General features: G+C 57.2%; 2 protein-coding genes across 11 annotated transcripts; both read right to left on the bottom strand.

The window, feature by feature from the left end:
• Window positions 1-1,550: 1,550 nt before the first annotated feature.
• On the bottom strand, window positions 1,551-24,043 carry LOC105469536 (CDC42 binding protein kinase gamma). 8 transcript variants are annotated; one of them, XM_011720707.3, is made up of 37 exons: window positions 23,773-24,043; window positions 21,194-21,285; window positions 21,030-21,113; window positions 19,633-19,728; window positions 19,204-19,352; window positions 18,586-18,679; window positions 18,133-18,333; window positions 17,753-18,001; window positions 17,182-17,261; window positions 15,709-15,806; window positions 15,534-15,614; window positions 15,229-15,332; window positions 14,948-15,127; window positions 14,591-14,680; window positions 14,328-14,449; window positions 14,175-14,247; window positions 13,903-14,009; window positions 13,702-13,816; window positions 13,280-13,428; window positions 13,117-13,205; window positions 12,776-12,828; window positions 12,589-12,687; window positions 12,451-12,510; window positions 11,755-11,860; window positions 11,334-11,467; window positions 11,112-11,251; window positions 10,935-11,016; window positions 10,025-10,241; window positions 8,724-8,786; window positions 8,001-8,600; window positions 6,246-6,343; window positions 6,088-6,172; window positions 5,839-5,959; window positions 5,630-5,747; window positions 5,244-5,370; window positions 5,043-5,128; window positions 1,551-3,091 (listed from the first exon to the last, which is right to left on the bottom strand). In XM_011720707.3, exons 1-37 carry the CDS (start codon window positions 23,930-23,932, stop codon window positions 3,035-3,037), a joined length of 4,659 nt encoding a protein of 1,552 aa, XP_011719009.2. In that variant the 5' UTR covers window positions 23,933-24,043; the 3' UTR covers window positions 1,551-3,034. The 8 variants fall into 8 exon arrangements, with proteins under 8 accessions (XP_011719009.2, XP_070930443.1, XP_070930442.1 ...); XM_071074342.1 differs by lacking the exon at window positions 23,773-24,043 and adding an exon at window positions 23,277-23,647 and having other exon boundaries at window positions 14,591-14,647; XM_071074341.1 differs by lacking the exon at window positions 23,773-24,043 and adding an exon at window positions 23,277-23,646.
• Window positions 24,044-32,095: 8,052 nt separating this feature from the next.
• LOC105469537 (EH domain containing 1) lies at window positions 32,096-59,707 on the bottom strand. Of its 3 annotated transcripts, none has more exons than XM_011720710.2 (6): window positions 59,622-59,707; window positions 58,063-58,489; window positions 53,895-53,992; window positions 39,085-39,497; window positions 34,677-34,841; window positions 32,096-34,210 (listed from the first exon to the last, which is right to left on the bottom strand). In XM_011720710.2, the coding sequence occupies exons 1-6, from the start codon at window positions 59,638-59,640 to the stop codon at window positions 33,686-33,688; spliced, it is 1,647 nt and encodes a 548-aa protein (XP_011719012.1). In that variant the 5' UTR covers window positions 59,641-59,707; the 3' UTR covers window positions 32,096-33,685. The 3 variants fall into 3 exon arrangements, with proteins under 3 accessions (XP_011719012.1, XP_011719014.1, XP_011719015.1); XM_011720712.2 differs by having other exon boundaries at window positions 59,612-59,695; XM_011720713.2 differs by lacking the exon at window positions 59,622-59,707 and adding an exon at window positions 58,838-58,877.
• Between the last annotated feature and the right edge of the window lie 361 nt (window positions 59,708-60,068).

The following is a 60,068-nucleotide window of genomic DNA, read 5'->3' as shown; positions in this document are numbered from 1 at the left end:
ATATTTCCTGAGTGGGCCGAAGGCATTTTCCAGCACGATCTCACCAGTCTCACCAGAACCTCCCATGAGATAGTTTTTTTTTCTTTTTTTTTTTTTTTGCAGGGTCTTTCTCTGTTGCCCAGGCTGGAGTGCAGTGGTGCAAACATAGCTCACTGCAGCTTCTAACTCCTGGCCTCAAGAGATCTTCCCACCTCAGCCTCCCAAAGTGCTAAGATTATAGGTATGAGCCACCTCACCCAGCCTGTGATAAGTTTTATTTTATTTTATTTTGAAACAGGGTCTTGCTCTGTCACCCAGGCCAGAGTGCAGTCGCATGCTCTCAGCTCACCGCAACCTCTGCCTCCTGGGTTTAAGCCATTCTCCTGCCTCAGCCTCCTGAGTAGCTGGGATTACAGGCATGCCACCACACCCGGCTAATTTTTGTATTTTTAGTAGAGACAGGGTTTCACCACGTTGGTCAGGCTAGTCTTGAACTCATCCGCCCACCTCGGCCTCCCAAAGTGCTGGGACTACAGGTGTGAGCCACCGTGCCGGCGCTGGGATAAGTTTAATGATTCCCATTTACAGATGTGGAAACTGAGGCCAGGTAACTTGCCCGTGGCTGCATAACTAGACCAGAATCCAGGCTGCCTGATTCTCATGCCTGGGCCCCTAACCAGGCCCTAAAATTCCAGACACCCTCCAATCCCCATTCCCAACCACTTAGTGGCCCCCAGTCTCTTTTCAGTACTTTCCCCTAGCTTTAGGGCCTGCGATACGCCTCAGAGCATAGCCATCAACTGCCCCAGGCCTGCCCTGACTCTAGAGCACACTCCTTCCCCTCCTTCCCCTCCTTCCCCATTCAGCCCAGCCTTGAGGCCTGGGTCCTGCTAAGTGTTGGACCCCCCAGCTAAGAATAAGTGAAACCCCTCTCAGACCTTCCCCTGCTCCCTTTTCATCAGCCTCACCTGGGTGGGCAGCAGGGCACTGGATACCCATGGTGTGCCCTTCGGATCCACTTCCCTCTTCTCCACTCTGCTCTGTGCCAAGACTGGCCACTACAACCTACAGTTACTGAGTTCTCTTTTTTTTTGAGATGGCGTTTCACTCTTGTTGCCCAGGCTGGAGTGCAATGGCGCGATCTTGGCTCACCGCAACCTCCGCCTCCCAGGTTCAAGTGATTCTCCTGCCTCAGCCTTCCAAGTAGCTGGGATTACAGGTGCCCGCCATGATGCCCGGCTAATTTTTGTATTTTTAGTAGAGATGGGGTTTCACCATCTTGGCCAGGCTAGTCTCAAACTCCCGACCTCAGGTGATCCGCCTGCCTCGGCCTCCCAAAGTGCTGAGATTACAGGTGTGAGCCACCGAGCCAGGATTTTTTTTTTTCTTCTTTTTTTGAGACTGGGTCTTGCTCTGTTGCTCAGGGTGGAGTGTGATGGCGCAGTCCACCCACTTTGGCCTCCCAAAGTGCTGGGATTACAGGCTTGAGCCACTGTGCCCAGCCAGTTCACTAAATTCTTGGGGTCTCTGGCTGCTGGTTGAATTTGGACAAAGGGAGGCAGGAGACGGGAGGGAGTGAAGTGGAGGAATTTATTTCCTAGGCTGCCTTTCAGCTCAGCCATGGTCAAGTTCTACCAAAAGCCAGAGCTCCTGTCGAGTAGCGCCACTGCCTCTTCCTGCCTGGGTGGTCTGGGGTTCCTAACAGCTCCTCTCTGCTGTCCAGGTCCTGGGGCACTGCCATTCATTGGTGTGTTCCCTTAGCACTGTGCACGCTTCTGTCAACTGTCCCTTCATTAGTAAAGTCGCTTCATCTACCCCATTTGAATTGATTTGTGAAAATGCAGGGAAGACAATCTGGTCTGTAACTGTCTGTGACGCCTTCACTGTTCCCTCCATTCCTAATCCCCCACCTTCTGAACCCCAAGATGACAGATCCAGGCAAGGAGGCCAGCAGCTTACAAAGCTGTCTTTATTGGTTTCTTGCTGCCTCACAGAGCATCAGGGTCTGTCCCTCCTGGGAATGTGGCATTTGAGGAGATAAATACTTATATTGCCCCCCACACTTCAGTCGGGGGAGGTTTAATAAAAATAGTAATATAATAACAATATAATGACTGTGATCAATAGTAAAATGCCCCCTAGGTTCCCCTAACACACAACTGGTTGAAGCTTCGAGAAAAAGGGCCCCCATTTCTGGGAAGGGCCAGAGTGTGCCGGGAGACCCTCCAGTGGCCCCCACTGGGTACCCATCTCCCACCAAAAAGCCCTTATAAATACCCTCCCCATCCCATCCCTGTCCAGGATTCTCTTCCCCAATGGGAGGATTGGCTGACAGCGTCAGCCCCACCCACCGCACCCCTCCCCAGAGAAAGGACCCTTTGTTCTCCAGACTCCCTCTCTCTTCCACCTCTTTTTGTCTTCCTCCTCTTCATCGCTTCTCCTCCGTCCCTCTCCCCTCTTCCTCTACACGGCTTCTGCCTCCTTCCAATTCCTATCACCTCCTCCTCCACTTCCTTCCTCCTATCCTGTCTCTCACCTCCTTTGCCTACATCCTTTCTCTCCTTCTCTATCTTCCCTTCCTCTGGATCACAGTCTGTTTTTCTCACCCAGATGCTGAGCAGAGACCGGGACATGCCCCATCTTGGCCTCAGCTGGGAGTCAGACAGTCCACAGATAAGACCCCCAACCTGTTCCCAGAGACCCAGTCCCTCTCCATCCCTCATCCCAACTCTTACAAGCCTCTGGGGGCTTGGCACTGGACACAAGAGCTTTGGCACAATCACCCCTGGACACCAGGACAAAAGGATCCATTCTATTCCCAATGGCTTAGAAAGGCTGGGGCTGGGAACAGAGAGGTAAGGCAGGGAATCAGGACTGGGAGTCAGGACCCCCAAGTCCTGGGAAACCAGGGAAGCCTTCCAGTCATTGCCCAGCCCGGGCCCTCCCTGAGTCCAAATTTCCATGTCCCGGACCAGCCGGAGTATGGCATTCCTCAAGTTCTTCGCTCCCTCATGTCTTTCTGCCCTGGGATTGGGGTGGGCCCTAACAGAGGGCATCAAGGAGAGCTCTCCAATTCAGGGGATAGGGGGAGGCTTCGGGGCCGCTCTGAGACCTGCCAGAGAAAGAAAAGGAAGTCGGGGGGTAGGCTCAGGGAGGACTCTTTCCTCACAGGGCCAGTGGCTCCTGGAGGCCCCCTTAGTATCATCACCCACTGTATCAGGGCCCCTGGAGGAAACCAGATGTGAGGTGGGCAGTGGAGGTGGTAAAAAGGTCACTGGAAGAACCTGGAGAACTCCTGCTTAACCTTGAATGGATTCAAAGTCCTTTTTTTTTTTCTTTTCTGAGACAGAGTTGTGCTCTGTCGCCTAGGCTGGAGTGCAGTAGTGGCATGATCTTGGCTCACTGCAACCTCTCCCTCCCAGGTTCAAGTGATTCTCCTGCCTCTGCCTCCCAAGTAGCTGGGATGACAGGCATGCATCACCATGCCTGGCTAATTTTTCTTTTGTTTGTTTTTTGTTTGAGACGGAGTCTCGCTCTGTCACCCGGGCTGGAGTGCAGTGGCATGATCTCGGCTCACTGCAACCTCCGCCTCCCAGGTTCAAGCAATTCTCCTGCCTCGGCCCCCCAAGTAGCTGGGATTACAGGCATGCGCCACCAGGCCCAGCTAATTTCTGCATTTTTAGTAGAGACACGGTTTCACCACGTTGGCCATGCTGGTCTCGAACTCTTGACCTCAAGTGATCCGCCCGCCTTGGCCTTCCAAAGTGTTGCGATTACAGGGGTGAGCCACCGTGCCCAGTGAATGTTCATTCACTCCATTCTTCCTTTAGTCGATACACATGCTTCACTCTGGGCAGAAGAATGAAGCCTGACCCCCACCACCAAGGAGCCCACAGTCAAGGGAGGAGAACAGGCACCAGAAGAAACCCATGGCACAGCAGGAGCTGCAAGGATGGTGTGGAGGGAGCAGGGTGGCAAAGGTGGCACCAGCCCCAGGGAGGCAATGACTACCTGACCAAGCGGCCAGGAAGGCTCCTTTGAAGATGGTACTGGTGGGTCACCTGGAGGGCAGTCTGGTGTTGGTGAAGGTGAAGATAGGGACAAGGCATTCAAAACAGAGGGGACTGCAGGGGCGAGAGCCTGCAGGCATGGAAGAGCATGGTGAGCCCCAGGGCTCCGAGCGGCCTGGTGTGACAGGAGTGGGTGCATGTGTGTGCTGGAGACAGTGGGTAAATGTGTATGCTGGATGCGTGGCTGCAGGGGGAACGGGAACCTCCCCAGCTTCTCTTAGGTTTACCCCTGTCCTCATTCAGAATGGATTGCTCCCTCCTCTGATCCCCCCAACTCCCTGCTGTGGACTGAGCCTCTGTTAAGAATCCTAAGAGTGGCCGGGCGCAGTGGCTCATGCCAGTAATCCCAACACTTTGGGAGGCCAAGGCAGGTGGATCACTTGAGGTCAGGAGTCCGAGACCAGCCTGGCCAACATGGTGAAACTCCATCTCCACTTAAAATACAAAAATTAGCTCGACATGGTGATGCATGCTTGTAATACCAGCTACTTGGGAGGCTGAGGTAGGAGAATCGCTCGAACCTGGGAGGTGGGGGTTGCAGTGACCAAGATTGTGCCACTGCACTCCAGCCTGGGTGAAAAGAGTGAGACTCCGTCTGGAAAAAAAAAAAAAAAAAAAAAAAAGAATCCCAAGAGCTCCCCTTCTGTGGCACCTTCCCCATGCCAGGTGCTATGCTGAGCCCTTCGCAGGTATTATCAGCTCATCCAGGCCTCCCAGGAACCACATCATTTTACAGGTGAGACAAGATTAGGGAGGTTGGGCACTTTGCCCAGAGCCACACAGCTGGAAAAGTCAAAGCCAAGATTCCCACCTAAGCTGGCCTGCCTCCAGGATCCTGCTGGTGCCCACTGGTGGGGTGAGACAGGTAAGAAAATCAAGGACAGGGATGGGCTCAGCTTGTTCCCTAGCCTAGGTCCCTGAGCAAGGCCTAGCACAAAAGAGAAATGCCTGACGTTTGAATAGGGGACGGACAAGCCTCCCGGACCCGCTCACCTGCATTGGGGAGGTTGCAGGGCTCAGCGATCCCTGGGGGCAGGACACAGACTCGCTGGACAGGGATGTCCAAGGTTTCCTCTTCACTGCTCCAGCAGCAGATGAGGAGACAAAAATACCAAGATCAGATTTGAGGGATCCAAAGAGGGTGTAAACTTGGGGTGGGAGGTAGCACACTGGAGGCTGAGGGACTGTCCTTACTGGGGTCTGCGTCTCCACCGAGGCCTTCGCTGCCCATGGAGGCTGGGCGCCGCAACGCCTCGGAGAAGCTGTGGGGCCGCTGTGGGCCAGAGGAGCCGCGAGAAACTCGGCCCTTCTCTTCCAGAGCCTGTTGGTTGACAGTGCGGAGGGGCTGGGACCAGGAGGCACACGGAGGCCAAGAGGCCCAAGGCACAACAGACCAGGACAAATGAATGCCACTGGGCCCCCAGCCTGGATGTACTTAAGTCCCAGGTAGCAGAAGGGTAAGTCCCAGGCCTCAGGGGCCCAGGTAATTACAGAGGCCTGTGATTGGCTAGAGCTCACCAGAGGCCGGTGATTGGCTCAGCCTCACCAGAGTAGCTTGTGATTGGCTCCAGAGGACTAACCCGGGACGTGTCCCTGGCGCCGGGCCGCCCGTTGGCAGGGCCCACGTGTACCAGGTGGTTGAAGTTGGTAGGCGGTGAGATGAGCTTGGAGCGCACAAAGGGGTCCTTTAGCATCTCCCTGCGGGAGGAGAAGGCGTAGGGAGTTGGTGGCCAAGCTCCACCCTCCCTTCACCCCGCCCAGCCTCAACCCCCGCGTCGTGCACGCGCACCTGCGCTGCTGCTTCTGCTGCTCCTCCGACACGCGGAAAAAGAAGCGGCGCTTGCTCTTGGTGCGGAACAGCTGGCGCCGGCTGTTGTCGGTGAGGTCCGGGATGTCGAACTCGTCCTTCTCTGTGGGAGAAGCGGAGAGCTGGGCTGTGCTCACACGTTCCTGGGGCCCAGTCAGCTGGCGTTCACGGCCACACAGCCACACGTGCGCACTGGTGAACGCACACACCCGTACACACGAACTCCCTCACCTGCCAGCTGGTTCCTGAGGTAGGTCAGGCGGACCTTCTCGGTGCCGTAGAGGAACAGGGAGCCCTCTGGATTGAGGGGCCGCACCTGAGGCAGCAGGCACAGAGGTCAGGCCACGCCCCCACCCCGGTGCTGCCCCAGGGCTCTGGCGGACCCTCACCTTCTTGAGCGGCACGGTCTGCACCCATTCTGCCCTCCTCACGTCAAACACATCGATGGAGTTCTCGCTGAACACTGTCAGGTAGGGGGCCGCGTACCCTGCGGGCACGCCACGCACCTCTGAGCTGTTTCCCCCTCTGTTTCACAGGGTACACCCTGTCCCCTGCCGCAGCACAGTAACTACCACACCCCACGCTAAGGTCCATCCTCTGAAGACTCCCTGTCGCCCCGCCCAGCCTCCACATCAAATCAGAGACAACCCTGGACCACTCACCACATGCCTGGCTCAGTTCTAAACACGACGTGCTTTTCCTCCCTTAATTTTTTAACAACTCCGAGCAGGTACTATTGTTATAACCCCTAATTTCCAGAGGAGGGAATGGAACCCCTGGAGCCATGTGGTCAAGGTCAGGTCACCCAGCTGGTCCTGAGAGCTGCGATTTGGCCCTGGGCAGCTTGGGTGGTATGCAGCACCCAACCCGCAGGCCCCACCCCAGACAGCCATTGCTCACCAAGGACACTCTGCCCCTCTCTTCCAGCCCTTACCCATCATGCTAGTTACTTGTGCATGCACCAGACTGCCCCACCGCCTCATTCATTCATTCATTCACTATTCCACCCATTCCTCCCAACCCGTCGCCCCTGGAGTGTGCCAGCCTGGGCTGGGTGCTTGATGTGGATGAGGAAACCAGCCCCGGCCCATTCTGTGGGACCCCAGTGCACCAAGCCAGTCATGAAGTGGAGGTGACGAGAGCCATGACGAAGGTCTAGATGGAGAGGTAGTGGGGCAAAGAGAAGGAAAGGACCAATGATGGGGAGGCAGGGCGGGGAGCATGAAGGCAATGGTGACCACAGCAATTGCAGCGGCCATCTTTGGAGCGCCTACCAGCTCCAGGCCCTGAGCTGACACTGGGGCTGGACCTAGTTAAGAGTTTGCCAGGTACAGGCCAGGGTTGGTGGCTCACACCTGTAATCCCAGCACTTTGGGAGGCCGGGCAGGGGGATTGCTTGAGTCCAGGAGTTTGAGACTCCCAGCCTGGGCAATATGGCAAAACCCTGCCTCTACGAAAAAATACAAAAATTAGGCCGGGCGCAGTGGCTCACGCCTGTAATCCCAGCACTTTGGGAGGCTAAGGCAGGCAGATCACGAGGTCAGGAGTTCGAGACCAGCCTGGCCAACATGGTGAGACCCTGTCTCCACTAAAAATACAAAAATTAGCTGGGTATGGTGGCGGGTGCCTGTAGTCTCAGCTACTAGGGAGGCTGAGGCAGGAGAACTGCCTGAACCTGGGAGGTGGAGACTGCAGTGAGCCAAGATCACACCACTGCACTCCAGCCTGGTGACAGAGTAAGACTCCTCTGTCTCAAACAAAACAAAAATTAGCCAGACGTGGTGGCACACACCTGTGCCCCCAGTTACTTGGGAGGTTGAGGTGGGAGGATCACTTGACCCCAGGAGGCGGAGGTGGCAGTGAGTCGAGATTGTGCCACCGTACTCCAGCCTGGTGACAGAGGGAGACCCTGTCTCAAAAGAAAAAAAAAAAAAAAGTTTGCTGGATACAAACGAAAGGAGAGCAGCCCAGGCAGGAGAGGGGCATGAGCTCAGCATGGAAAAGGAAGGTCCCCTGCAAGCCACGGAGGCCAGGACAGGGTGGTGTTGGGCTGGAGGATGCAAACTGGCACCAAAGGCCTCCAATGCCAGGCTCATGAGTTGAGGCGCGACCTTGTCTTCACCCATACACTGAAGGTGCCTTACCCCAGCCCATGGGCGCTGCTGGCCACAACAGCTCATGGCCACGAGACTTGCGGCCTGCGCCATCCACGTAGATGCCAGCAGTGGTGAAGAGTAGCAGGAACTCGCTGAGACTAAGCTCCACGGCACCCAGTGCCTCACCCAGGCCCCCGCGGGATGGTGGCAGCTCCTCAGGCACCAAACCGGCCCCCAACGCCAATGGCGCAGCCTCATTGAGCAGCGGGTAGAGCGCAAAGCCACCGGCAGCGCCCACACATAGCCGGTCGCCCAGCAGCTCCAGGCTCTGCACAGTGGCGGGTGCCTGCAGCTCACGGATACGGCGCTGCCAGGGCCCAGGGCCCGGGCCCAGCTGGTAGCAGAGCACCTGGCGCTTGACGGCTACACAGAGCACTGGGGTGCGGGCCTGCAGGATGCTTCCAGCTGCCAGTGCCTGGCAGCCTCGAGACTCGGGGATCTTGGCACCTGCTACCTCTATGTTCTCCAGCTCCGCCAGGGCAAAGAGACGCACACTGGGGCCGCGGCCACACAGCACAACCAGCAGGCCTGCGCTGGGGCTCAAGGCCAGCTGCTGCACGCGCCGGCACTCCCCCACCTGGAAGATGTCTGCAGGGTTGGCGAGGGGAGAGGGTCACTGGCAGGTGGTTGAAGAGTGACCCGTCCCCATCCTCCTCGGCCTGCTGGGGCTGCCCCTGCCCACGCCCACCCTAGCCCAGCCTTGATGGGTACCGTTGCTGTGCAGATGGATGACAAAGAGCCCCTCCTCGGTGCCAAGCGCAAGTCGATCCTGGTCTGGTAGAGGGAGGGAGAGGGTCAGAGGTCAGCAGCCTACTCAATGACACGGAGAGTGTGCAGTCCACCTGCCTTGCTGTGCCTGTTTCTCTTGAGGAAATGGGGGTGGCGATAATCCCGCTGTCCCTGCCTCACTGACCCTTCTCTCCCAGTCTGGACAGGCTCTTTCAGAGGGGTTGGGGTGAGGCCCATCACCTTGAGCTGTGGGATTTCAGGTAAGTCAGGTCACCTCTCAGAGCCTTGGTTTCGCCTTATGTAAACTGGGGACAACGATGGTACTTTCTCAGAGTGGCTCTGGGGAAGCGAGGAAGCAGGGAGGGTTCAGCAGAGCCCCTTGCTCAAAAAACCCCCTCCCCTCTGGTTCCTGACTGCTCCAGGGACCCACACAACCTCTCCTGTGGCTCCCGCCCTGAGAGCGGGTGCTGGCTCAGGGCCTCGGCTGCCGGGGGACGCCAAGGAACTTTGTTTCATGCCTCTTTCCCAGCCTCAGTTACAGAAGAGCCCTGCTGAGCCCCAGGTTCAAGGCTGAGCACAAGTGAAGCTCTTGGCAGCTCCACCCAGGAGATGTTATGAGGCTCTGGGTGTTCTACAGCAGTCCCCCAGTCCCCTAGCTTGTAGTGAGACAGCCAGGACTGAACCCTCATTTCTCTCTTTTTAAAGCCTTTGTTCCAGCTGGGCATGGTGGCCCATGCCTGTAATCCCAACACCTTGGGAGGCCAAGGCGGGTGGATCACCTGAGGTCAGGAGTTCGAGACCAGCCTGGCCAACATTGTGAAACCCCGTCTCTACTAAAAATACAAAAAGTAGCCAGGCAAGGTGGCACATGCCTGTAATCCCAGCTACTGAGGAGGCTGAGACAGGAGAATCGCTTGCATCCGGGAGGCGGAGGTTGCAGTGAGCTGAGATTGTACTGCTGCACTCCAGCCTGGGCAACAGAGCGAGACTGTCTCAAAAAAAAAAAAAGAAAAAAAAAAAAGCTTTTGTTCCTTCCACTCGCTTGAGATTCTTTTGGAAAAAGCAGAAACTGAGGCACAGTGAAATGGAGTGGGGATAAGCCAGGCCCCCTACCTGGGGGCCCAGCCATGCACACAGGGGGCTGGAGCACATATGTAGTGCAAGGCAGTCTGTGTCTCGTGGCTGCAGGGAATGGGTAGTGGCGGTGGCCCTTGGGACTGTTCCTAGACACCAGCACTCCTGCAGGCCTGGACTGCTTCCTCCAGTCCCCTCCACCAGCTCACCGAGGATGGCAGCACAGAGCGTGTGGGGCAGCAGCGGCAGCCCATTGTCGTAGGCCTCCTTGAGTGTGTACACGGGCCGGGGTCTTGGCCGTGCGTCCAGCAGCAGCCGCTGCAGCTCACCCAGCACCTGCAGCCAGCGCTCCCGCTCCCCCTCGCTCTCCGCCAGCAGCAGCACAGTACACGTAGTGGGCGGCACTGCCAGCTGGGAGGTCGTCACCTGTGGGCAAGGACCCAAGCTGAAGGGCTGTGGGCCAGAGCCATCTGTCCTCCCTCCCTTCCTGCCTCCAGCAGCCGCTGTGCCCCGGGGGCCTAGCGTGCACTATCAGCAGCAGGGAGTAGGCCGGACAGGCATACAGACAACTCCAGAGCCCTGCGACCAGCGCCATAATGGGGCAAGGACAGGCCTAGTGGGAACACAGAGGGCCCCAAACTCGGGCCAGGAGGTGAAGGATGACTTCCCAGGGGACCAGACATTTCTGCTGGAGCCTGAGGGACGACTAACTAACCAGGAGTAGTCAAGTTTAGGAGTTGGGCGCCAGTGCAGGGCCGGCAATTCTGTGCAAAGACACAGGTGAAGGACCGAGAATGTGGTGCACACAGGCACGGGGCACCCTCAGAACTGGAGAGAACAAGGTGTGGCCAGAGCAGAGAGGTGCCAGGGAGAGGGCTGGGGAGGCCTGCAGGGCCAGATCCTTGGGGCCTCAAGGGCTAGGTCAGGAGCACCCCGCAGACAACGGGAAGCCACAGTGGATCCGAAATGAGGTAAGACCCGGCCAGATGCTTGCGTGGAAAGCATGTTGTGGTTGTGGGCTGGCCCAAGAGGGCAGTATGGAGTGGGCGGACAGTGGCCAGAGTGGGAACAGCATGGGGAGGTGGATGGCGGCTGCTCCATCTCATCCCAGGCACTCACCCTAAAGATGCGTGGCAAGTCCCTGGATTGAGCATGGATGACATCAGAGGCCAGAACGGGAGTAGCCGAGAACTGGGGGTCCCTGGGAGGTTCACAGAACAGGTCAGAGGTCTCCCTGTTCCTGACTGCCCCCCCTCACCACTAGTCCCTTACCCCCTGCCACTGCCCAGCACCCACCTCAGATCCAGGACCTGCAGGAGGGCCCCGCTGGGCGGGCTGAGCCTCGGGTCAGGGGCGTCAAACAGCAGCAGGCGTGAGTCACTCAGGGCAGCAAACACCCGCTGCCAGCCCCGCCGGACACCTGAGGGCCGCGGCACCTGGCGGAAAGGCAAGCATAGGAGGACTGCAGGGGCCCTCAGCCCCCCATGCCCGTCTTCCCCTCCCTCGGCCCCCACTCACCGACAGGAAGCCCTCATAGGCAGTGCCTGTGCCCGTTTCAGGGTGTACTCCCAGGGCTGTGCGGAGGAGGTCAGGGGGCACGGGGCAGGGTGGGGCCTGTGGGGCACAGGTTGTGTGACAAAAGTAGCCGCAGGCTGTGGGGAAAGTGGAGAAGGTGGATGAGGTGAGGCTGGGAGGGGACAGCCCCAAACCAGGACTGGGGCATGTCCAGAGCCAGCTTCCCTGAAGCCACAGTGGCACCTGAACTGTCCCCAATTCCTCATCAAGTGAGAAAAGGAACAGAGCTAAGCAGGAGGAAATTTGACCAGCAGGTGCCAGTGACCCTGGGATAGGAGAAACAGCCTGGGTGTGCCAGGGCCACACACCTGGGACCGTGGCTGGAGCATAGTGGGTGGGTGTGCGGTGGGGTGGGGACTCTCACCATCACAACCCAGGCCCTGGCGGCCCAGGCCCAGCATCAGCGAGGTACAGCGGAGACACTTGGTCGGGGATGGGAAGCTCCGGGGGCGCAGGGTGTGTGAGCCGGGCTGGGGAGGGGGACAGCCATTACCCAAGGCCTTCCAAGACCCCATGCCCCATCCCTGAGGGGTCAGGCGAGACAAAGGGCTGAGCCAGGCGGCAGTGACCTCTGAGTCCCAGCCATTCTTTTTTTTTTTTTTTTTGTTTTGTTTTGTTTTGAGACGGAGTCTTGCTCTGTGCCCCAGGCTGGAGTGCAGTGGCGCGATCTCGGCTCACTGCAAGCTCCGCCCCCCCGGGTTCACGCCATTCTCCTGCCTCAGCCTCCCGAGTAGCTGGGACTACAGGCGCCTGCCACCTCGCCCGGCTAATTTTCTTGTATTTTTAGTAGAGACGGGGTTTCACCGTGTTAGCCAGGATGGTCTCGATCTCCTGACCTCGTGATCCGCCCGTCTCGGCCTCCCAAAGTGCTAGGATTACAGGCTTGAGCCACCGCGCCCGGCGAGTCCCAGCCATTCTATAGCAGCAGGCAAGCTCATTGCTACCACCTCCACCCCAATTGTGCCTGCTGGCTACAATGCACATGGAGTGTCCCCTCAGGGCCCATTCAGCCTAGCAGAACTGCTTGGTGCCCCCACCCCGCTTCCCTCTGGGCACTGACCTTAGCAGGAAGAGCTTCTGTAGAGGCTGTGTTGGCAGTGGGCGCTCTGGGGAACACAGCCTGAAGGAGGGCGGGGGAGCAAGTGAGATGGGCAGGGGCGGCGCCCAGCCCCCCTACTATGGACCCGCCTGTCCTCACCCCCATGCGCAAGCTGCGTCGGCCCTCTGGCCTCAGCTCTGGCTCCCCTCCATGCCTTGTGGCCTCTCCTGAGATGCCAGGGTCCTTGGCAGAATCCTTCTGCGGATGGGAGAGAGAGGAGCAAAGTCAAGGTCCCTGTGCCTCTCCCAGGACTCCTCCCCAACAAGCCCCTCAGCCTGGTCCTTACCTCTGAGCTCCAGAAGGACAGGAAGGGAATCAAGGAGTTTGAGGGCTTGGTGTCTGCAAAGAGAGGGTAGGTCACCGGCCTGGGGTCCCTGGCCTAGGAACTAGGGGCCAGGAGGGGCCTCAGTTCCCACCTCAGTAAAATGGGAAATGACCACAGGCATGGGGCAGGGCTAGGCAGAGCAGGCACTCAAGAAGTGCTGGTCACAGATGATGGAGTAAGTAGCAGAGTCCAGGAACAGACTCCCGTCTCCACCACCCTGCCAGGCCATCATGGAGACCCCTTGGCAAGCGGGAGGCCATGGGGGAGCCTGGATCCGGGGCAAGCAGTCGGCAGCCACTCACCCCCCGGCCCTCGGGCCCGCAGCTCCTCCCGCAACATGGTGAGCTCCTGCTGCAGGGACTGGCTCTGCTTCTCGGCCTCCTGCAGACGGCTGGGGAGAACAGCAAGGGCTCACCACCAGCCTCTGTGCGGGCCCTGGCTCCCAGCGCCTGCCCCTAGCCTCACCGCTCAGCCTGCAGCTGGGCCTCCTGCACCTGCGTCAGCCGCTCCTGCAGGCCCTGCTTGGCACGGATCTCAGCCTCCAGCGCCGACTGCAGCTCCAGCCTAGCCGAGGCCTCCATTTTCTGCAGGCGCCGCGCCTTCCACTGGTGGTCCTGGTGGCCATGGAGCACCCGTCTAAGATGGGTTCTAGGCCTGGCTGCCTCAAGGATCCCCTCCTACCAGAGCATCCTGCTACCCATGCCACCCGGCCAGGCTCAAAGCTCCAGCTCGGCCACTGACCCACGCTGAGCTCAGGGGAAGCCACTATTTCTCGTGAGCTCAGTGTCCCCACCTCCAGTAGTGACCCTCAGTAGCAGGGATCCTGAGGCTCACGGAAGGTCAGTGACTTGCCTAAGCCAGCCCCCAAGGGCATCTCTGGGGCTCACCAGTGGCTGGGCAGGGAGCGTCTGGGTGCCCACGTTCCTCAACGACTCCAGCTCCTCTGCCATCTTGGTGGCCAGGGCCTGCAGGTAGCCTCTTGAGACCTTCTCATCGTTCACCCTGATTGGGAAGGGGCTCAGGGTCATGGGCTGGGCCCTCAGTCTCGCCTAATGCATTCCCCACCCCGACCCACCCCCGGTACCCACCAGCTGAGGATGTCGGCGAGCTGGGCCTCCCAGTTGCTCTCTGTCTCCCGTCGCTCACCCTCCAGCCGCTGCTTGCTCTCCTGCTCCTGGGCCAGCTCTGCTTCCAGCTGGGGCCGGCCAGAGGAAAGGTCAGCCCCAGGCCCCAGCAGTCCTGGGACTGCTGTCTCCCTATAGGTACCGCAGCACCCCAAGGCCCATCCATGTCCACCCTGCTCACTGACTCCCCATTGCCTTGTCCATCTGTCGTGCCCTCCGTCCGTCCCCCTGCTCACCCGCTCCTGCTCCCGGCTCAGCCTCCGGTTTTCCTCCTGCAGCTGGCACAGAGCCTCCTCCTTACCACTCGGCCTGGGGAGGAGAAGGCCAAGGCCATGACTCCCCGCCCAGGCCGGGTCCGGCCCCTCCCTGCCACCAGCTGCCTGGCTCACCTGTGGCTGTGGGCCTGCTCCAGCTGCTCTCGCAGGGCGGCCACCTCCTTCCTCAGTTGGGCCTCCTGAGGCCCACCCTCAGGGGGTCCCATCCCGTTGGTCTCAGAGGCTGTGTGGATGGTCTTGGGGACATGGAGGGGGTCAGGGCAGAGACCCAAGATGCCATGGCCCACCCGCCCGGGACACAGGCCTGGCCCTGAGGCTCTGAGTGGGGTCAGACTGGTGGGGAAGCGCCTCTTGCCAAGGGGGGAGGACTTGACTACCTTGGCCTGGGAAGACTCCTCAAGGCGTTGCTCCCACTGTCCCTGCAGCTGCATCACCTGCCGGGTCAGGGAGGACACCTGGGCCTCCAGCTGTGAGGGGTGCAGAGGCAGGCCAGTGCCAACTCTGCCCTTGGCAGCCCCTCTGCCCACCTTGCCACGAACTCCCGACTCTGCCAGCCACAGTGGACGTGAGGAGGCATGGACTCCCAGATTGCCCCATCCCAGCCACTGTCCCCTGGGCCCAGCCTCTGCCAGCTACAACTAGGGGGCAGCATCTCCCACCAAGCTCCCCATGCTCCCTCCAGCCACACTGGGGGCAGGGCCCAGATGCTGTCCTTTCCCACCCTGGTCACCCACCTCCCTCTGGGCAGCCCGGGCTTCCTCCAGCTGGGAGCTCAGGGCCTGGGTCTGGATAGCTGTGGCCGCCTCTCTCTCCTGGGCCTCCTGCAGCCTCTGAAGCAGCTTGTCCTGCTGCCCCTGGGCCTTGCAGAGCTCCTGCTCCTGAGCCTGCAGCCCTGCCCGACCCTTGGCCAGCTCCTGAGGAGACAGGGGAGGGAGCAGGGAAGGACAAGGCCCAAAGTCAGGCATGAACCATCCACGGAGCCCAGGGCCACTCACCCACCTCACCCAACCCTCACCTGGTGAAGCTGGTCAAGTTCCTGCCGCAGGTCACTGTCCTGACCTGGGCTACCAGGTGTGGGCCCATCCAGCTGGGACAAGGAGGCCTTGTCCCTCAGCAGCTCTGCCGGGAAGAGTCACTGAGACCTCAAGTGCTGACAGCCCCAGCCTCTCACCCCGGGAGCGAGTCTCCTTGGCTTGTTTTCCATACACAGGCTCAGAGAGTGCAAAATGCTCCCCCAGGATCATACAACGTGTCCAGGGCAGGGGCAGGACCTGAGCCCAGGTGGGACTCAGCCCCGGTGGGGATGGGTGGAAGGGATACCTGACAGCCTCTCCTGTAGAGTCTGCACTTCCTTCCGTAGCTGCTCCAGCTCCCGATGGTCAGTGGCGGCATGCAGGGCCTCTGGAGGGGATGTGGTACCCACAGGTGAGCCCACTCTCGCAGCAGCAGCCCCTAGGGCCAGCACACCCAGGCCCGGCCCAGCCGCTCCCTGTACCTTGGTGCTTCCTGCTCAGCTCCACCTTCTCCTGCTCCAGACACCGGAGCTTCCGCTCCAGGGCAGCCCAGGCCTCAGAGCTGCTCTCAGGACTGTGACTGTGGGGGGACAGGGGCCACGCGTGTTGGTAGAAACCTCACCCGACAGAGTCTCCTTCATCCTCCTGCATCGAATCACTCATTCATTGTGAAACAGCCAGAACAGACCCTGCCCTTGGGAGACCCCCGGCTGATTCCACGGGTGGCAGCCCAGGGCAGCGGCTTCAGGGCACAGGCTCCCAGTCCCCAGGCCCAGGTTTAAGCCCTTGTCCTGGCCCTTACAAGCTGTGTCACTTCGAACCCAATGTATTTTAGCCTCAGTTTCCCCAGGGGAAGATGGTGGTGACGAGGCCTCTCCCAAGGGCTGTCGAGGACAGGATGTGGTGACGGTGGCCCGGCTGGCCCCGAGGAGTGGGGGTCGGACCCATTTCCTTCCTTCCACCTCAGAGCACACTGCACCAAGACCTCACTGCGGTCTCAGGCCAGCCCCTCGAATAGGCGTAGGTGGAGATCATCCCACCCTTTTTTTTTTTTTTTTTTTTTTTTTTGAGACGGAGTCTCGCTCTGTCGCCCAGGCTGGAGTGCAGTGGCGCGATCTTGGCTCACTGCAAGCTCCGCCTCCCGGGTTCACACCATTCTCCTGCCTCAGCCTCCCGAGTAGCTGGGACTACAGGCGCCCACAACCGCGCCCGGCTAATTTTTTGTATTTTTAGTAGAGACGGGGTTTCACCGTGGTCTCGATCTCCTGACCTTGTGATCCGCCCGCCTCAGCCTCCCAAAGTGCTGGGATTACAGGCGTGAGCCACCGCGCCCGGCCTTTTTTTTTTTTTTTTTTTGAGACAGTGTCGCTCTGTCACCCAGGCTGGAGTGCAATGGCACGATCTCAGCTCACTGCAACCTCTGCCTCCCGGGTTCAAATGATTCTCCCTGCTTCAGCCTCCCAAGTAAGTGGGATTACAGGTGCCTACCACCACACCCAGCTAATTTTTGTATTTTTAGTAGAGACGGGGTTTCACCACGTTGGCCGGTCTGGTCTCAAACTCCTGACCTCAGGTGATCCACCTGCCTCGGCCTCCCAAAGTGCTGGGATTACAGCCATGAGCCACCGTGCCTGGTCCATCCCACCCATTTTACAGAGCCACAAATGAGGCCCAGGACCAGTAGCGGCCTTTGAACCCTACACCTCTGGCTCCAGGTGCAGCGCACCCTCGCCCTTCGTGGAAGGCACCATAAGAGCCATGTGCAGTCACGGGGCCCCGCGGGACCTGCGTGTGGCCTCACCAGGACCCCGAGGATGAGGGCTAGAGCACCTGCCATGTGCAGGCACTGGGGAGCCCTTCTGCCCTCCTTCCCAGGGCCCCAGTGGGCTACGTGCCCAGTGTGCTAGGTCAGGCAACCCTGAGCCTCCCACCAGGTGTGTGAGGACTAGCCTCACCTGCCCGAGGTGTAGGTGAAGCCCACAAATGGCAAGTGGTGGCCGGAGAAGGCCCCGTGGGAGGGCGGTGGCAGGGTCCCCTGCAGAGGGAGAGGGAAGGAGAGTCAGAGTCCACAGGCCGAGGCCTGAGGCCCGAGGCCACAGGAGCCCCCGGGACCAGGTGCAACCTCCTCCTGCTCAGGTGGGAACTCGATGGGGTAACACGGCCCAACCCAAACAGACCCCCAGCTCCCGTAAGTCTCCTAAGAGCTGCTGGGAGTTTTCTTCCTTATATGGATTCTAGTTAATAGGATGATGCCTGTGGTCAGACGGCCTTGCCTTGACACGGCCCACCTCAGTGCAGGCGAGCATGGGGATCCTGTGGGAGATGCTGCCCCACCCCAGTTTGGCTGGAAAAGGCTGGGCCAGGGGATGGCAGCTGGAATGGGTCAGTCTGGGAGTCCATAAATCATAAGCCCTGGTGTCTGAAAGCCTCATCCCCAGCCCACCCCAGGGGACTTCAGAGGGAGGGTTCCCCCAGCCAACAAGAGGGTAGGGCAGCTCCCCTCCTGCAGTAGCCTTTGCCACTCACTGGATGGTTGAGGGTGTCGTCATCCACGTCAAAGTTGGAGGTGTCCATGGGCCCCCGCAGCTCAGGAATATAGGGGGCTATGCTGCTCGCCAGCCGCTCCCAGTCCACGCCTTCGAAGAAAGGATGGTTCCGGAAGTCGTCCAGCCCACCACGGCCCAGCCGCTCTTCCTGGCGACACAGCAACTGGCGGATCAGGTCTTGGGCGCTGGCTGGCACGTCAGGCATGTCTGGGGGGAACTGCAGGTGGTCCTGTGGGTCAAGGGAGGGGGCAGGCTGGGTCAAGTGTCCAGGAACTCAGCCTCCCCTGCAGGTATTTCCAACCACACAGACTCGGGGGGTCCCACTGCCCCCTCTGGAAGCCCAGAGCCTGGCGTCCAGACCTCGTGGTTCATGATCTTGCCGTAGGTTTCCACCAAGGACTCAGCATAGAAGGGCGTCTCCCCAAAGAGCAGTTCATAGGCGCAGACTCCAAGCGACCACCAGTCACACTGTGGGCCATAGTGGCCCTTGCCCTCCTCCATGGCCTGCAGGATCTCAGGGGAGATATAGTCCGGCGTCCCTACTGCCACTGATGAATCCACCTGTGGGTGGTGGTGGTGGTGAAGCCATGAGGACGGCTTCGGACTTGGCTGGGGGGCTGGGGCTGCTAGCCCCTCGCGATGGCCCTGTCACCCCTACTCCGCCAGGCTGAACTGCTGCCCACCTGGGGCCTGGGCCTCACCCACCTTCCCTGGGGAGCCTGATGCCTCTGCACTAGGCCTGGGGCCTCCCATTTTCCTGAGAGCTTGGCCTGCCTGGTATCCCCTGCCCCCACTTCAGAGCAGGGTCCTTACCATGCCATTGGTGTTGAGACGCAGGCAGGAGCCGAAGTCAGCCAGGCGAATGTGCCCGTTCACATCCAGCAGGACATTGTCTGGCTTGACGTCCCTGGGGGATGGCAGGCAGGGAGAGTGAAGGGCTTGACCTGCGTGTAAGTGGCCATTTAGGTACATGCCCAGGTGCACATGCACAGTGTGTGCCAGCACCAGCTCACACACATTCCTATGTGTAGGTGCTCATGTGATAAGCAACATGTGTGTGTGTAGATGATCCCACAGGCCAGAAGGAGGAAGACGGCTAGATTGTAGAAAGGATGTGTGGGGACAACCCTTGGAGGCGGCAGAGTGTGCTGTAGGGGATGCAGGAGTCAGACTTCCCCAGTGCAGACCACAGCCTGGCCACCCGCGAGCCGAGTCACCTTGAGACAGGTGTTTCCCTGTGCTAAGCTCTGACCCCCTCAACTGTAGGCCGGGGACAGTAGCAGCCCCTGCCACAGAGGGCTCTGATTCCAAGGAAGCACACGGATGAGGCACCCAGCAAAGCGCCTGGCATGTGGTGAGTGCTCAGCCAACATCAGCTCTCCCCAGCACAGCTGGCAGGGGTTGGGCAGGGCAGTGCCGTTGGAGCCTCACCTGTGGATATAACCCAGCTGGTGCAGTGAGTGGATGGCCAGCACCATCTCAGCCAGGTAGAACTGGGCCAGCTCAGGCGGGAGACGGTCCTCAAAGCGGCTCAGCAGCGTCAGGAGGTCCCCACCGGCATAGTAGTCCATCACAAGGTACTGGAGGTGGGGGACAAGAAACAAACCTGGGGAAAGGGCGCACCCGGCCACTTCACTGCTGTCCCACAGGGCTCTGGGAAGGCAGGGCTGCATCTCCCAGCAGCTCTGGGCTGGCCAGTTCCCAGCCAGGGCTCAGGCAGGAGGCAGCAAGCCCAGGAGATGGTGGGAAGTGGGAGTCTCTTGGTCCCAAGAGGGGTCTTTGGGCCCAGTGCCCCTGGCCCCAAGGGCCCTCTCCTGTGTCCCTAGGATGCTCCTCTTTAGCCCCGCCAAGTATCCTCACCAGGTATTCCTCGTCTTGGAAGGCATAGTGCAGAGTGGTCACCCAACGGCTGTCCCCTTTCACGAGCACATCCCGCTCCTCCCGGAAACATGCTGTCTGCAGCAGGTTTGGGGAAGTAAGGGGTGGGGTGGGATCAGAACCCAAGATGCCCCCCTTCCCAGCTCAGGGGATGAAGGACTCTGTGAGTCTGGGAGCTTGGATGGAGGTCATAGCTCTACTGTCCCCTGTCTGGCTGCGACTGAGCCCAAGCCCACGCTCTATGGCTCTGGGCCTCAGCATGCCCATATGGAAAATGGGAATGACTGGTTGCTTTCAAAAGGGTTTATTAGGCCTGTAATCCCAGTACTTTGGGAGGTCAAGGCAGGCAGATCACTTGAGATCAAGAGTTGGAGACAGGCCGGGTGCGGTGGCTCAAGCCTGTAATCCCAGCACTTTGGGAGGCCGAGACGGGCGGATCACGAGGTCGGGAGATCGAGACCATCCTGGTTAACATGGTGAAACCCCGCCTCTACTAAAAAATACAAAAAACTAGCCGGGCGAGGTGGCGGGCGCCTGTAGTCTCAGCTACTCGGGAGGCTGAGGCAGGAGAATGGCGTGAACCCGGGAGGCGGAGCTTGCAGTGAGCTGAGATCCGGCCACTGCACTCCAGCCTGGGTGACAGAGCGAGACTCCGTCTCAAAAAAAAAAAAAAAAAAGAGTTGGAGACCAGCCTGGCCAACATGGTGAAACACCATCTCTACTAAAAATACAAAAAACTTAGCTGGGTGTCGTGGCACACGCCTGTAATCCCTGCTAGTTGGGAGGCTGAGGCATGAGAATCCCTTGAACCCAGGAGGTGGAGGTTGCAGTGAGCCGAGATCACACCACTGCATTCCAGCCCGGGTGACAGAGTGAGACTCCGTCTTAAAAAAAAGAGTTTATTGTAGGCTGGGCATGGTGGTTCACGCCTGTAATCCCAGCACTTTGGAAGGCCGAGGCAGAAGGATCACCGGAGGTCAGCAGTTCGAGACCAGCCTGTCCAACATAGCAAAACCTCATCTCTACTAAAAACACAAAAATTAGCCGGGTGTGGTGGCAGATGCCTGTAGTCCCAGCTACTCGGGAGGCTGAGGCAGGAGAATTCCTTTAACTGGGAGGCTAAGGTTGCAGTGAGCCACTGCACTCCAGCCTAGTGGATACAGCAAGACTCCGTCTCAAGAAAAAAAAAAAAAAATTAAAAAATTAAATAAAGGATTTATTGTGAGAAAGGTAACAAATCAGTGGCTGCTGAGGGTAGCACCCTTTGCCCGGTCTGCAGCCTTGCCCACCCCCCGCCATGCCCCACAGGCCCTGGCAGCATACGCCTCCCCCACACCCATTTGTAGGGTGCCCAAGGGCCCCCCAGACTCCACACTGACCTCAGCCCTCTTCAGCATCTCCCACTTGTGCAGCATTTTCATGGCAAAAATCTGCCCAGTGTCCCTCTGCCTCACCACGGCGACCTAAGACCACAGGCAGGACCGAGGTGAGCCCAGCCCAGTGTGAACACCTCCTCCCCACCTATCCCGGGCCCTTTGCTCACCTCCCCAAAGGCTCCTCGGCCGATCACCTTCAAGATTTCAAAGTCATCTCTCTGCAGACGCAGTTCTTTCACCTTTGATACGAAGGGGCTGGCTGAGGGGACACAGGGCGGGACTCAGAGTGCATGCAGGGAGGGCTCCATTCCCCATCTCACCTTGGGCAAGCCAGGAGCTGCCACTCCTGTGAGCCCAGGCAGGGATGACCTCCCCAGGGACAGCCTCAGGCCAAGAGGTTGGCAGGAGCTGGTGCTCCTTCGGCCACGATCAGGAACGATCAGGAAGTGCGGAAGGTCAGAGGCCGGGCTCAGCTGACTGCATGGTTCCTGGACCTCCCTGGACCCCTGGCCCCAGACTCTAGGCAGCCTCCATCCCAGGGGCTGATGGGACTTGTAGTCCTGTCCAGTCTGCAGTCTGACTCTGCTTGGCCAGGTCACCCTCGGGACCATGGGGACACCATTCCTACCCCCAGCTCGCAGTTCTTGGCCCCCTCACAGATTCAGGCCAGGGCCTGTCTTGGGAAACTGGACGGGTGACATTCCTCATCCTGAGAGAGGCTTCTCTCCCATTCAGAAGCTGTGGGCCTGGGTCTGGGGACCCTGTAGGCACAGAGGTACCTGGCTGGGGGTGAGGCCTGCAGTCCCTAGGGCAGGGAGGACAGGCTCTTTGCTTCCCACGTGGGGCCCCTCAGTCTGGAGGCATGGATGCCAGTCTGCCAAGGTGCCCACGAGATTCACAAACAGGACCAAGATGCCGTTCCCTGGTGCCAGCACTAGCCCCTGAAGGCGTGAGTGCTCAGGATGCCTCCAGGCCTGATTGGCTCTCTCACTCCGAGTCCTGCCTCCCTGTCTGGACGAGGCTTTTGTCTGGTCAAGAACGTCCTCTTTCCTCACATCCCAGATACCTCCAGGAGGGGCAACTCCAGCCACTCCCAGACCCTTTCCAGACCTGGATGAGCCACAGGTTTTGGGAAGGAATTGGGTCTATAGGGAGGCAGGAGTGATCAGTCAGGATGGGGGGCAGCTGTGGTCTGGTGCCCTGCCTCAGTTTCCCCCTGCCAGGAGGTAAACTCCCTGCCAGCTGGGCGGGTCTGTGGGTGGGACAGAGAGCTGCTCCACAGGTTTATCAGGCAGAAGCCCGCAGCGGGGGCGGGGTGGAAACCTCATTACAGAAATGCATTGTCTCTTTCCCAAGTCTGTGTGTGGAGCTGGGGAGGAGCAGCCCCGGGCCTCCCTGTGGGAGTTGAAGCCAGCACCATAGGGACCCACCCGCCAGACAAGCGCTAAAGCCTAGGCCCACAGGCAGGAGAATCCAGGCCCCTGGACAGGCTGCCTAATCCTCTGGCCTCCCACAGGGCAAGGGGGCTCCGGGCAGGAGCAGGGACAAGTAGAGACAAGCAGGAGAGGAATGAGTCACGGCCCTTTGAGTTACCTCGGGAGATTGTCAACAGACGGCCCCCATGCCGGGGTCCCAGGCAGAGGTGCTGGAGGCAGTCAGGGAGGAGCACACATGTGTGTGCAAACACACACACGTGTGTGGGTGTCATGGGGGGTGACAACAACACAGGCAGACACGCATAGCATGAAGGCATCCCAGGGAGACAGGCACAGAGGCAGGGGCCTTCTGACTGCCTTGCTCTGGATGGAAGGGTTGGGGCTAGGGGACAACTCCCTGGCACATCTGGGTGGCAGCATCCCCTCTTCCCCAGGCCTTGTGCCTGCCCAGAGCTCAGGAGCGCCAGGAACGCTAGTTGCCCACTGGGCAAACACCTGCCTCACCCCGCCCTGGCCAGGCCCCATGCCTTTTCCCCATGGCCCGGCAGGGTGTGACCAGGGAACCCTCCAGCTGGCGCCAGTGCCCACAGTGGGTTCAGGGTCACCCCGGGCCAGCCACTCCCAATGACTCAGATGAGTGTACCAGGAAAGGTACAGACCCATCTCCAGCCAGGCCCCCCTCCCCGGCCCTGGGGCCACAGCCCCCAGGGAGCTTGGCCAGCAGCCTGAGTCCACGCTGCAGTGGTCTTGTACGCAGGGAGCTGGGGGGGTGTGTGTTGGTTGCGGGGAAGGTCTGTAAGTGTGCGATACCTACAGATCTGTGTGTTCTGCAGTGCCAGTGCGGTCGGGGTGGTCTGCAGCGCTCTCTGGGTCTCTCCGTGAGCTGTGTGTCTCAATGCATCCGAGAGGAACGAGAAACAGACAGCCAGTGTGTCAGTGGGTGACACGCATGAGGGTCTGTGTGTGTCCTGCGTCAGGTGTGGCCTGTGAGCAAGGAATTCTGTACAGGACTCTAGGCGGTGTACTGGGTACATGCGTCTGCGGTCAACACCTGGGCACAAGTTCGTGTGTGCGTGCATGTGTCAGGGTCTGTGAGAGGGAAGGAGCGTGTGTGACAACTGGAGTGAGGGTGAGGTGTGCAGGCGAGTGTGCGGGCCGCGGGGGTCCGGTGGTAAGCGTCAGGGCCACTGCAGGGAGTCTGCGAGGGAAGCCCGTGGGGGTGCGGATTCCTGCGGGAGAGTCTGCGGGCGCGGGGGTCTCGGCACGATATCCCCAGGCCCGCCCTCGCTCCGTGCCGCCCCGCCACTCACCCCAGCTCAGGAACTGCGCCACGCTGCGCTCCCGCCGTAGGGGGCCGCTGCTGAGCTCGTGGTGCAGCGCCAGCAGCAGATCTAGAAGGCCGTCGAGCCCCGGGCCGCCGCCGGCCTCGCCCGGCGCCAGCCGCTCCAGCGCGCGCAGCCGCGCCTCCATGGCTGCGGCCGGAGCCTTGATCCTCGGCTAGAGTCTGGCCGCCCGCATGCCCACCCGTCGGGCCGTCCGTCCGCCAACCGTCAGAGGCTCTGGCCGCGCGTCCTCCCCCCGACTCTCCCGCCCTCCCCGCTGTCACCTTCCTCCGCCGCCGCCAGCGCGCCCTCACCTGGGCGCCGCGCCCCGCCCCCAGACGGACGGGCAGGTGCGCGCCGGCCAATGGGAGCCGCGGCTGGAGGTGAAGGTAGGAGCGGAGGCGCGCGGGGCTGGCCCAACTCCCGGCCAGGAAGTGCGGGGGCGGGCCGCGGAGAGCAACTGACTTCTGCGAGGGGCGCGGTTGGGGTTCCGCGGAGTCGGAAAGACCTCCCAGGTACCCGCGCGGCCCCAAACCCAGCCCTACCTGGGCCCTCGCTGGGCCCTAACCCACGAGGCGCGGAGCGCTGCAACTTCTCTCGCCCCCTGGGCCGCAGCCGCCTTGCCCTTGGCTGAGGGAGAGGGGGCTAGGGACGCCTGCGGCCCCGGAGCCGGATGGGAATTGTAGTTCGCTCTCTCTAGGGTTTGCCCGCGCTTGGCACCCATCGCCCCCCCCTCAAAAAAAAAATGTTTCTGAGTCTTACTTTGATTGTATCATTAGAATTGACGTGGGAGACAGGAAGGTGGGGTAGGGATGGTCACGCCCATTTGGCAGATGGACACACTGAGGCTTGGGAAGGAGGAAGGGGAATTGAGGGACTGAGGACAAGGTGGCTCCCAAGTTAAACCCTGGGGTGGAGGTGGAGCTGGGCTGGTACCAATACCACAAGCGTTTTAAGCTTCAGTTGGAGCAGGGCCTGAGGTCCGACCTGGAACGTGAAGGGCAAGGAGAGGTCTGAGATGGGCTGGAGGAAGTTGGGGAGGGGAGGGGTTGGCTCTGTCTGGTGGTATTTCTGATTTCTGTCCAGCTGTGTCCAGCTGGGATGGACCAGGCGCCATGAGGAGAGATCAAACGGTAGGACATATCAGTGGCTTCAGACAACACTTTTTTTTTTTTTTTTTTTTTTTGAATCAGTGTCTCTCTGTCACCAGGCTGGAGTGCAGTGGTGCAATCATAACTCACTGCAGCCTTGACCTCTTAGGCTCCTGCCTCAGCCTTCTGAGTAACTGGGATTACAGGCATATGCCACCACACCCAGCTAATTTTTTATTTTACTTTTTGGAGACACGGGTTCTTGATATGTTGACCAGGCTGGTCTCGAATTCCTGAGCTCAAGCAATCCTCTCATCTTGGCCTCCCAGAGTTCTGGGATTACAGACATGGGCAACTACACCGGCCTAGACAACACTTTCTTTCTCTTTTTTGAGACAGGGTCTCACTCTGTTCCCTAGGCTGGAGTGCAGTGGTGCAATCGCGGCTCACCACAGCTTCAACCTGGTGGGTTCAAGTGATCCTCCCACCTCAGCATCCGAGTAGCTGAGACTATAGGCTTACACCACCAGGCCAGGCTAATGTTTTGTTTTTTGAGATGGAGTCTCACTCTGTCACCCAGGCCAGAGTGCAGTGGCATGATCTCAGCTCACTGCAACATCCGCCTCCCAGGTTCAAGCAAGTCTCCTGCCTCAGCCTCCCAAATAGCTGGGATTACAGGCATGTGCCACCACACCCAGCTAATTTTTGTATTTTTAGTAGAGATGGAGTTTTACCATGTTGACCAGGCTGGTCTTGAATTCCTGGACTCAAGCGATCCGCCTGCCTCAGCCTCCCAAAGCGTTGGGATTACAGGCTCAAGTCACTTGCCAACGCGTTATTTCATTAAAAGACCTGTTTAGGGGTTTGCCTCTCCTCTTGTACTGAGACCTCGCTGAGATGGGGGCAGGATCAGGTTGAGGGAGGAGGTGTTCCATGAATGTTTGTAGCAAACAGGGTGTTTTTCCCCACAAAGGGTCTCTCATGTAATTATTTATTTATTTATTTTAAAGAGACAGGGTTGCACTATGTTGCCATGTTGGCCAAACTGGTCTGACCTCAGGGGATCCGCCCACTTCGGCCTCCCAAAGTGCTGGGATTACAGGCATGAGCCACTACGCCTAGCCTTCTTTTGAGACAGGGTCTTGCTCTGTCACCCAGGCTGGAGTGCAGTGGTGCAATCTCAGCTCACTGCAGCCTCAACATACTGGGCTCAAGTGATCCTCCCACCTCAGCCTCCCCAAGTGGCTGGGACTGCAGGCCTGCACCACCATGCCTGGTTAATTTTTAATTTTTTTTTAGAGCTAGGGTCTCTATGTTGCCCAAAGCTGGTCTCGGACTCGCCCTGCCTCCCATGTGATCTCCCCAGAAGCCCGCCCTGTAGCTATGCAGGGCCCATGGGCTGAGAAATGTTTGGGGAAACAGAGTCTGGGTGTGTTGCCTAAATCAGCCAGGCTGGCATGGGGAGCCAGGATTCAAACCAAACTCTGGGGATCCCCTTCATTGCCTCTGGTCTCCTGGAAGGGAGAGGGGGCAGGAGTTCAGATCCCTCCCACCTCAGAGATTCTGGGCCCTCCTTAAGGAGTTGGGGCAGGGGTGGAGCCCACAGGAGGTAGGAAGGGGCCTGCTCACTGAGGCCACACGGGGGCACCAGAGACCAGAGGAGGGACAGGCACCCCAGACAGCATTAGGGAACCGGAGATAGGCAAGGGCTCCTGAGTGGGAAGATGGGCCTCTCCTCCGCTACCCCTCGTGGACACCCCTGGTGAGGCCTCTGGGCCCTGTCTCACTCTCTGTGTGACCTCAGGCAAGTCCCTTAAGCTCTCTGGTAAGTTCTCAGAAAGGTCCATTCCCAGCCATCTGTCCATCCCCATACAGTATAGCTGAGTGGACACTGAGTTCCAGGGCTGAGGCCAGGGTTGCACAGGGCTGCTCAGGGCAGGGCTGGGACAGGCATTCGGCACTTCTCGCCTTTCACACGTGATTCTTTCTGGTCCTTTATTAGTTTTTGTCACATCTGTCTTGCAAGCCTCAATTTCCTTGTCTTTAAAAGGGAGTTGGGTCCGGGTGCGGTGGCTCATACCTGTAATCCCAGCACTTTGGGAGGCCAAGGTGGGAGGATCACTTGAGCCCAGGAGTTCAAGATCAGCCTGGGCAACATAGTGAGACCTCATCTCTACAAATAAACCTAAAAATTAGCTGAATGTGGTGGTGCAAGCCTGTAGTTCCAGCTACTCCGGAGGCCAAGGTGGGCGGATCACTTGAGCCCAGGAATTCAAGACCAGCCTGGTCAACATGGTAAAACCCTGTCTCTACTAAAAATACAAAACTTAGCCTGGAATGGTGACACACATCTGAAGTCCCAGTTACTTGGGAGACTGAGAAAGGAGAATCACTTGAACCTGGGAGGCGGAGGTTACTCCTGCCTAGGTGACAGAGTGAAACCATGTCTCCAAAATAAATAAATAAATAAAAATAAAGGAGGAGGGTTGGGCCCCCTGCCCATTCCTTTGCAGCTCCAATGGAAGGAAGTCTGTAAAGACTCAGTCTCTTTTTGAGCTTATTCCAGCCTCAGCAAGCAGCCAGGCCTCCAGCCCTGACAGCCAGAAGCAGCTCCGGGGCATGGCACCATGTTGTCTCAGCAGATCTATTTTCTTTTTTTTTTTTTTTTTTAAGACGGAGTCTCGCTCTGTCGCCCAGGCTGGAGCACAGTGGCCGGATCTCAGCTCACTGCAAGCTCCGCCTCCCGGGTTCACACCATTCTCTTGCCTCAGCCTCCTGAGTAGCTGGGACTACAGGTGCGCGCCACCACGCCTGGCTAATTTTTGTGTGTGTGTGTATTTTTAGTAGAGACGGGGTTTCACCATGTTGGCCAGGATGGTCTCGATCTCCTGACCTCATGATCCGCCTGCCTCAGCCTCCCAAAGTTCTGGGATTACAGGTGTGAGCCACTGCCCCCGGCCAGGGATGGGTGAGTCTTGACAGGAGGAGACCTCCTGAGAGCCTCAGTTGCACCCTGTCCGGGCAGTCAGGCCACTCTCTTTCCTTTCCTTCTCCCCAGGATACCTTCATTCAAATGCCTCCTCCACGGTCAACTACTCCCCAGGTACAGGAGGGCCCAGCTACCCCCTGCAGCCTCTCACTCATCCTGCAGGCCCCTTTGGTACTGAGGGACGTCACTAGCTCTCTCACCCAGCTCTGCGGGGAGCACTTACGCTCATAACAGCTTGCAAGTGTATGGGGCCTCTTGGTATCTCGAAGTGACTTTAGATCTATTCTCTTCACAAGGGCCACGCTAGGAGAGAGTTATTACCCTCCTTTACAGACTAATGCATGGAAGCTGGGGAGGGAAGTGGTGCCAGCCTTGAGCTCCTTCCTTGAGTTCAGACCCGCCCTGCAGAGGGCAGGTGTGTGGGGGCAGGGAGAGGCCCTGAGAACCCAGCACGAGGAAGTGGCAGGGAACCCTGTGTCTGCCCCCCAGGGAATAGCCCTCTGAGGCTGGGAGCGCAGACACAAGGCAGGTTGCCGGGGTCTGCGGCATCCTGGCCACATTGAAGGGCCACTGAGCCCAGGGTTGGGGAGTCCCCTTCCTTAAGGTCCTGAGAATCAGCCTCCAAGGGGAGGTCTAGGATGAGAGTCTCCAACCCTGGCCTCGGGAAGCAGCTCCCACCGATGGTTCTTCAGGGCTGGCAGGAATGGCGGCCGTTCCCTGCTGCTAACCACTCCGGAAACGTGCATGTGGCATGGTGGCCCACTCCTACCCAGGTCAGGACATGAGAGGCTGGCCTTGGGTCATGCAGCCCTGCCCGCTGCTGACCAGGCATGGGGTCTTGGGTAAATCTCTTTCTCTCTTTCTGGTTGCTGTCTTTTTGTGTATAATGGAGAACTGCACTTGTTCTGGTGTGAGGGACAAATGAGCTTCCCAGTATGGCCACCAATGGCCGTCCCAACCTTTCTCTGAGGGAGGAGCGCAGGCGGCAATATGATTGGAGCTGGGGAGCTCCCTAAGCCCGCCCTTGAGCCTCAGATACCCGGCTCTTATTTGAAGGTGCGTCTGTTGGGATGGCTTTGGGGAGGAGCTGATGCAGATGCTGGGGGTGCGGACCCCCCACTACCCCAGCTAGTCCTGGCAGCCCCCTCCCCCACCCCATCTGCCCGGCACCAGGGTCCTGTCCTATGAAAAGTCCAAAGCTCCAAATGGGTGGACATATGGTGGTTTCATCATCCTGGTTTTTCTTCCAAAAACCTTCCCTGCACTGCTCCAAAAGCCATAGGGGCTCCCACGCTCTGCAGCGGCTGCAGCCCCATGTGGTTTTACAATTATCAGTCCCTCTGGGTGCACAGGAAGCCAGGCCCCAGCCCCCTTGGCCACCACCTCGCTGGCCTACAGGCGCCGCTGAGTCTGCGGGCTGCTTCAGGGAAGGGTAGGTCCCGCCTGTTTTGTTCTGGGTGTTGGGTGAGGTGGCCTACTCCCTGCACCCCACCCAACTAACCTCCCTGGGGTGCTTGGCAAAGGCCACTCAAGGTGGGTGTCCTCGGGCTCTGCCTCTGTGGGCCGCGTCTGTTCCTGAATTAGGGCTTGAGGAAACAGCCTTAGTGGGGGAAGGGGGCTGGCTAGAGTGGCAGAGCTCGGATTTGAACTCAGGGCGGTCTCCCCAAGGCTGCCCTCCATGTGCTGCCAGACCTGGTACGCTGGGATACAGGAACAAGAGTGGTGGCCGGGTGTCCTCACCTCCCAACTGTCATCACCTTGTTGTCCACGGCGGGGCAAGTCCTATGACTAGCCCATTTGATTTATTTTATTTTATTTATTTATTTTTGAGACGGAGTCTTGCTGTGTCGCCCAGGCTGCAGTGCAGTGGTGTGATGTTGGCTCACTGCAACCTTTGCCTCCTGGGTTCAAGTGATTCTTGTGCCTTGGCCTTCCAATGGCCAGGCTGGTCTCGAACTCCTGACCTTAAGTGATCCACTCTCCTCGGCCTCTCGAAGTGCTGGGATTACAGATGTGAGCCACCCTGGGCGGCCATTATTTTTTACTAGGCTATTCTTCTAGAACACTCATTTGAGATTAAGAACAGGGCACTGATTGGATTTGCGGTTAGCTTGTTTTCTAAGGAGAAGAAATGTTTATTTTTTAAAAATTTCTTAAATAGAGACAGTGTCTCACTGTGTTGCCCAGGCTGGAGTACAGCGGTGCCATCATAGCTCACTGCAGCCTCAAACTCCCAGGCTCAAGTGATCCTTCCACCTCAGCCTCTCTAGTAGCTGTGACTACCTACAGGCACCCATCACCACTCTCAGCTAATTTTTGTTTTGGTGGAGATGGGGGTCTTACTATGTTGCCCAGGCTGGTCTTGAACTCCCGGCCTCACACAACCCCACCCCACACAACCCCACCCCATCCCCAACCTTGATCTCCCAAAGTGCTGGGATTCCAGGTGTGAGCCAAATCCAGCCAGAAATGTTTGTTCTGAATGAGATTGTACAAGGAACTGCAACATAGAAAACAGCTGTGCATGGCCAGAGGCAGTGGGCGGCGGGCCCTTTGCCTCTTGGGTCCTGGGCTGTGAGGTGCTGCATGGGTGGGACCCAGGACAGATTGCCCCGAAGGCCTCAGTCCAGGGGCTCTGGGAGCTGGGTGGCAATGCCCCTCCTTTGCCCCAGGCCAACCTCCGAAGAGGGGGCTTCTCCCCCAGGGTCCTGGCCAGCTAGGGAGCTGGGGAGGAGGCAAGTGCGGGGGCTAGCCCTCCAGGTGGGTGGCCACATCTCTGACCACATCCTCTGGCCCTCCCTGAACCCCCATCACAGCCCAAAGATGACCCCCAACCTATAGAACCGAAACCAGGGCTATGAACTCTGTGGCAGACACCTGCCCTCGGCCCCTTTCAAGCCTCAGATCAGCAGGCACTTCCTGGGGCAGCCCCAGGGGGTTCACAGCCCCTCTGTCACCCCACAGAGTCCTGCAGGTGGAGTGCTCAGGGAAGGAGAGCGGGCGGCCAGGCAGCACTTCCCTTCTGGCCTTCCCTGTGCCACGCAGGGGCACTGCTACGTTCTGTGCCTTCTCTAATGTGCTCCACCTCTCTTGGGTGACCCCTGCCCCAAGCTTTCAGGACCCCAGGCTGGAGTGAAAGCTCTTAACCTTTAATGTGGGTCTCTCAGCCCTGAGTACAGCTGCAGTCTAAGGATGGGGTTGGGGGGATCTACCATTTTTTTCCTCTTTTAGTGTGTGCTTTGGATTAGTAGCCCGATGGAAAGCATGCTGGAATTGGATGGCCTGGTTTGAATCCACTTCTACCACTTTTGTTATTTCGGTGGTCCTCAGTTTTGGACTCTCCCTCTGTGAAATGGGGGAACGTGAACTTCCTCAGATTGTGAGGGTGCAGCTCCACCTGGCACAGGGCGAATGCCCACAGGTGGCGGCTGAGTGGCGCAGGGAGGACCGGTCAACCCTGCAGCAATTGAAGCATCCACTGGCACTTCAAGTACTGGTCATAGGACCAGACGCCACCACACCGGCTAGGCGCAGAGCACGCACCTGGGTCCCTGAGACCCTCAGGCCCGTTTCTGTCCTGCCTTCTTCTGCCAGAGGGGCTGGGGCAGCCTGCACCCATGGCACCTCAAGTCTGCACCCTTTTATGAAGGGTCACTAACGGGTCACCCTTCCCTCTGCTGGTATAAACAGTCCCCCATCTGTGACATCACCTGGGCCTGACTGGCCCCACCCTTACTTGCATGTTTGTCACGGGCTATCTGCTTTGTCTTCAGAGGCCCAGCTTCCCTGTATTTAAACCGCCCTTGGGGCTAGCAAGGACCCAGGCTGGCTCCAGAGCCCAGAAGCCCTTGTTTACTTGACGCCACCCAGTGCCGAGGGCCCCGCAGGTGCCCACTCATCTGTCTGTGGCTGAGGGGTGCCAGCCTAGGCCTCAGTTATCAACATTCTCCCAACTGCTTTCCCCCTCTCACCCCAAGTGAACTCCTGCTCAGCTCCCACCTCACACAGGGAAGGGGGCATCATCCCCTGGAAACCGTTTTCCCCGCAGGCCAGGCCCTCTTGGTAGCAGGGGGCAGCTACTGCCCAGCAGAGCAGGACTGGGCAGGGTTGGTCACCTTGCCCCGGCGGCCTTGCCACTCTGTCCCTGCTGGCATCGCCCCCGCAGACACCAGGGGAGGACGACCCAGGACTGCTGCCCCTGGAAAAGACAAGGAAGCACCCGAAGCTTCGGCACAGTTCAGACTTTTTAATGCAAGGGGAAAGTCTTCACTTTTCTTCCCACAGGTATGAACAAGCCACTGCAACTTCCACAGTGACTTCCTGGCGAGGACAGCGCCCATCCATCCTCACCTAATACTGTATGGAGTGATGGGCTAGGGAGAACAAGGACAGTTCCTGCAGACTCCAAGCAGCGCTAGGGGGAAGCTCCCTGAGACCCCCGCGGGAGAGCCTGGTGGGAAGCCCAGCTGTGTGGCGCCCGGTGCTCCACCTGCCTCGGTGCCATCACAGCCTGGACAGTGGCCGCTGGCCTGCGAATGCGCTGGGGCCCTGGAGGCTGGGCTCAATGGCCCCAGGCAGAGGAGGGGGAGGTGGCCTGAACTGGCCCAGGCCACTGGGCCGCAAGGCTCCGGTTTCTTATTGCTCAGCCTGGGGCCGGGGCGTTCTAAGGACATCCAAGTCAGCTGCCCTCCTTTGCTAAACAGAGGAGGAAGGAAGGTAGGAAATGAAGGGGGATTACAGAAGGGACTGGGTTTTCCCCTGGTCCCCGCTGTCTGGACACAAGAGCCTGGCCAGAACCATGGGCTTCCTCTTACCAGCACCAAGCTGTCATGAGGCCCCGCCAGCCCTCACCCACCACCCACCTCCCACTGTGGAGGGCACTTCCCAAAGCTCCAGTTAAGTGAGAGGGTGGGGCAGGAGCTGGGATGACCACCCTTCCTCAGCCAGGAAACGCAACGCTGGGGTCCAGGAAGGGGGTGCTCCCCGGGTACCCACATCTAATGCCCCCTGGGCAGGACTGCCCTTGGCTGGAGGGTGGGAAGGGGAGACAAAAATCACAGCTTTTGAACAGTGGTTGGGAAGTTACTGGGAAATTTGGTCAAGTATGAAAGATGTCACTTTACAGAACAGAAACTAGCTTATGTATTTTTCTGGAAGATGGTTCTCCTGCTCCCTGGACCCCTGAAAAAGGCTGCTGGGCCCTGCTTCTGTGACTGCTGAGCGGGGTGGCGCATCGGAGCCGGTGGGGCGTGGGAGGAAAGGGCAGGGCCCGCGCACGGGGAGCCTGGGCCAGGGAGGGGAAGGCACAAGAACCCACTTCGCCCGAGAGCCCGGGGAGGCAGAGCCGGGTGAGGAAGGAAGCCACGGCCCCGTGAAGCAACCTCAGCTCAGAAGCAAACGGAGGGTGCCCGGTGTTCCTGTCCATGCAGTCCCAGCCTAGCAGCTGCCAAAAGGGCGACCTGGCTCCCCTGCGGTCACAGTCGCTGCACTGTCCAGCTGCAGCCAGAGCAGAGCAAAGGCCGGTGAGGGGCAGAGGCTGTGCACGTGGCTGTCACACAGAGGAGGCGGCGACAAAGAACGCTGCCTCTAACGTTATATATTAAAATATCCATAGTTCTTGTGCACAAAATTCCATCATCTCACCCCTGCCTCCCCCGCCAGGCCCAGGAACAGCCTTAAAATAAAGATGGTGGTTTTCCTTTTCGAGAGGCGAGGAAACATCCGCTCAGTCTTTATGGACCTTGAGAAATGGTGAGCCTTCCCCTCCCCCCGTCTGCCTCCCAGCCGGGCGTGCAGATGGCAGGTGCGGGGCCAGGTGCCATCACTCATGCCTGCGCTTGGAGGGCGGCACCAGGTGTGGGGGCAGGTCAGCGGGCAGCTCGTGGCCCTCCAGCTTGACCTTGATGAGGTGGTTGGCCAGCGCGAACTCCTCGTCGTCCAGCAGCCCGTCCTTGTCCACGTCAGCCAGCTTCCAGATCTTCCCTAGCACGGTGTTGGGGAGCTTGGACTTCACCATCTCCTTCTTGGCATTGGCGCCCGTGATCTTGCCGTTGACAGGGGACAGCGTGTAGAAGATCTCATCGTAGGTGGGCTTGTCCTTGCCCACCACCCACTCCACGTCATCGATGCCCTCGCCGGCCCCCTCGCCGTAGCCGTGCCCAAACGGCCCGTTCATGGTACCGTCAAAGGCGCCGCCCTTGACCACCTGAGAAGGCATCAGGGACTCCTCCTGCCGCACCATCACCATCAGCCGCGCGATGTCGTTGGCCAGCATGTCGTCCACCGTGTCCAGCAGCTTGGGCTTCAGGGCCTGGAACTTGCTGAAGTCCTGGGTCTGCAGGAGTTCCTGTGGGCAGGGGAGGAAAGACAAGGGCTGGGAAGGGTGGCCCCTTCCCAGACTCCAGGCCAGGTGGTTCCAGTGAGGGCTTCTCAAGCAGAAAGTGCTGCTCCCCCCGACTAGCAGGGGCGACTCGGCGAACCCCTCTGGCTCTTGGCTCTCTAACCTGTACACAGGAGGCAACTCCAGCTCTTTCCTTACAGGGCGGCAGCAAAGGATTAATGGACAGGGCACCAGAGCGGCTGGCACGGCCCTGCCCTCCCCCCACCATGCAGGGTGAGTCACCACATTCCCCTCTGCAGTGTCACTGCCTGGGTCAACTCTGAGTTGGGTGGGGTGCCGGTGATTAACCCAGCTGCTTCCGTTCAGGGAGGCCCTTCCCCATGGAGATGGGATTCCCTCCAAATCCAGTGCCCTCGGCCTTCCTCCTGCCCTGATGGCCACCAGCCTGCATGGGGCCTGGGGACAGCCATACCTGCATCTTGCGGAGGCTCGGGAAGTCCCCAGGGGAGATCTGGTGCTCGCGCTCAATCTTCTGGTAGATCTCTCCCAGGTTGTTCACCAGCTCTTTCTTTTTGCTCTCTTTACCAAAGACATTGGGCATCTCCTTCTTGAGGGAGCTGATGATGTAGGCGTGAACCTGTGAGGACGGGGGTGGCCATCAGGCGCTGTCTTGGTCCAGGCTGCCCCCGAGAGCAGAGCCTCCAAGGACACTCCAAGGATACTCCAAGGTGCTCGCTCAGGAACAGGGAAGCGATAGGGATGGGTCAAGCTTAAGGCTGCTGCCACCGCTGGCTCCCACAGGCCTAGGAGCAGACACAATCTGGCAAGAGCCACAGCTGTTCACTGCCGTGGGGCAGAGGACAGGACAGGAAAATGCACTTGAAACAGAAGACAATAGCCTTGGCCTTGCATGGATCATTGTGATGATCCAGAAATAGTAAAACCAAGTCTGTCAACCCAAAGGAGGCCATTTGTTGTGCACCGCTGGGCACATCACATACCCTCCATTCAACCCTCACCGCAGCCCTGCGGGGTGGGATTCCCCCAACCCTGGCCCTAAGGCTGGGAAACGCTGCCTGGGGCACTTGGCTTCCATGTGGAGGAGCTGGGATTGGAACCCAGGGCTGCTGAAGGTGCCTCACAGCCCATGTTCTTTCTGTTTCTCTGCAAGCCCCCTTCCCCCAAGCTGGGAGCAGGCTTCCTGCAGGGCCCACCAACCTGCATGTCCAAATCCCTGCCGAGTGCTGACGGAGCCCACAGAACTCCAGTGGGCCCGTGCCACACTCCACTCCATCATCACAGCTCAGATGACGAAGGATTCAAAACATCCCACAAAGGCTTCTCCTGGCAGCTGCCAGCTTTATCCAAGCGTCAATACCTTGCTTAGACGTGCCAGTTCAGGGCGGTACCCCCTTCATTTCCCCGCAGCAAGCTGGGAACCTGGCACCCCTCGAGAGCAGCCCAGCCCTCAGATCCCTTGGCCTTGCCAAGTTGTGTCCAGCCACGGAGGGCTGCGGCCAGCCAGCCTCGCTGCCCTTCTCCCCGGCTCCAGCCCATCCACTACCCCACTCAGCCTAAGCCTGTCTGCCCTGGGTGGGGGCCTGGTTGAAAACTGCCTGAGGGAGACAGCCCCGTGCCATGTGGGTCTAGATCTAGGGTCTCCCAGGGACACTGTGGCAGGCAGATCCCAGGCCGGTGGGAGTCACCACAGAAAGCACCATTCACTCCAGGAAAAGGAAGTGGCAGGTGTGAGGCAACACTGGAGGCCACAGAGTTTCCCAGGCGTGGTGACTCAGTGTGCCTAGGGCCTGGCGGTCACACACGGTCTCACAGACAAACAGGCAGGGCTCATGCCCGCCCCTTGTCCTGTCTGTCCTCAAAGGTGGCTGAGCAGGGGAGTTCTCTCTGCCTTGCAAGGAGAGGGCCTCAGTCAGGGCCACACCCACACCCATCAGCTCAGGACGTCCTTTGTCCTTTGAGGCTGGGGTCACTCACCTGGGTTTTTGCATGGGTTCCTCTCTCAAAGCTGACTCCACTCACAGGGAGGCTCCAGAAGGGAGATCTCTAGAAAAACATCCAGCCAGCCGGGCGCAGTGGCTCACGCCTGTAATCCCAGCACTTTGGGAGGCCAAGGCAGGCGGATCACCTAAAGTCAGGAGTTTGAGACCAGCCTGACCAACATGGTGAAACCCCATCTCTACTAAAATATAAAAATTAGCCGGGCGTGGTGGTGGGTGCCTGTAATCCCAGCTACTCAGGAGGCTGAGGCAGGAGAATGGCTTAAGCCTGGGAAGTGGAGGTTGCAGTGAGCCGAGATCGTGCCACTGCACTCCAGCCTTGGTGACAGAGTGAGACTCTGTCTCCAAAAAATCAAAAAATAACATAATAAAATTAAAAATAAGAAAACCACGCAGCCCTGTGTCCTCCAGAGCAGGCGTCTGGCCCATGCCCGTGCACACAGCTCACGGAGGTTCAGGCCGGAATGAGAATTCCTCATCTGCAGGTGAGGTGGGGCCCAGGGTACTTGCGACACAAGGGGAGGACAGTGGTGGCAAAGGATGATGGGTCAGTTCTCACTGCTCAGGCCGGGTGGCACCCACATGCCCTCTGACTGTCTGGCCTCGAGACAGAGTGGGTACGAGGGCCACTGTGCTCCACGCCTGCAGAGTCTCCGTGCCTCTGAGCAGGCAGGGCATGGGCTCCCCAGGAAGTGCCCATCCTCAGTCCTCAGCTATACTCTGGAGATCGGGAGACTGTGACCCTGGCCACAGGCACAGCTGCCACTGAAGCCTTAATGCCCACACAAGGTCTGCCCTGGTACCCCCTGCATGCCACGAGGTGGGGGCAAGCACCCTGCTCTCTGTGCTGTCTTACTGAAGAACTGGGGACATATCACCAAAGGGCCCGGCTCGGCAGGCAGGACAGTTCCCCAGCCACGCTCTGGCCTGGCCTAGAGATGGGAGCTACAGCAAGGGCCTTTCTTTTAATTTTTTAATTTTTTTTTTAATTTTTAAATTAAATAGAGACAGGGTCTCACTAGATTGCTCAGGCTGGTCTCTAACTCCTGGCCTTAAGGGATCCTCCTGCTTTGGCCTCCCAAAGTGCTGGGATTACATGTGTGAGCCACCATGCCTGGCTGGAGCCTATTTTTTTTCTTTTTTTTTTTTTTTGAGACAGTCTTGCTCTGCCACCCAGGCTGAAGGGCAGTGGCACTATCTCAGCTCACTGCAACCTCTGCCTCCTGGGTTCAAGTGATTCTCCTGTCTCAGCCTCCCAAGTAGCTGAGATTACAGGCATGCGCCACCATGCCCGGCTAATTTTTGTATTTTTTTAGTACACATGGGGTTTCACCATGTTGGCCAGGCTGGTCTCGAACTCCTGACCTCAGGTCATCCACCTACCCACCTTGGCCTCCCAAAGTGCTGGGATTACAGGTGTGAGCCACCATGCCTGGCTGGAGCCTATTTCTTAAACAGCCCAACCCTGTACTAAGAGCCTGAAAGAATAGCTAGGTGCCCTGCTAAGATACAAGTGTGGGCTTGGTCACTTTTCAGCTGTTCAGACAATCTGTGTCAAACACTCCTGTCCACGGGGCCAACCCCAACCACAGCCGGGACTGTCACTCTTGGTGACTCGTCTAGGCTGGCTCACAATAGGGTGTAATCCAAAGTCAGACACCCTAAGGGCATGTGTTTGTCATTCTGTGTTGGAAGGGCCCGCCGGTGGCATTAACCTTTGATTTCTGGCCCCAGCCACGCTGGCTCTCACTCAAGTACTTGGTCAGCCACTGAGATTCCAAACCTTTCGGCCATTCAGAGGCTGCTGATAGGTGCCACCGGGCCTGGGCTGCCAGGAGACGTAAGGATGGTCTGCGAGGTCTGCTGGACTGACACCGCCTCAGCGTGACCTTGGCTTCCGTGCCCAGTGCTTCCCAGTCTGTAGGCTGGCACCTTGTCTCCTCACGAGCTGCTTCCTATCGCAGCTTAAGCTTCAGCTCCTGCCAGGCCTCCCCCAGCCCTTCTACTCCACTGGGACAGCCCCTAGCGCCAGCTCCCGCAGCAGCCTATGCTCACTCCAAGACGACACAAACAACTGATGTTTAGTTTTTGTTTGTGTGCTCTGCTTTCCCCATGAAGGCTGAGGAGTGGATGGGCTGTGTGTCACTCCCCGCCATGTCCCTGGCGTCCAACACTGTGCTGAGTGCACTTCAGGCCCAGTAAACCCCAGAGGGGTAATCCTGTGGGAGGCTGAGGTGGGCTGATCACCTGAGGTCAGGAGTTTGAGACCAGCCTGGCCAACATGGTGAAACCCTGCCTCTACTAAAAATACAAAAATTAGCTGGGCATAGTGGTGTGTGCCTGTGATCCCAGCTACTCGGGAGGCAAGGTAGGAGAATCATTCGAACCTGGGAGGTGCAGGTTGCTATGAGCTGAGATCATGCCACTGCACTCCAGCTTGGGCAACAGAGCCAGACTCCGCCTCAAAAACAAAAACAAAAAACCCTAGAGGGAAGCCAACAAGCCTCAGAGCTCTATCCCCCAACACCCCATTTCTGAGGCTGCCTCCTTTGCTTCAGCGGTAACTTCCTGTGTGCTGTTTCTGTGTTGTAAGCATAGTCAAACCCTTTTTGAAAGTAGATGGGGCATAAACCACACACAGAACAGGTTTAGAGGGAGGCCGGGTGGAGAATCTTAGTTAAGAGCAGGCTGCACGCGGGTGCTGACCAAAGACTGGTTTCTGCAGAGGGAAACAGCGCAGCACAGGTCCGCCTGTGCAGTGAGCTGGGATGGGTCTCGGGCAATCCCGGGGCCCTGAGTGCCTATCTCAGAGCCCCACGGCCCTGCCTGGCAATAGGCTGCTCCCCTCACCCTGGGGTCTACCTTGGCCAGCCGTGCCCGCTTGATCAGGTCATTGAGCTTCCTGAGGGCGGCGTTTCGGGGCAAAGACTGGATGTCCTTGAAGAGGTCCTGCTCCTCAGCCTCAAAGAGCTTGCGGTTGTCAGGGATGAGGAGCGGGTGGGACCAGAAGGAGCCGATGTAGACCCTGACCACCTCGGGGGTGTTGATGATCTTGCCCAGGGACCACATGAGGGCCCCATACACCCGCATCAGCTGCTGTGTCTCGATCTGGTCTGCCTTGTTTAGCACCACGCGGATCTTGTCCTCATGGTTCTTCAGAGCCTTGATCACTTCTGAGAACTCATCGGAGATGTCCAGCTTGTGGGCGTCGAAGAGCAGGATGATGCGGTCCACACGCTCGGCGAACCACTCCAGGACGGCTGCAAAGTCATAGCCTGCGGGGAAGAGAAGGGAGAGCTCAGGGGTGCCAAGGGACCTGCTGCTCTGATGGCTCTCATCTCCAACCTGGCCTGGTATTTCTCAGCCAGAGATAGTTTTTAAAATTCCTACAGGCCGGGTGCAGTGGCTCACGCCTGTAATCCCAACACTTTGGGAGGCCAAGGTGGGAGGATCACAAGGTCATGAGTTTGAGACCAGCCTGGCCAACATAGCGAAACCCTGTCTCCACTAAAAATACATAAATTAGCCATGCCTGGTGGTACGAGCCTGTAGTCCTAGCCTACTTGGGAGGCTGAGGCAGGAGAATCACTTGAACCCAGGAGGAGGAAGTTGTGGTGAGCTGAGATCGCACCACTGCACTCCAGCCTGTGCAACAGAGCAAGACTCCATCTCTAAATAAAATAAAATAAAAGTCCTAGAAGGGGCCAGGCACAGTGGCTCAAGCCTGTAATCCCAGCATTTTGGGAGGCTGAGGTGGGTAGATCACCTGAGGCCAGGAGTTCGAGACCAGCCTGACCAACATGGTGAAGCCCCATCTCTACTGAGAATACAAAAATTAGCCAGGCGTGGTGGTGGGCACCTGTAATCCCAGCTACTTGGGAGGCTGAGAGAGGAGAATCGCTTGAACTCAGGAGTGCAGTGAGCCAAGACCATGCCACTGCACTCCAGCCTGGGCAAGAAGAGAGAAACTGTCACACACAAAAAAAAAAAAAGAAAAAAAGAAAAGAAAAAAGAAAAGGCCAGGCACAGTGGCTCACACCTGTAATCCCAACACTTTGGAAGCCAAGGTGGGTGGATCACAAGGTCAGGAGTTCAAGACCAGCCTGGCCAACATAGTGAAATCCCATCTCTACTAAAAATATAAAAATTAGCCTGGCGTGGTGGTAGGCACCTGTAATCCCAGTTACTCGAGAGGCTGAGGCGGGAGAATTGCTTGAACCTGGGCGGCAGAGGCTGCAGTGAGCTGAGATCACGCCACTGCACTCCAGCCTGGGCGACAGTGTGAGACTCCATCTCCAAAAAAAAAAAAAAAAAAAAGCTGGGCGTGGTGGCGCATGCCTGTAGTCCTAGCTACTCAGGAGGCTGAGGCAGGAGAATTGCTTGAACCTGGGAGGCAGAGGTTGCAGTGAGCCGAGATCACGCCACTGCACTCCAGCCTGTGTGACAGAGCGAGACTCTGCCTCAAAAAAAAAAAAAAAAAATTCCTAGAAGGTGCTCATCTAGACAGTACAGCACCCTGAGGGCAGGATTATCTCCCCTATTCCTGCCCCCACCATAACACTCCCAACCCATGTAGCACTTGGCATAAACAGGTGCTAATGCAAAAGTCGTCCCATAGTGCAAGCTCTTAGGTGGGTCAGACGAGGGTGAGAGTGAGGAGACCCAGCACTGTGCTCAGCACAGCACAGATGGTAGAACATAGACTCCAGTGTTGCCACCTGCCAGCTGTGTGCCCTGGGAAGGCAGTGACAAGAGGTGCCTGCAACAGTAACTGCAGCTGCTCCTTGTTCAGTGCTGATGTGCCAGGCTCCCCATTTTGCAGGAATCTCACTTATTTTCTGCAACAAGGGTTGGCAAACTACAGCTCAGGAATCAAACCTGGCCCACCACCTGTTTGTATAAATAAAGTTTTATTGAAACACAGCCATGCTCATTTGTATTATCCATGGCTTCTTTTGTCTAACACAGCAGAGTTCAGTCGTTGTGATAGAAACTGCAAAGCTGTGAAAGGTCTGCAAAGCTGGAAGTATTAACTATCCGACCCTTACAGAAAAAGTTTGCTGACCTCTGCTCTACAAGAAGCCCAGGAAATGCTACAAACCACTTCCCCTTCCTAGGTCTTAAATACTTCTCCAAAACAAAGTGGTTGGACTGGATAGACTCCAGCTTTAAGCTCTATATTCTTTTTTTAAAAAAATTATATTCTTTTTTTTAGAGACAGGGTCTTGCTCTGTCACCCAGGCTGGAGTGCAGTGGCACAATCTTGGCTCACTGAACCTTGAACTCCTGGGCTCAAGCCATCCCCCCACCTTAGACTCCTGAGTAGCTGGGACTACAGGCATGTGCCACCATGTCTGGCTAATTTTTAAATTTTTATTTTTGTAGGTATGTTCAGCACTATGTCTATGCTGAACTCCTGGGCTCTAAGAGATCCTCCTGACTTGGCCTCCCAAAGTGTTGGGATGACAGGCCTGAGCCACCGTGTCTGGATTCTAAACTCTATTCTAGATTGCTTCCCACCAACCCATTACGGCCCAATTAAGGCCCGCCAATTAAAGCAAACTCTGTCGCCTGTGGCAGAGACTGCTAACTGAAATTCCTCCTAAAGGAAGGAACCAGAAATAACTATCTAGTTTCAGCTGGATTCATGGCCTCCCAGCTTGAGATTGCACTTCCCAGCTTCCTTCAGCAGAAATGAACAAGGAAAGGAGCATGAGCCCTTTGTTGTTTTCTCCCTCCTGAGGACTGGGACGCTGTTGTGATGGGAGGAGCTGGAGGAAGCACCTTGGGTTCAGAGATGAAAGCTGCATGTTCAGAATGGCCTTGGACTGTTGTTTTTCACATAAACTATCGGCTATCTGACTTAAGCCAATGATTTTTGGGTCTCTGTAACAGCGGTTTAATTTAAATCCTACATGACAACTAGGCCTCTTCAAAATATTTCCACTTTAGCCTGGGCAACACAGCAAAATCCCGACTCTGCAAAGGTGGTACCAGCCTGTAGTCCCAGCTACTTGGGAGGCGAAGACAGGAGGATAACCTGAGCCCAGGAGGTTGAGGCTGCAGTGAGCTGTGATCATGCCACTACATTCCAGCCTGGGTGACAGAGTGACACCCTGTCTCAAAAACAAAACAAAACAAAACAAATCCTCACCTCTTCCTCTGCCCCTAGAGTAAAACCTCTGTCCTTCCCGGTCTAGGAAGAGTAAGGAGTGACAGGCGGGCCATGTGGAAACAAAGGCCCAGAGTCCTTGGGGAGCTTGGGCCCCACCCCCGAGGGGCCACGTCCTCTCTGCCTGATTCTGGGCAAGCCTCCACCTCCCTGGCTCAGTCTGCCCACAGGTCCCAGGCCACCCAAATGTAGGCCGGCCCTCTTCAGAAGCACGAAGTACTTCCCAGAGAGCAGTCAGGCTCTGGAAATAAGTGGGAGAAGCCACTCCTGCACACAACAGTCTGACAGTCACCCAACTTGGACCCAAACCCGTCCTCACCCCACTGCCCACTCCTGGCATCCCCGTGAAAAACACTCACCACCCTCTCACCAAGCTGGGGATGGACACGGGCGCTCTCTAGACTGAGCGGGATAGAAAAACAGCAGTGAGGTGGGAGCTCCGAGGGAAAAGCAGCAGCTGGACAGGGTCGCCCACGGCGATGGGAGGGCAGCCCTGCCGTACCCCAGCGGGAGCTGCTGCTGACTCCACCACCGCACGGGCTCCCCCTTGGTGGCATCTGCTGCTCCCACCCTGCAAAGCCCTCCAGGGCGAAAGCAGGTCCACAGCCCAGGCCCCGAGAGGCTGCCTCCATGCACAAGCACGCCAAGATAAACGGCACCACCGGGTGTGCAGAGCCAAGCTCGTTCATGGGATAAACACTCCCGCCGCCCGCCCCGGCCCCAGGCCCAAGCGTGCTTGGCGCCATCTGTGAGCCCAAAGCCACAGGGGCGCGGAGCCCCTCCCCACACCTGGTGCTCCCAGAAGGAACTCAGGCCACTAAGATGGCTCTGCACTTCACTCCCGCCCCCTGCCACTGACTCTGTGACCTGAAGTTCTTTTCTTAAACTTCTCAGTTACTTTGTCCATCTGTGAAATTTAAATACCAATTCCTTGGCCAGCGCTCGGCGCTGCAGGGAGGAGGGCGTGTGGGAGCACTGGGCCTCCAGCCCAGGACCCGGCAGGGACAGCCTTCTCCGCAGGCCGGGGCTGGGGAAGCCAGGGCTCTGTGGGAACAAGGGGACAGCGGCCTGGGACCCATCATCGGTCAAGGACTTTCATCCTTGAGCAAAGTCACCAAAACGTAAGGAAAATCCCAAATCCACAGCTTCAGCCACACAGCCTCGGCAGCCTCTCCACAGGTGATGTGCGACCATTCCCTGCCCCAGCCCAACAGGAAATAGGGCTCTCGGACCAGAAGCAGCCCTGAGGGCCAAGCTTCTCAACAGGGCAGGAGTGCAGGGAAGCCGGGGTCCTGGCCTCCAGCCTGGGCAGGGAGGCCTGGTCAGCCTTTCAGAGGCTTAGGCGGATGGTCGGAGACAGCAGAACTGCCAGGTTCCCTGTGCCCAGAAGGTGTGGAAGGGCATCGCGCCAGGGCACCTCATGCCACCACAGGCTCCTGCTTCCAAAGTACGAGGCCCCGGGCACCCGGACTCCCTGCAGCTGGCTCCGAGCTCCACAGGAGGGGATGCCCAAAGGGTGAAGTCTCAGCAGAAAACCAGAAAGAGAGGCCAAGGGCAACATGAGGGAAGCAGGGGCAGGGAGAGGCCGCCTCTGCCCCTGGAGCCACCAGGCCACACTAGCTGAGCCTGCAGGGCCTGCCTGGGGCCCGCAGCCCACAGCCTTTTATGGCCAGCTCTGGGAACGCAGGTCAGTACTGAAAAGGCGATGACTCAAGGACTGAGGCTCTTCGCTCAGCAAAAAGGGGGCCCAACTTCTCCCCTCGACAAATCATTTGTCTTCAGCCCGCCACAAGCTGAAACTAGAATTCACACAGCTGGGGAGGCTGTGATGCCAAAACTGAGTTATTGGGAATAAGGGCGCCCTGATGGGCTGTGCTCAGCCCATGTTAGCTTTGGCCTGGGAGTCAGGACGGCGCCTGGGGAGCTGAGGTCACCCTCCCAAACTCCATCCAGCAAGGCCCCACTCCCGCCTCCCCCTGGATGGCTGGGGGACCCTGGGGAAAGAGAGAAAAAAGAGGAGAAGGAAGAGTGAGCACTCCAAAACTCCCTGCCCCAGGTCAAGGAGCCCGGCCCCACCTGCCCCGAAACCCAGTTACTGGCCATCATCTCAAGTTGGACTCAACAGAGGTAAGTCCATTTTTTTGCAGGTGAATAACATTTCCTGTTTATTACAGAAAATGTGCTTTTGCTGTGAGGGAAACACAGTGACCGGCCAGCCACACCCACAGGTGACAAAAAGGACCACAGCACTCGGGCCTGTGCCACGCAGGCATGTGACCAGGTAACTGCAAGCCCCACCAGGCCCTCCGGTGCTCCTTAGCCCACCAGGCCCTCACTGCCCTCAAAGCACCTCACTCAGTCTTAAAGACGCCGGGTTTCAAGAGGTGCCAAAGGCTACCCCGCACAGCAGGAGCACCGTGCCACTCTCTGGATCAGAGCTGGATGGCTGGTGACAAGTACAGAACAGGGCTTGCCAGCACCCCTGGCACTGCCCAAGGCAATAAGCCTTCAGGCTTTGGAACCCACCAAGGGAGGGGCCTTGCTGTTAGCTTGACTAGCTCAGGCCCCGGTGGGAGTGACAGAACTGACACCTAGCAAAAGGACACAGAAAACATGGCCCAAGCTGGTGGGCTGGAGAGAAAGGCCTGCCTGCAGAGGGAATGGTTTTAGTGAGTAAAAGCCAGAGCCCCCTCTGATAAGGGATCATGAGCCACCAGGAAGCTCTGGCTCAGAAAATCCTGGGACCTGGAAGACAGGATGCTAAGTGATGAAATAAGCCTGTCACCTTTTCCAAAGATGACACACACGTAGCCAACAAGCATATGAAAAAATACTCATCACTAATCATTAGAGAAATGCAAATCAAACCACAATGAGACACCATCTCATAACAGTCAGAATGGCTATTATTAAAACGTCTAAAAGCAACAGATGCTGGTGAGGTTGTAGAGAGAAGGGAACATTTATACGCTGCTGGTAGGAATGTAAACCAGTTCCACCACTGTGGAAAGCAGCTTGGCAATTTCTGAAAGAACTTAAAACAGAACTACCATTCGACTCAGCAATCGCATTACTAGGCATAAACCCTAAAGAATAGAAATCATTCTGCCATAAGGACACATGCACACATGTCCATTGTAGCACTATTCATGATAGCGAAGATGGAATCCACCAAAATACTCATCAACAGTAGACTGGATAAAGAAAACATGGTACATATACCACATAGAATACTACGCAGCCATAAAAAGGAACAAGATCATGACCTTTGCAGCAACACGGATGGAGCTGGAGACCATTATCCTCAGCAAACTAACAATGGAACAGAAAACCAAATACCGCATGTTCTCACTTACCCGTGGGCGCAGAACATCAAGTACACATTGCAACAAAGAAGAGAACAATAGACACCAGGGCCTACTTGAGGGTGGAATGGGTGAGGACAGAAAAACTGCCTAGCAGGCTGGGCATGGTGGTGCACGCTTGTAATTGCAGCACTTTGGGAGGCTGAGGCAGGAGGACTGCTTGAGCCCAGCCTGGGCAACATAGCAAGACCCCCTCTCTACAAAAATTTAAAAAATTTGGGTGTGGTGGCACGCAACTGTATTCCCAGCTACTTGGGACGCTGATGTAAGAGGATTGTTTGGGCCTGGGAGGTTGAGGCTACAGTGAGCTGTGATTATGCCACTGCACTCCAAGCCTGGGTGACAGAGCGAGACCTTGTCTCCAAAACAAAAAAAAAAGAAAAGAAAACTGCCTATCAGATACTATGCTTATTACCTGGGTGATGAAATAATCTGTACACCAAACCCCACCACACTCCATTTAACTGTATAACAAATCTGTACATGTACCCCTGAACCTAAAATGAAAGTTTTTTAAAACATCCTGTCACAAAAGGATACGGCACTGTAGGATTCCACTCACAGGAGATACCAGGAGAAATCAAGTGCACAGAAAAGGAATATAGAATGGGGAGTGCAGGGGCTGCGGGGAGCAGGGAGGGGAGCTGGTGTGGAGCAGGAAGAGTTTCCCTTTGGGAACTGAAGAACTCTGGAGCTGGATGGTGGTGACAGCTGAACAATGAAGAATGTGTTACAGTGAAATGCATACCTACAAATAGTTAAAATCTACTTTTCTGGGGTGCATGACCAAAAAATGTGGTTAAAATGAGGCCAGGTGTAGTGGGTCACACCTGTAATCCCAGTGCTTTGGGAGGCCAAGGCAGGCTGATCACCTGAGGTCAGGAGTTCAAGACCAGCCTGACCAACATGGTGAAACCCCGTCTCTACTAAAAATACAAAAATTAGGCAGGTGTGGTGCTGTGCGCCTGTAATCCCAGCTACTCAAGAGGCTGAGGCAGGAGAACCGCTGGAACTCAGGAGGCAGAGGCTGCAGTGAGCTGAGATTGTACCTCTACACTCCGGCCCGGGCAACAGAGCAAGACTTTGTCTCGGGGAAAAAAAAAAAAATGCTGGGCGCGGTGGCTCATGCCAGCAGTCCCAGCACTTTGGGAGGCCAAGGTGGGCGAATTACCTGAAGTCAGGAGTTCGAGACCAGCCTGGTCAACATGGTGAAACCCCGTCTCTACTAAAAATACAAAACTTAGCCGGGCATGGTGGCGCACACCTGTAATCCCAGCTACTTGGGAGGCTGAGGCAGGAGAATCACTTGAACCTGGCAGGCGGAGGCTGCAGTGAGCCAAGATCACGCCATTGCACTCCAGCCTGGGCAACAAGAGTGAAACTCCATCTCCCCCCGAAAAAAAAAGATTAAAATGGTAAATATTATATGTTAGGTGTACTTTATCACAATTTTTAAAAATGAAAATGAGAAGTCCTGGGGGTGTGGGACGAAAGAACAGAGCGGCTCCAGGCAACCAGGCCGAGCCAGGCGTGGCACCTCAGGGTAGCGCGCACGCAGGTGCCTCTCATGGCAACCCACATCCCGCCCAGCCTCCTCCAGGCCACTGTGGCTCTGGGGTCCTCTCTCCAGGCGCTGGCCTCAGAGGATCTGCCTTTCTGACAACAGCCGGACCATGTTTCCCGCCAGTGCAGAAGGGGAAAAGGGGGGTTCTCAGGCCTCCCTGCCCTACCCCAGCAGCCTCCAAAACACAGGTAGTTCCAGCCGCAGGGGGAAAAGCTGCTTTATACATTCCAAAGATTTCTAGAACATGAAACAATAGAGGGTTTGTCTTCAACTTTTGTTTCCTGTCATTCAAGCTGCGTGGGCTTCAGTATTTCTCGCCCTAGCTCTCCATCACACAGGTTTCCAACGCGCGCTGGGCCCAGAAAAACAAAACAGAGATCCAGGAACTAAGAGGAATCCGTACCCGAGGCCTCGTTCCTGGGCTTGCTCAGGCTGACGCTCCTCGGGAAGGGTTTTCCAGGGGAGCACAGAGGCGCCTCCATTCCTCAGCTTTACCTGAGAGCAACAGCAGCACACACCCACACAAAGCATGAACTTGACTCAAAACTGCCCCAGGCGGAACAACCCAGGCGCCCCTGACAGGTGAACGGATGACAACTGATGGTGCATCCCTATGATGGGACAAGGACCCCCAACAAAGAGGAGCGGGCCACGGGTGCTCTCAAACACATGGATGCAGCTCAGAAGCATCCTGCTAAGTGAAGGTGGAAGCAAAAGGCTTCATCCTGTATGATTCCATTTAGGTACATTCCGGAAAAGGCAAAGGTCAGTGGGCTGCCTGGGGACCAGGAGTGACTCTAAGGGGCACGGGAACTTTCGGACAATGGGAATGCTCTGTGTCATGGAGGTGGCCGTCCAGGAATGCTTTGTACAGCCGGGCACCTGAGGAGGGTGGACTTCACTACACACAACGTAGACCCCAGCAAATCAGACAGGAGCAGAAAAGAGGGGCGGGAGGGGGCAGAGGAGCTCTGGAATCAGGCCCACATTTCCATCCTGAACCTTTTACTCAACAACCAGCTGTATGACCCAGCAGGCCTCTGCTCTCAGAACCTCGGTTCCCAGCTTCTCAATCTGTAACATGAAGACAGTAGGTTTCCAGCTCGGAGGGCCGCGGGCGGATGGAGTGAGCCTGGCACACTGCAAGCAGGAGTAAATGTTTGCTCTTATTTACTCGCAGGATTTGTATTTTGGGCTTAAGAAGCTCAGATTCTGATGGGTGTGTAGGCAAGGACTTCAAACGCATGAAGAATGCCTCATCCCCCAAATATAAACGGAATGTTTGCAGGCGCTTGGCCAGCTGCTCCCCAGCCCACCGCCAGTGCGCAGCCTGGGGAACAGGTGCCGAGCGCAGGCAGCGCCTGGTACGCCTCCTCTGCGGCAGAGCCTGCACACCCCCAGCAGAGGCTGAGGCCAAAAGCTGTCTTGGCATCCTGGCCTGCTGGGCCCCAGAGGGAGGTCGCAGTCAGGTGGGACGAGCAGGGGGTTTCGGGAGGCCTGGAGCTGAGAGCAAAGGAGGGCCTGGAACCCAATGGGAAACCCCGGCTGAGTCAGCGCTGCCCTGATACTCCCCAGGATGTTACTCAGATCATAGTCTGGAAAGCCCTGGGCTTTTCAATCTCTTGACTATGAACCAGCTGACACTTGAACACTTAATTGTACACCAGGCACTAAGGCAAGAGCTTAACATGTAAATTCCAGTAATCTACAATAACCGGAGCAGCTGTGCTGTTTCCTGATGGACTGATGCAGTTCTCAGGGACTATGGCAACTCCCTATAGCCACTCAGCTCCCCAAGTACTGACGTGGGACTTGAACTTCTGATCTACCTGTGCTGTGGATGCTGAATCCAAGAAGGACACAGCACCTGGCCTGGCTCACGGCCTTTGGGCTGCCCCTGGGAGCATTTGATGGTCTTCGGAGCACCCTGGTGAAACCCCGGCCTGGGGGGGCTGCTGGCAGCGGCATCTCCACCTCAGGAGGTGTCGGCAGCAAGTGGGGGCGGCCCACGATGCAGGCCCACCTCTGGGCCAGAGGGCTCAGGACACACAGGTGGGAGTGTGGGCAGGAAGGCCCCATCCAACGACTAAGGATCAGGATAGCTCCCAGGATTAGAGGGAGCCTGCAGACCACCAGAGGGCAAATGAGAGCCCAGGCCACCAGGCTCCCTGGATAGCCCAAGGGGTCATTTATGGCTGGAGACAGGGAACAGGGAAGACAATACCAGCACTGCTGTTCAAAGCCCCAGACCTCAGGTCCATTTCAGGACTGGAGTCTAACCTTGGGCGGGAGAGAAACAGAGGGTGGCCTCTGTGTGTCTCAGGAGGGCTGAGAAGACCTCCACAGTAATGACCCAACCAGGGCAAAGATCTGTCTGACCCAAGCTCTCGGCACTCCTGGACCCGCAGCTTTCACGCCAAGGTGCCCTTCTCAGCTCTGCCACAGCAGGAGCACAGCCCCTGCCTGGGTCCAAATCCTAGCGCCGACGCTTGCTGGCCTCGCTGTCATCTTAGGCCAATTACTTTACTTTCCTAAGCCCCTGCTTCCTCCTCTGAAAGGCAGGAGCTTCCTCCTAGATGCAGCAGCTGTGATAACTCAGTGGAGCTCACTGACGTGGCAGTGGCCAGCAGAAAGTCAGACACAAAGCTGGCCAGGTCTCCGATCTGCTACTGCAAGTTGAAGCAACACTACCCTGCCGATACAGCTTTCATGGGGAGATTGAGGCACAAAAACTCCCGCTTTGTTCACAGTTGCCTAGTGACCACGATGGGGAACGAACTGGCCAGGCTGCCCACAGAGGCCCCGCCAGGGGATGACTCGGCATCCAGGCACTGCCGGGACCACGCAATTGGTCGGCAGCCCCTGGAGCCAAGGGCACCACCCCTGCCAGGCCCAGCTGCCCTTTGTGCCCTTATCAGTCACACAGGCAGCACTCAAGAATGAACGCAGCCCCCAGAGGCCACCTTTCTCTGCTGACACAGGAGAATAGTATCTTTAAAGTCACTCAGATTAGCACACAGGCAAAGGCAGCCCGAGAGACCCCAACCCGGCCCCCTTCTCGTCCCTGAGGCAGTCCTCAGGGATCCCTGACAGAGCCCGGCTGCATCCTGACCGCTTTGGGCCTGCACCAGCCCACCTTATCTTTCCAGACCGTGTTTCCTGCACACATTAGGACCATGGGGAAAGGGGAAAAAGAGTCAGGAGAGGCCAGGAGGGGCCAGACGGGGTGGGAAATGGAAGTAAATGAAATCAGCAACCCCAATGTCCATCCACGGCCTCCACAAGGACATGTTTCCAGGGAACGCGCTGGCAGGACAGGGGAGGCGTGTCACACTGGGGCCCATGTGCGTGCTCTGCCAGCCCTATCTTTCTGAAAGGGAAACACCTGCCTTTCACGCCACCAGCAAAGGCAGTAGTAGGCAGCCAGCCCTGCCGGGAACGCGCTGCTTGACTCCGACTTCCTCTGCTGGACAGGTCACACGGGCCTTTCCATGACTGATGGGCGTGGCCTCCGGAAACAGAAATCCACTCCTCCTGTGTCCACCTAGTGGGGCTCATCCTGGAGTTTACACCTAGCACCTCCAAGAGGTACTGAGCGATGCTTTCTCCTGACAATACAACACCATCATTCAAACCCTAATCAGGTAACTTTCAGTAAGACACATCTAAACCAAGGCCGCCAGGGCTATGGAGGAAAAGAAATGGTCTAGTAAAATCGGTTTGATCTTCTGCTACTTCACAGCAGGAAACCCCTCCCCCAATCAGAGTGATGTACTTCTCTTTCAGCCACCAGCTCCTTCCTGCCCATGATGGCTAGAGATGACCTTCTGTGGATATAGGGGAGCCTGGCCTCTCAGGGATGCAGAGGGGCCACACTTTGCGCCTGGAGGGGACAGGGAGGCGACACAGGCAGAACAGGTCAGCACACTGACAGCAGCCTTGTGTCCTGCTGGCTTGCTCCTCCAACCTGTCATCTGCACAAGCAACTCCAAGGCGGGGACCACAAGGCAACACCTACATCCATCCCTTGCTCCCAATCAAAATGCCATGTTGTGTCTGCAGATCCACTGATATGGAGCATACACTTTGGTGCTTGTCCCAGAGACAGCCAGTGTAGACACCTCTGCCTGCCTCTTTCCTACCAGGGAAAGGAAGCAGAGGGAGTAAGCGGCGGGGAGAGAGTGTCTCAGAGGGCAACGGTCAAGGCAAGCAACACAAGACATACAACCCCAGCCGAGCACGATGGCCCGCACCGGTGGGCCCGGTTACTCGGGAGACTAAGGTAGAAGGATCGCTTGAGCCCAAAAGTTCAAGGCTGTGATGATGCTTTGAGAGGCTGAAGCAGGCGGATCACCTGAGGTCAGGAGTTCAAGACCAGCCAGCCCAACATGGTGAAATCCTGTCTCTACTAAAAATACAAAAATTAGCCGAGCATGTGTGTGGCGCACACCTGTAATCCCAGCTACTTGGGCGGCTAAGGCAGGAGGATCGCTTGAACCAGGGAGTAGGAGGTTGCAGTGAACCGAGATCACACAATTGCACTCCAGTCTGGGCGACACAGTAAAGACTCTGTCTCAAAAAAAAAACCACAAAAACAAAAACAAAAAAAAAGTAACTTATTCAGATTTTCTGACCTTGCTTTGGCAAACGACAGGGTTTTTGCTTATCAGGTATTTACTAAAACTAGGTTGGAACAATAATAGCACTAAGAAATAAAAATACTAGCCCTCGCCTTATTTTTTTTCTTTTAGAAAGGGTCTCCAAATCTACTCCCTTGAACTCCTAGGAGCGTCACTATCACCAGGGGTGGGAGAATCTAACAGCTTAACTGGCAGCTATGAAACCAGATGAGGGGCAATGATTTCAGTACGCTCTGATGCAATCCCACACGGGCAAGGCCCGCAAGGCTGGAAGGAAAGAGAAGCAAGGTTTCTCAGCTCCAAGAACAGAGTCCCCATGCCCTCAGAGGCCCAGCAGAGAGATACGTGCACCCCAAATCCTAGCTGCCAGCTTTGACTGCAAGGCTCACGCACCACAGGCCAGTCCAGAGGGTAAGGGACACGGGAAAGATCTGCAAGTTAATCATCAACAAACTTGCTCCCTTGTCCTCAACCCCTCTTTGAGTTTGATCTTATTTCATTTTCACATTTGGAGCTGTAGACTCCACTCCACCTGCCAGGTACCAGCCTACCCTCAAGCTCCTCCCAGAAAGCATCAGGCCCCAAAGTGCCCCACTCTTCTGCGAAAAAGGGGCAGTGACAGATGGGAGGACCCAGTTCAGGCTCATCCTGAAACAGATCTTCAAAAGAGCTTGGCAGAATCTAGGCAGGAGTTTACACAATTGGAATGGGCATGGCGCACTACTGCACAGCATGAAGGCCTCAGCCAGGGAGGCTGCTATCAACCTCTAAACAAATATAAGCAAACTTCCACCAGCCCCTAACTGTTCCATGAATTTCTACCAGCTTCTCCTTTTGCTTGGCTCTCTCTCAGTCCTGCTGGACTCGTGAGGAATGTATATGGCTTTGGGGGGGCAAAGGTTTTTAAACACAGACTAAGGCTAATAAGCTCTGGGGACCAGGGGCTTGTTCACAGTCAGCAATGCTTCCTGCACACTCACAGCATGGCCCAAGGCCATTCTGATCCTGTTGTTTCCAGCATGCCCCAAGGGTTCAAAAGTATGACAGCCACACAAGATTGGCTGCAGTCTCACCGTGGTTGCTCCCTTCGCCTGGGCCTAGGGAGCCAAGGAAGAAAGCAGCTCCCGCCCTTTCAGTGCACAGAGCACTGTGGAGATGGGAGGCTGATGTAAAATGGATTCTTACTCGGACACATTTTTTTTTTTTTTTTTTGAGATGGAGTCTCGCTCTGTCACCCAGGCTGGAGTGTAGTCGCACAATCTCGACTCACTGCAAGCTCCGCCTCCCAGGTTCACACCATTCTCCTGCTTCAGACTCCTGAGTAGCTGGGACTACAGGTGCCCGCCACCACACCCGGCTAATTTTTTCTATTTTTTAGTAGAGATGGGGTTTCACCATGTTAGCTAGGATGGTCTCAATCTCCTGACCTCATGATCTGCCCGCCTCGGCCTCCCAAAGTGCTGGGATTACAGGCATGAGCCACCACACCCGGCCACATTTTTTTTTAGAAAGCCTGAGACTGGAAGAAATCTTGAGGGCAGCTGGGCGCAGTGGCTCACACCTATAATCCCAGCACTTTGGGAGGCCAAGGTGGGCAGATCACGAGGTCAGGAGTTTGAGACCAGCCTGGCCAATATAGTGAAACCCCATCTCTACTAAAAATACAAAAATTAGCCAGGCGTGGTGGCAGGCACCAGTAGTCCCAGCTACTCGAGAGGCTGAGGCAGGAGAATGGCTTGAACCTGGGAGGCGGAGGTTGTAGAGAGCCGAGATCGTGCCACTGAACTCCAGCCTGGGTGACAGAGTAAGACTCCGTCTCAGAAAAAAAAAAAAGGAGAAATCTCAAAGGCAGCATCTGAACCAGGTTGCAGATCTTAGAGAGAAGGATCTGTGACAAAGCCAGCGGCCGAGCTGCAGTCAGAGCTGTTTACCTCTGCTGATCCGCTGCTTCTCTCCAGACAGGATTCCGGGCGTGTCGATGATGCTGATGCTGTCCAGGACAGGGTTGGGCAGCTGGGCACACATGAACCTACACGAGAGCAAGAGCCAGAAGACAGGCATCAAGACACAGTCATTGCTGCTCCGGACACAACAAAGGGCTCTCTGTACTCCTTCGCTCCATCTGTGGCTTCCTCTCCTGAAGCGGGGAACTGACAGGTGGTTTTCTATTGTCTTAGTTTCCAGGGGTGGCCGGCAAATTGTACAGACTTTCTCAACCGGGAATGCAACCAGCAGGCTCAAACTGACCCACATCGGCACTTCCTCACATTTACTTTTCCCCTAGAGTTTGAGAGATCAACTTTCTTTTTTTTTTTTTTTTTTTTTTTGAGACGGAGTCTCGCTCTGTCGCCCAGGCTGGAGTGCAGTGGCCGGATCTCAGCTCACTGCAAGCTCCGCCTCCCGGGTTCGGGCCATTCTCCTGTCTCAGCTTCCTGAGTAGCTGGGACTACAGGCGCCCGCCACCTCGCCCAACTAGTTTTTTGTATTTTTTAGTAGAGACGGGGTTTCACCGTGTTAGCCAGGATGGTCTCGATCTCCTGACCTAGTGATCCGCCCGTCTCGGCCTCCCAAAGTGCTGGGATTACAGGCTTGAGCCACCGCGCCCGGCCGAGAGATCAACTTTCAAGCTGCTGACTTGCTAGTGAAAACTGTGCAAGCCTAGGTCACCATTCAATTCAGAGGGGAGACAGAAGGTCACACTGGGACCTTGAAATCCCATCTTTCCACCACTTGGCTAAATGTCCACATTGAAGAGAGCTGGCCCCTTCCTACTACTGCTACGGCCAGCCCTGCCCTTTCAACCAGCCGCTCGGGTGAGGGAATTGAAACGGACGGCGGGCAAAAGCTGGGGACCACACAGGCTGGTAGACGGTGGGACGGAGAACCACAGACACCCTATTCTCTGAAAGTCAGAGCAGGCTCAGGAAGAACAAGACCATGGAGAGGCTGGCGACTTGTGGGCCAGGGCTTAGCGACACACATCTGAGTTTCGCACTAAGCTTGTAACAGCCCAGAAAGGCAAGCGCAGTCCCAGTTGAGAGCAGGGATCCCTCACTGGACACAGAAAAAGCTCCTTTAAAAACTTCTCTGAAAGGCCAGGCATGGTGGCTCACGCCTATAATCCTAGTACATTGGGAGGCCAAGGTGGGCGGATCACTTGAGGTCAGGAGTTCAAGACCAGCCCGGCCAACATGGTGAAACCCCATCTCTACCCAAAATAAAAAAATTAGCTGGGCATGGTGGCACATGCCTGTAATCCCAGCTACTCAGGATGCTGAGGCAGGAGAATTGCTTGAACCCAGGAGGTGGAGGTTGCAGTGAGCCGAGATTGTGTGCCACTGCACTCCAGCCTGGGCAACAGAGCGAGACTCTGTCTCAAAAAACAAACAAACAAAAAACTTCTCTGAAAAATGTAGTGAGAGCAAAGAAAAGACTGACCTATTATCTGTAGGACACAGACTTGAAGCTGCCTTTCTTTTTTTTTTAATTTGTATTGTTGTTGAGAGAGATACACACTCTATCAGATTCCAGCAACCAGGGGCCCGCAGGCAGAGGGCAGCTGGCCAGGGCAAGGGGTGCTCTGTAAAGCAGTGGAGCAAGACCAGCTGACCCACAGGGCGAGCAAAACGTGGGCCTCACTCTCCCAGTGCCAGCAGCAATGCATGCAGGTCAGGCCTGGCCTTCCTGCTGGGGACAGGAGGCGCTGGAGAGATGATTACAGAATAGAAGGATGGGAAGCCAAGTCACATACGTAAAAATGCCTCATAAATGAGCCCAGAAAGCAAGTTAATATCTACAGGACCCAGAAACCAGCTGCTCTGCAGAGCCCAGGGTATATGGCAGAAAACAAGAAAGGCAGCAAGCAGCAAAGATACCTCTGATTCCATTTCACCAAGGCCGCACAGGTGGCAGTCCCAGATATGCGATGAGTTTTCGCAAGACACTCTTACGACACCCTGACTGCACCTTGCCTTGGTCTGCTCCAGCTGATTTTATTCTTAGAGCAGCCACATATGGGAAAAAGGTCGGAAAGTCAAGTTCACGACTCAATGAGTCTCTTTAAGACTCAGCCGGGAGAGGCTGTATCAGCCAGAGAAAAGCCCCCTTTGTTGCACCCTCCTCGCCGGGCACACTCCCCACACTACACATCCTGACACAGCTCGCGGCCTCAGCGTGGGCTGACAGGGCCCTTTCAGCAAGGCCATCAGTGATCAGGGATCCTCTGGAGATGAGGTGGCAGCAAGAAGGAAATAAACGTGTGCCACCTCTCAGATCCTGTGGCACCAAAGTCATCAAAGCACCAGTCTCGGACAAAGCAATCCTGAATTGCTCTTTTTCAGGTAGAAGCAGCAGAAGGCAGTAACTGGCTGCGCAAAAACCAGGCAGTCAGTGCTGGCTGACCTAAGGGGTGACTTCCTCAAATCAGCTGGACCCTCTGAGCCTCGGTTTCCTGAACCAGTGAGGTGGAAGCTGCGGAGACGATGTCTAAGATCCTTCCAGCTCTGAAACTCTAGGCTTCCAAATTCAGAAAACTGGTCCTGTGCCATGTTTCTCTTTTCAAAAAAGGTGTGCCCTCACAAGGAAAGTGAAGAGCTCAGGACAGCAGAGGCAGCGGGGGCAGTGACCCTTCCCACGGTTTCCCAAAGTTTTGCATGGAAGCAGAGACCGAACACTTGGACTTTCTGGCACAGCCGCCAAACTTTTCACAGGGTCGAATGGCTCTCACCAGTTAATGGTTTCAGCTAATCACTTCTCTACCAGTGCGCAAAGCACAAATCTTGAAACGAGGTAAGGTCAGAGCAAGAGGACCCTGCCTCTTCAGGGCCCCTAGCCCAAAGGGCTGCACTCAACCTGACCTTGATAGACAAACATCAACGTCCACAAAACAGGAGGGCGGTCTGAAATGACTGGAAGTGGCAACAGACCCTGCTGAAGGTCAGCTCTGTGCATGGAGTAGGCCTGGCCACCGGCTTGGCTCTAGGGCAAGCTGCCCTGCACGGCTAGATGGCATCTGGAAAGGAATGTGACCACGCAGGGCGGCGACCTGGAAGGCAGGATTCAAAGATTCCTTCAGAGGCGCTTCCCTGGTGCAGAATTTGAAAGGCATGTGGAGTCCGTGAATGTGGGTGGCAGGGAGGGCAGGGTCTGTGAAGTACTTTGGTAGGTAGTCCTTTCGTATGAAGTACTTTGGTATGCCTGGGGGTTGGGACCGGGATGTCTCAAGTTTCTTTGGAGAAAAGTGAGCCTGGCCATTGCACTCCTTGAGGGGCGGGGGCACTGTGTTTCACTCACAGCACTGAGAGAGGCAGAGTCCTGGAGATCACTCTAATCGTGTACAGAGGCCACTTCACTGGGAAAATGAGGTCCAAGCGGGTGCAGGAACCTCAGATTCTGTCTCTCAGTGCACAGAAGGGCTTAGGGCCAGAATCTCATTGCAGGGCTCCCACTGCCACCACCTCATCCTGCTTCCTGAAATCCCTCAAGGCAGCACTGACCTCTTGAGAGCTGCCTTTGGGAGAAGTGTTCAAACCTCAACTGTCCCCTGCCTCCAAGGGGCTGCCCCAAAGTCAGCAAGCCACAGTAGATCCTCCTCCTCCCTCCTACACAAAACCACCCTCCCAGGGGAGGCAGAGCAGACCCACCCCGCACCAGAAAAGGGAATGACTAAAAGTTTCATTGTGTTTTGCTATTGACACTTAAGGAGACAGGGAAGGGAGGGTTGATTTCCATGAATTAGGTGCATCCAGTCTGCGGGAAGGAGGTGGAGACCAATAAAAGGAGCCCAGGAATGGCTCAGCTTCCCACCGCGGCCCTGGTTCTGAGGGGAGTGGGGCTGGGATCTGCAGGAGGGCTCGGTGGTTAACCTGGAAGATTCTGGGGACAACAGAAGCTGGGGGAGCGGGCAACGCCCACTCTTAGAAAACCGGCGGGTTTTCTCTGGGAAGCGGCAGGGCCCTTGGACCAGGGAGTGATCACTGAGGGTCTCACTGGGGCCTCGGAGACAAAGGACGGCGGGGCGACAGCCACGGGAGGGTCAGGCTCCCAGTGCGGTGTGTGCCCCGGCCGCGCCCCCCGCCCCCTGGAGTGATGGGTGGGTACCTGTTGAGGAAAGCGTTGCCGAAGGCGTTGAGCTTGCGGAAGGGGCGCCGCGGGTCCACCACGAGCGCGTTGCCCGGCACCACGCCCTCAGTGGGGCCGTGCATGACCGCGATGAAGGAGTCGGTGGTGGGCTCGGGCCCGATGCGCATCCCCGGGAAGTCCTGCTCGATCAGGTGCCGGATGAAGGTGGTCTTGCCGGTGCTGTACTGCCCCACGAGGAGCACCATGGGCTTGTTGTCGAAGTCAGCGTCCTCCAGCGCGGGCGAGTGGAACTCGTGGAAGCGGTAGTGCTCCTCCAGGGGCAGCAGCTTCTGCGCGTACAGCTGCCGCAGCCCCTCAGCCACCGTCTGGAAGAGCTCCGGCTCCTTCTTGCGGCGGGCATCCTTGCTGACCCAGCTGAACATACTGCCGGACACGGGGCTGGCTGCTGCGGGGCAGAGCGGCGGCTGAGAGCGGGGCGAGGGCGCGGAGCCGAGGCGCGGCAGGCCAGGGCAGGGGACGAGAAGCGACCCCCACTGCGCAGGCGCACAGCCCAGCCAGCCGAAGCGCCCTCTGCCGAACGGAGCGCGCTCCTCGCGGAGCGGCCTTTATAGGGTCAGTCCCTGAGGGGCGGCTCGCGCCGCCGCGGCGGGGGCAGGGCGCAGTTGGGTGAGGTAGGGAGGAGCCCCTCCCGGCCCCGCCCCTTAGACTTGTGCCACGTCTTCCCCTCCCCCACCTCCCATTGGCTGATTCCAAATCTCGCGAGGCTGTGGTCCGGGTGCCGTGGCAACCGTACCTGTTTCGCCCCGCCCCTCGTGTGGAGGCTCGCGAAAGTGCTGCGGTTAGGAAGGCGAGGAGCAGGCGTCAGGCGGCGACGGTCCGTGGGCCTGCGCGCCTTCCGGCACCGTGGACCCCCCACACCCCCGCGGGATGGCTCCACGAGACACCCAGTGCCCAGTGCCTTGGTTCCCTGACTACGCGCCGCGCCCGCCGTTCCCCACGTGCCGTCCTCCCGCTGGCTCAGAATCCCCGGAATCATCGGAGTACCCCCGCGGCACCTACTCCTCTCTGCCCAGCTTCCCAGACACACACATCTTTTATCTGCTTTGGGAGAGGGAGAGGCAGGAAAGTGGTAGCAGAGCAAGCTGAGGGAGTAGAGAATCCGGGGCGGGGCGGTGACTGGGGAAATAAAAATGGGCAAGGAGAAGCGGGCACACGGGCAAACTGACGGGCAGCGAGAGGCCTGACCTCCCCTCAGGCCGAAGGGGTGGGAGTGGGAGAGGGACGCAAGCGGGGGAGGACATGGGTGACACCGGACGCGCGCGGGAGAAGGCTTCCCCACAGAGATTACAGCTGGGGCAGGGCAGGAGGACATGAGGAAGTTGAGGCCCTCTGGTCACTTGCGTTTTGGGAAGTGAAATTGAAAATTCCCTATGCGGGGAAGTGGGGAAGTGTGGGTGCAACAATGAAATCTTGTGGGAACTTAGGGGGAAATTTAAAAACCCAAATACTTCCGCTTTCCTCTCGGGGTCACCATCATTTACCATCTTTTACTGGGACCTATGCCTACCTCCCCTTACCAGTTCCTGGCTGTTCCATGGGGCTCACTCCCCCGCCATCCTCCCCGGCCACACACAGACCCCTTTGGCTGTCCAGGCTGGTGAGAATTTTCAGTGGGTGATGTCAGAACTTCGGGGACTGATTGTTATGTAACCAGTATCAAGACACCAACCTGTGGGAGCAGGACCCTGGGGGCTCTCAAAGAGTTCTGAATTGAACCTGCGACTTTGAAAGCCTTGGGTCCAACTTTCTCAACTTTCTCGATTCTGGGAGATGTGGAAGCCTGGAGGGCTAGGGGCCTATGTCAGGGAATAACTCGGGCTGGTAGGCTAAGAGGAAGAGGCAGGAACTCAAATCTGAGAATGGGGGATATCTCAGGGGAGCTGAGTCAGGTGGAATCTAGAGAGGACACTGGAATCTAGAGAGGACATGATGAGAGGTTTGTTCGCCCACCGCTTGTAAGATCC

Source organism: Macaca nemestrina, chromosome 12 (assembly GCF_043159975.1).
Source record: "Macaca nemestrina isolate mMacNem1 chromosome 12, mMacNem.hap1, whole genome shotgun sequence".
Taxonomy (NCBI): domain Eukaryota; kingdom Metazoa; phylum Chordata; class Mammalia; order Primates; family Cercopithecidae; genus Macaca; species Macaca nemestrina.
Note: the sequence above shows the minus strand (reverse complement) of the source record. Positions and strands in the feature narration are given on the sequence as shown.

Coding starts and splice junctions, on each gene's coding strand:
- LOC105469536 (XM_071074338.1), bottom strand. CDS start 23,541: ATGCACGCACACACGAACTTGTGCCCAGGTGTTGACCGCAGACGCATG. Junction 11,252..11,333: donor CCTATGAGGGCTTCCTGTCG/GTGAGTGGGGGC, acceptor CCTTTCCGCCAG/GTGCCGCGGCCCTCAGGTGT. Junction 11,017..11,111: donor CTGCAGGTCCTGGATCTGAG/GTGGGTGCTGGG, acceptor TGAACCTCCCAG/GGACCCCCAGTTCTCGGCTA.
- LOC105469537 (XM_011720710.2), bottom strand. Junction 39,498..53,894: donor GAAGCAGCGGATCAGCAGAG/GTAAACAGCTCT, acceptor TCTTCCCCGCAG/GCTATGACTTTGCAGCCGTC. Junction 34,211..34,676: donor CGAGCCTCCGCAAGATGCAG/GTATGGCTGTCC, acceptor CCCTGCCCACAG/GAACTCCTGCAGACCCAGGA.